The sequence below is a fragment of the Gymnoscopelus microlampas genome (genome assembly GCF_963454915.1).
Source record: "Gymnoscopelus microlampas genome assembly, chromosome: 1".
In the NCBI taxonomy this organism is placed as follows: Eukaryota; Metazoa; Chordata; class Actinopteri; order Myctophiformes; family Myctophidae; genus Gymnoscopelus; species Gymnoscopelus microlampas.
The window spans coordinates 24,057,559-24,129,148 of NC_139962.1; the positions used below are offsets into that span (position 1 = coordinate 24,057,559).

At 41.1% G+C, this 71,590-nt stretch overlaps 2 protein-coding genes across 3 annotated transcripts; one reads left to right on the forward strand and one right to left on the reverse strand.

Annotated features, from left to right (window-relative positions):
- Positions 1-22,887: 22,887 nt before the first annotated feature.
- ca7 (carbonic anhydrase VII) lies at positions 22,888-38,964 on the reverse strand. Of its 2 annotated transcripts, XM_084056612.1 has the most exons (8): positions 38,839-38,964; positions 37,975-38,172; positions 30,823-30,941; positions 29,874-29,969; positions 29,364-29,426; positions 29,112-29,267; positions 24,670-24,771; positions 22,888-23,627 (listed from the first exon to the last, which is right to left on the reverse strand). In XM_084056612.1, the coding sequence occupies exons 1-8, from the start codon at positions 38,873-38,875 to the stop codon at positions 23,625-23,627; spliced, it is 774 nt and encodes a 257-aa protein (XP_083912738.1). In that variant the 5' UTR covers positions 38,876-38,964; the 3' UTR covers positions 22,888-23,624. The 2 variants fall into 2 exon arrangements, with proteins under 2 accessions (XP_083912738.1, XP_083912737.1); XM_084056611.1 differs by having other exon boundaries at positions 22,888-24,771.
- A 1,646-nt stretch (positions 38,965-40,610) lies between these two features.
- Positions 40,611-51,850, forward strand: nae1 (nedd8 activating enzyme E1 subunit 1). The gene is made up of 20 exons (XM_084063479.1): positions 40,611-40,723; positions 41,963-42,066; positions 42,436-42,496; positions 42,581-42,611; positions 42,813-42,884; positions 43,077-43,156; positions 43,473-43,582; positions 44,137-44,246; positions 44,331-44,393; positions 44,491-44,554; positions 44,769-44,860; positions 46,582-46,641; positions 46,846-46,979; positions 47,247-47,322; positions 47,410-47,449; positions 47,769-47,855; positions 49,167-49,259; positions 49,436-49,550; positions 49,707-49,756; positions 49,866-51,850. Exons 1-20 carry the CDS (start codon positions 40,674-40,676, stop codon positions 49,973-49,975), a joined length of 1,602 nt encoding a protein of 533 aa, XP_083919605.1. The 5' UTR covers positions 40,611-40,673; the 3' UTR covers positions 49,976-51,850.
- The last annotated feature ends 19,740 nt before the right edge of the window (positions 51,851-71,590 follow it).

Below are 71,590 nucleotides of genomic sequence, written 5' to 3' on the forward strand. Positions count from 1 at the left end.
ACATGCTTTGTAAAACATTCCTAAAATATATATAAATCCTTTGTACATGTTATTATGTGCCCTACAGTAAAGTGAAGACAGTTCATCATTTATGACTGTCTGTTAATGTGGACTTTCTCCTTACCTGTTGCAAACTACCTGGCTTTCATGAATGCAGACACCAAACAATTACTAGAATTATCATTCATGTTAAGCAAATGATGCGTAAGACATTCGTAAAGAGTATGTAAACCATTTGTGGTGTTAGGGACCAAAAAAGTCACTACAAAGTACTACCAATCAACTCTAAATTGCCTGAAACGTACTCCTAACAGGTTTTTGGGGGGACGATTTTGGCCTCCACACTTAGTGATTATTTCGGATTTAACTTTCGTTTCGGTGGTGACCAACTTTCGTTTCGGTAGTTTGATTACAAAATGTAAGTTGTGTAAAAAATAATCTGACTATTCTAAGTTGTTATTTGTTTGTTTAAGTCAGGCTATACTCTACTCAGAGTCATAAGTTTACAAAATGTACTAAAGTACAGTGAACGTCTGTGCGGTTTGTCTTCATCACTGAAAATAACGTACATGTAAACTGATGTCATGTGCAGTTGGGGTGAAGAAACACAACCATTTCACTCCTAATAATACCTATTTGATTTGACATCCTGGCTTGCTGCTGTAGCTGAGGCTTGAACCTGTTACCTGCGGCTCACTAGTCAGTGACTCTATCCATTCACCTACAGCTGTTTCCTTGGAATCTGCGGTTCTGAAACGTTTTGTTGTCAACCCCCCAAATTGACATGTATTTGGGCAGTGGACCCCAATGTGAAAAGATGTAGTGTCAGGGCCCCCCATGAAAAAGATTTATATTTATGCTGTAACACATTTTTTTAAAGTTATTTGTCTTGTTTGTTGTTCAAGTCAAAGCACCAGGAAGGCTGTACTTGTCAGCCATCTGTTAGCTCAATGGGTTGAGACGCAGTGTTCATGATCCAGAGGCCATGAGTTCAAATCCCATTGATGTCTTTCCTATGATTCTTTCCTTTGCAGACTGGCTTCCAGAAGATCAACTGAAAACTACCAGGAAGGCTATATTTGTCATCCAACTGTTAGCTCAATGGGTTGAGACGCAGTATACATGATCCAGAGGCCATGAGTTCAAATCCCATTGATGTCTTTCCTATGATTCTTTCCTTTGCAGACTGGCTTCCAGAAGATCAACTGAAAACTACCAGGAAGGCTGTACTTGTCAGCCATCTGTTAGCTCAATGGGTAGAGACGCAGTATTCATGATCCAGAGGCCATGAGTTCAAATCCCATTGATGTCTTTCCTATGATTCTTTCCTTTGCAGACTGGCTTCCAGAAGATCAACTGAAAACTACCAGGAAGGCTGTACTTGTCAGCCATCTGTTAGCTCAATGGGTTGAGACGCAGTATTCATGATCCAGAGGCCATGAGTTCAAATCCCATTGATGTCTTTCCTATGATTCTTTTCTTTGCAGACTGGCTTCCAGAAGATCAACTGAAAACTACCAGGAAGGCTGTACTTGTCAGCCATCTGTTAACTCAATGGGTTGAGACGCAGTATACATGATCCAGAGGCCATGAGTTCAAATCCCACTGGTGTCTTTACTGTGATGCTTCCCTTTGCAGACTAACTTCTAGAGAAACAAGTTAAAACCACCAGAAAACCTGTAACTCTCAGCCAACAGCCAACTGGTAGAGCGTCTGTCCAATAACATGACTTGACTTGACTTGAGTGGGTTCGATTCCCACTCGAGTCAGCCAACTGGTAGAGCGTCTGTCCAATAACATGACTTGACTTGACTTGAGTGGGTTCGATTCCCACTCGAGTCAAGTGTCCCCGGTAACTTGGGGCAACGGATAAATTGACTGATATCCTTAGTGATGCTTCCCTTTGCAGACTAACTTCTAGAAAAACAAGTTAAAACCACCAGGAAACCTGTAACTCTCAGCCAACAGCATAGCTCAACTGGTAGAGCGTCTGTCCAATAACATGACTTGACTTGACTTGAGTGGGTTCGATTCCCACTCGAGTCAAGTGTCCCTGGTAACTTGGGGCAACAGATAAATTGACTGATATACTTAGTGATGCTTCCCTTTGCAGACTAACTTCTAGAAAAACAAGTTAAAACCACCAGGAAACCTGTAACTCTCAGCCTACAGCATAGCTCAACTGGTAGAGCGTCTGTCCAATAACATGACTTGACTTGAGTGGGTTCGATTCCCACTTGAGTCAAGTGTCCCCGGTATCTTGGGTTTCCTGGTGGTTTTAGCTTGTTTTTCTAGAAGTTAGTCTGCAAAGGAAAGCATCACAGTAAAGATACCGGTGGGATTTGAACTCATGGCCTCTGGATCATGTATACTGCGTCTCAACCCATTGAGCTAACAGATGGCTGACAAGTACAGCCTTCCTGGTAGTTTTCAGTTGATCTTCTGGAAGCCAGTCTGCAAAGGAAAGAATCATAGGAAAGACATCAATGGGATTTGAACTCATGGCCTCTGGATCATGAATACTGCGTCTCAACCCATTGAGCTAACAGATGGCTGACAAGTACAGCCTTCCTGGTAGTTTTCAGTTGATCTTCTGGAAGCCAGTCTGCAAAGGAAAGAATCATAGGAAAGACATCAATGGGATTTGAACTCATGGCCTCTGGATCATGAATACTGCGTCTCAACCCATTGAGCTAACAGTTGGATGACAAATATAGCCTTCCTGGTAGTTTTCAGTTGATCTTCTGGAAGCCAGTCTGCAAAGGAAAGAATCATAGGAAAGACATCAATGGGATTTGAACTCATGGCCTCTGGATCATGAATACTGCGTCTCAACCCATTGAGCTAACAGTTGGATGACAAATATAGCCTTCCTGGTAGTTTTCAGTTGATCTTCTGGAAGCCAGTCTGCAAAGGAAAGAATCATAGGAAAGACATCAATGGGATTTGAACTCATGGCCTCTGGATCATGAATACTGCGTCTCAACCCATTGAGCTAACAGATGGCTGACAAGTACAGCCTTCCTGGTGCTTTGACTTGAACAACAAACAAGACAAATAACTTTAAAAAAAAATGTGTTACAGCATAAATATAAATCTTTTTCATGGGGGGCCCTGACACTACATCTTTTCATATTGGGGTCCACTGCCCAAATACATGTCAATTTGGGGGTTGACAACAAAACGTTTCAGAACCACAGATTCCAAGGAAACAGCTGTAGGTGAATGGATAGAGTCACTGACTAGTGAGCCGCAGGTAACAGGTTCAAGCCTCAGCTACAGCAGCAAGTCAGGATGTCAAATCAAATAGGTATTATTAGGAGTGAAATGGTTGTGTTTCTTCACCCCAACTGCACATGACATCAGTTTACATGTACGTTATTTTCAGTGATGAAGACAAACCGCACAGACGTTCACTGTACTTTAGTACATTTTGTAAACTTATGACTCTGAGTAGAGTATAGCCTGACTTAAACAAACAAATAACAACTTAGTATAGTCAGATATGTCAACAAACAGGTTGTTAATGATTTGTTAATAGTTTACAAACTACTTATAAAAGTTTATAAATGCTTTATAACGGGTCATTATTGTAAAGTGCCACCGGAACATGTATTCAAAATGTGTCAATTTCAATTACAATGTAGGCATAAGCAAGGCATAAGCAAGGTAATCATATATTTTGGAAGTGCCTCAAGAAACTAGAATCTAGGAATATACAACAATATAACATCGAATTAACAATCTGCGAAACTATACCAAACATTAAACAATGAACCTTGACACAAAGGATTTTGTGGTGTATAGTGATCCTGGATTCTGAGTGGTATGAGAGAGAACACAGTGAAACAGCATGACCTTGTGTCATGTGTTGCTGAATTTGCGATGCGTTGTGAGCTTGTAGATCTGCTGTGGTACGCGACTCATTTGGTAACGTGTTCCAACCGACTCTGTGAGGGGAGGCGACGGAGGCCTGGTTCAACTGGCAAAAATTCAACAGACAGGAACAGGGGTGAGATTTTCAATTGCATCAAGTAGATACGGAAATGAGAAGCAATTCACCATAGACAGACACAGACAGACACTCAGGAAGAGTGGAACGGCGGTTGGACTTTCCCCAACTGTTTCCAGTGGCAGGTTACATGGAAGAGTGTTCCTGGCTGTGATACACCCTCCCCCCCTCCACTTTCTTTCAAAGAAAGACAGCTCAGTAATGTCCACTTTCACCTTGGTTCCAAACATGATACAGTAATTAAATTATTTGGATTCATGATAAATGATTATTACCCCTTCATAATCATAATACTGTACTTACCAACACACACACACACACACACACACACACACACACACACACACACACACACACACACACACACACACACACACACACACACACACACACACACACACACACACACACACACACACACACACACACACACACACAAATACCCACCGCACTGGGGGTGCATTGTGTGTATAATACTGCACGCACTCACGCACACACACTGGGGGTGCATTGTGTGTATAATACTACACACACACACACACACACACCACAGTTCAAACAAACTGTGAAACAGTTTGTTTCACTTCTAACTTCAGAGTGATTAAGCTGGCTCTGCTTGTGTTCATTAACAGGACACACTACATGACCCTGCATATGGTTAGTGCTCAGCTGGGTCAGGACTCAGGACAGGTGGTGTGTGTTGTTGCACTTCATGTGTTTGGCAGCATGATCAACACACAGCCAGCTCTCTCCAAGCTGCCAGGCAGATGGCACCCAAACCTGCCTACTTGGAAGGAACTCACCACCATCATTATCATCACCATAAATAACCCCCTACTATTAACCACTTAAGTCCTATAATAGATGCAACGTGTTATGAGCTTGTAGATCAGCTATTTTAGAAATTCTTGGTAGCACTTTTTTAATGTTTTAAAAAGGAAATACATTATTTTTGACATTTCTGCCCAAGGGATGCCAAACAGATGAAGAGGGGGAAGGGGTCATTTTATTTCCTAAATTCTACAAAAACACATTTTGGTTTCTCTCCTACCTTGAGTGGCCATCTCGCCAAGTCCTGTTCAGATTACAGGCATGAGATATGTAAAAATACGAGTCAGGAAAGTCTCCCTCCATTATCCAGTAGTTGGAATGTAAGCATTAATTAAATAATACCCATGCCTGCTGTGGATTTTAGAGGCATGATTGGCATGAAATTCAATTTGTTGTGATTCCGATCCTCTAAGAGGCTGAATAAAAGGTCACCACAGAACATTCAACCTTTATCCATTCAATTACATTTCCACAAGAAGCAATTGTCATGAGCCTATTTAATATATACATGCATATACTTTAGAGTTCTGGGGATGGTCTTCATTTAATGTTCTACCCAGTATGTTGTGATGCTATGTTAACTATGTTAGAATTTCCACTGAAGCCTGCTTCCTGAATAAGACCCTCTTTGTTGTTTAAAGAGTTAAGGTTTCCCCCTTGAAATGACCTGAAGAAAAGTTGCAACTACAGGAGAATAGCATAGGAGTGAACTCACTGTTAGTTATCAGGCTTTAATAGCCCTGCTTGCTCTTTCAGTAAATTATGTTTGACAAATATAAATTGCCTGCAATTACTAGCATTTGGGAAAGGTCAGGGACCATTAGGGATTTCCATGTACACAGTAAATGGATGCAGTGACAGGAATAGTGTTGGAAAAAACAAATGAAAAGAAAAAAAACCCCACATGGTCATTACATTGCGTCATTGTAGCACTGTGCACTGTACTTGCTGCATCTGTCTTCATTAATGTAACCCATCAAGATATTGTCTGTGGTCTGACATACTGTGTATATACAGTACAGTATAGGGAGAAAAAGCTTTGATAATACTGTAGCTTTAATTTTAAATATATAGGCTGTAATCGATTCACCAAAAATATGTGAATGATTGACCTGTGAGCCGCAATTGGCGAAGCATTGTATATTGATTGATTGATTGATTGAATACTTTATTTAGAAGTTTGCAGAAAAAAGCACATGTGTAAGTTTAAATATAGGATTAAGCCCATGAAAGCCTAATGGCTTGTTTCAAATGGGGTCCTTTTGTTCTTAATTCATAGTGACATTAAATGACAGACAGATACACAGTACTATGCAGAACATCATATAAACAGTTTAGAAAAAGAAAAAATATGTACAGTAAAAAGTTCAAGGGGGTGGGGTGGGGTTAGGTTATGACTCTTTTAGGGCACTTTTGAAGGAGAGAAGGGTTTTACACTCCTTCACTACTTTGGTAGGGCATTCCACATTTTTTTTTTTTTTGTTGCATAGCAGGAGAACAAATTAGTATAGGCTGAGCTGTGATGTCTCAGGTGTCTCAGGTCTCCGCCAGGTCAGGTACGTTATTGTGGCCTCCTGGTGGCGCTATAACAGGCCAATGTGAAAAAGGGTGGCATTTCTTCCTTGGCCTAGTGGGAATGTGTTTGTGAAATTTCACGGAAATCACAAGCTGCGTTCATGATTTGAGGCATTTTGTTCAAAACGGAGCAATCCTGCTAATTTTGGAAGCGAACCTTAGCCCATGAGGATGGAATATGGGAAATCGGACAGATCCGTGTTGATCACATGACTATACACGAATCCACGGAGCGCTGTCCTGCGCGCAGCCATTGCTGCGGTGTCAACGCTCCACGAACGCGACACCGCAGCAATGGCCGCCTACAGGCAGCTACAGGCAGCGCGTCTGTGGATTTGTCTATAGAGATACTGCGTACCGATTTGCATGACGTTTGGATAAAAGTAGGAGTAATGTAAAAAAAATGGGTTTTGCACAAATCGGCCTCCAGGTGGCGCTATAACAGGCCCATGTGAAAAATGTGAGGCAGAGGTTCTGAATTGGCATCCAGGGAGTGTGTGTGCACAGTTTCGCAGCGACCGGGTCAACGGTGCCAGAGATTAGCTGCTAACACACGGACAGGACACACGGACACACACACGGACGGACGGAGGGTAAAACATACTCTCTCGCCATGCCTTTCGGCCTGGCGGAGACAATAATTTTCACGGGGATCACAGGGTAATGAAAACAAAGAATAGACCGTTTGGCATGGTCAGGCCTTGCCATCAGTGATTTGAAAGGCCCTTATGGTTGGAAGAGATTGCAATGCTGCTTCAACCTCTGACCCTCGTGCTGGCAGCTTGAGAAGGTGTTAATCTTCTGTTTACTACAGCCTGTTCCAAAGTTAGATCATGTCCAGGTTCCCAGCCCCTCGCTATTGTTATAGCATGTGTACAGCAAGGTCACTTTTACCTCTCCATTAGCTTTTATGCAGCTTTGGTATTCGGAGCATGAAACAGGTCGTACTGCCTCTAACATGGAATTAACTTTTGACAGGGTAGAGTGTGTGCGTCATCATTTATGGCTATTTATGGCATTCCAGAGTGTAATTGCTTGCATTTAGACCATCAACACATGAAGCTGGACATCTCAATTACAATATGTAGTATGTGGCAGATTTCCACTCATTAATTTACCCCTTCCACAGCCACGTGGAACCACAGGCTACTAGAGGAGACCTTTCCTTTGATTGCATTAGTGCCACTTATCATCGATTCACTCCATCAACTGCAACTGTTTCTCATGTTTCACAAAAACATAATTGGCATAGGTTTAAAGCCACAATCCGTACGTATGTCCATTGTCTTCCTATTCTGACAGAGAGAGGTTACAGAGAGGGGTAATTGCAGCGGTAACACTTATCTAGGGCACATTCATACATGTAATTAACACTTAATTAACCCTTAATTTATGATTAACTAATACATTATTTAAGCATTGTTTCACCTATAACTTTATTAACAGTGTCAACCAGCATTGAAATTTCTCAATGGAAGAGTAGGGAGATCATTTCCAACAACATATGTGCTAACTATATTCTAATAACATACTTTACTATACAGATTGGTTAAAATAATGTTTTTTAAAAATAAGTCCCAGATTGTAGCTTTAGTTAAATAAAATGATTCTATTATTACTACATTTACATATTGTCCAAAATATGTGGAAACCGATCCCATGAAGACGAGGAACCATTTCATACTATAGGCCTTAAAGGTTATATGACATTAATTTTCACTTTTTTTATTTTTTATGTTTTTGGGGGGTTTTATGACCTCAATTACACCCAAAAAAAAGAACTTTGAACATTCAGTGGATTTTCTGTGGTCTGGGGTTTTCTGAATAATTAGGCTGAAAAGTAATCTGAGATTGACCCTTGGATAGTGAAGTCACAGGCCATTAATCCCACCCACTCTCCTCCTCGCCCCTCCCCTCCCCTATCCTTTGGGGGAGGGGAGGGGCGACACCCGCAGGCAAAGATTTATTTTTTCATTGCAGTTGAAAAGGCTTTAGAAATGTGAGAGAAAAACACCTGCAATGGCTCACTAGAGTGGAATTTTCAGTTAAAACTTTTTATACACGTTTGAAGGACCATGATAAAGACTTTTAATGTGTTGTAAAACTGAATGTCATGAAACCTTTAAGGCCTACAATAAACCATATAATAGTGCAAAACTCATTGTCAGCAGGATTGTATGTAGGGATGCGGATCGAGTACTAATTCTATCTCGGAATCGATTCCGAAGTTATTGAGAAATCAAATCACTGGCACAAACATTATGTAGTTCTATAACAAAGCTTTTGATTCATGTTGAATTGCCTGCCAACTACCGGTACAAACAAGGAACATGAATTTAATGGCTTGCATGTGAACATATTGTTTCAATGTTGTGCATCAGTTGAAGCCAACATGCTATACCTTTTATTGTCTTTGAAAATGTTATGGAAGTGATAGAGTGCCCCAGATTGGCACCAATCTGCCAACAACTAGTGAAAACCTCATATGCCCAAAACAGTTACTTTTAACTTTTTAGGATTCAAATAAAAAAATAGCAAAAGTAGCAGATCTACAAGCTCAAAACTTAGTTTTTTACAAAAAAAACCTCAAAAGTTAGAATATGGAGATAAGAGGTGTCATGCCCAACAGCAACGAATAGTAAAAAAAAAAAGGGCTTGATAGTGGGATCGATAAGGAATCGGATTGATAAGCAGGACAGATAACGATCCCCATCCCTAATTGTATGACAGCTGTAGGCTACAAACACTCCACCAAAAAAATGGGAGGTAAGTCAATATTAAGATCGGATCCAATTTATTCAAGTATTGCCTGAGATCATATAGGCCTAGTCTGATTTGTGATTTGTAACACTTAATTGCTCAGAGCAGTAATATATAAAGAGGAACACAACTCTGTACTGTAGCTGCTTGTATTAATTCTACACTCCACTTGTGAAAGAGCAACGTGACAGCGAGGCAGCTTTAGGACAGTAGTTCTCAACCTTTTCAGGCCGCAACCCCCCAAAATAATCATATTTGAACTGGAGACCCCCCATTTTGTTTGACTCCGTTCCACAGATAAATATTGTGAAAATAGCAGATCTACAAGCTCACAACGCCTCGCGTTGTGAGGCACTGTGAGCTTGTAAATCGGCTATTTTCAAAATGTTTGCCTCTTTCTTATATTATTTGACAATTTGGCCAATGTTTTATAGTATAGTTTGTTGATTAGTTTGTTGATTACATTTATCATTTTTTTTATGCAGTAATGGTCAAAGGCCTTCAAATTCCTTAAATTGTCACTTCACTGTCATCTGGGGACCCCCCAAAAAATCATGTGGGGACCCCCCTGGGGATCCAGACCCACAGGTTGAGAACCACAGCTATAGGGGGCTGCATGAGAGCAAAGTGTTCTTTGCAGCTCAAGAGTGGATAGCGACAGTGAAGAGGCTGTTCAGATACAAAACGTTTCACACAGTGTCACGCCGGGGCTCTAGAATCTATAGAACAACAAACACGCTGTGAAAACTATTACATAATATACCCTGATAGTCATCATGTGCAGTATGAGAACAAGAGTGTGCACAAGAGTACACACGTGAAGAGAAGATGCTTGTGAGTGCCATCTGAAAGGCAAGCGCAAAACATTGACCAAAGCACTTCCATCTTCTCCTCTGTTCATTCCAGTTCCTATAGTAACAAATTATCAAATCGCTGCTGGGGGAAACCTTGTATGTTCAAGACCGTACATTTTCAGAAAACAGAAGGGAATGGAGAAAAGAAATCTGTATTCCAATTGATCCAATGTAGTTATTTAGTCACAAGCTCTTGTAAATATTTTTAATTGGTTCAATATTTATAAAACCAACAGACAGACTTAACCCCTTTCACTTAAAAAAGCTAAAATAGCAGATCTACAGGCTCACAACGCATCACAATGCAATGTGTTGTAGGCTTGTAGATCGGCTATTTTTGCTACTTTTGTGTGACACTGTACGATGAAGTATGGTATGAAATTATCCAAAAACATACAAAGTTTAAACATGGAGATACAAGGTTTCTGTCCCAACAGCAGCGAAATGGAGGATTCAGTGAAGTTTAGTATTCTGCACATGAATCAACCTCCGGACATGTAGGCACTTCATCTGCAGACACACAATCTTTTGATTAATGTAGATGTAATGTAAATGTTTAGGCCGCTGCTAAAAATACTTAGTTTGGTTAAATCACTTTTTCTCCCCCCACAAAAGTATTGGTAGAGCAGGGGTCTTCAACAGGGGGTCCGGGACCCCTAGAGGGTCCACAGAGTTACTACAGGGGGTCCGCCAAATCTTTGTGTGATGGGGAACATTAGCCGAAAATAGCAGATCTACAGTGAGCTTGTAGACCGGCTATCTTCGGAGAATTGGTGTACTGTAGAGGGGAAAAGTGCAGACTAAGTTCAGAGCCAACGGTCAAGTTGACTAAATATTCAGGGTTTAAAAGGTAACGGTCTGAAAATACACATGAACATGAATCCAACACTGATGGCAGTGCTGTCAAACAAGTCTATGAAGCTACCTATATCTATGAAAAAGTTTAATCTGCAACACAATTTTATACGATATGTAGTGGGGGTCCCTGCTTCATCTCTCTCTCAGCCAAGGGGTACTTGGTCTGAAAAACGTTGAAGACCCCTGCGGTAGAGCAATAAGTTACTAGTTTATTTTTAGTAGTCACATACTCACACACGCGCACACACACCCAAACACTTTTAACACACCTACTCATATGTCTGAGTGTGCAGAGTACATGCTCTTCTGCCAGGGTGACATTTGAGTAGGATGCTTGAGTAGTGTTCTATTGTTCTTGTGTGGGCAATGCAGTTGTAATTCAAAACAAAAAAAAGCGTTCAATGAGACAAAAGAAACAAATGAGAAGGGAAGACGGAGGAGAGAACATGGAGTAAAGAGAGAGGCGTCATTTCAGAAAAAAATAGGGGTTGGCTAAAAAAAACATGTGCAGCACGTACACTGAAGCCTTTGTGAAGTGGTACTAGCTGATCTACAAGCTTGCGATGCGTCGTGACCTTGTAGATCAGCTATTTTAGCTATTTTCACTATGACATGCCCAAAATAGGGACGATCGGGGAGAAGGTGGCTGATGAATGGATGGTTGCAAACAAGAAAACACGTGTATAAGGTGTGTCACATGTAGATGGATGGCCGTGGATTGAGATGCATTCAGCACCAATCTAAAATCTGATAAAAAAAGATATAGAGTTGGAGAAAATACGTATAAAATAACTGAATTTGAGGGTAAATGCGTATGCTATAGTCATAGCGTTTACCTGAGCACATTACGTTTGTTGTAGGGAGTGGTATTTGCCATCCCATGGGACCCCAAATGATGCCCCTGAGTTTGATTGATTGATTGAATACTTTATCAACAGTTTGCAAAAAGTGCAGGGGTACAGTTATACTGAGGGCTTGTTTCCATTATGGTCCTATGTATTCAATTCATCAAGACATATAAAAACATGCAATACTATACCAGAAATCATCGGATCAATAAAGGTCGCCTACTGTATATTTACAGAAAAACAGTGGGGGGTAATTTATTTTGGCAAGATAGAAGACTTGTCTAGGTCAGGTTGCAAATTGCAGACAGTTGCTCTTTTATGGCGGTTTTGAAGGAGAGTAGGGAGTCACACTTTGTGATGGCTGGTAGGCATTACGCATTTTGGTGGCATAATAGTAGAATGAATTCATCCCCATGTTTGTGCCGAATCTGGGTGGAATGAGATCAGTGGGCTCCCTCTGGTGTTTCTCACTGTTTTGAAGTAGTGTGACAGGTACATGGGCACTGTCTGGTCCCATGAGTATCTTGAAAACCAGGCCCATTGCAAGTTGCTGTACTCTGTTCTCTACCCTTAGCCATCCCACCCTATACCTATAATGAGCAGGGGTTAGGTGTGTCCTAGGTGTGAGGTCTAGTAGTAGTCTGATTAGTTTGTTTCGAGAGGTCTGTAGTTTTTACATTTTTAGTGCCTTTGAGGAGTAGAGTACCATGAGGTGCATGCATAGTCAAAACGACATTGGATGAATGTTCCAGCTAGTGTCCTCATTCCGCATTCCTATACTGACCAACGAGGAGATCCTGGGCAAAGAGACGGGGAGTTTTTTCAGTTTTTCCATTGACAGTGTCCCTAGGCGGTAAAATCGCGTTTCACCCATGACCCCATCTCTCTCCAGTGCTGTTCCTTTAAAGTGAAGCATGCAGGCTTGACTGACCTAAGCCTCCCCCAGGAGGTGGACAATCAGTGGTTTCAATCTGACAGAGTCATTCCCAGGGAGAACGGCTCACAGAGCACTGCGTTACAATTTCAGTCTATTCCCTTTAGATGTTTAGCTTAGTAGTTCACTTGGACACAATATGTTTAGCCTGTCAGCTGTTGAATGGCAGATCTCTTGCAAATCCTGCCACTCTCTCTCCTCTACTGGCTCATAGAGTAGTGATGGCCCTGTCATATCCTTAGATGGGGGATAACATGCACAAACACCCGCAGTCCCGCGCACGCACATGCACACGCGCGCACACACACACACACACACACACACACACACACACACACACACACACACACACACACACACACACACACACACACACACACACACACACACACACACACACACACACACACACACACACTTTCATTAATTTCATATCCCATTACCCTAACCTAAACCGATCTAACCCTTAGCCTAACCTTAACCCAAACAGTCCTAACCTTAATCCGATCCTTATTGAGCTAAATGGGGAGTTTTGTACAGTTTTGTCCCTCAATTAGATATGCACCCCCAATCAACTAGTTTGATATCCAAAAGTTGTACCAAAATGTGGCCTACTGCATGTCAGGAACACATACACAACAAACTGAAGTCATTACTATGAAACGTTTAAGCCTAGTTAAATCGCAGAACCTATCCATGCTCAGAATCTACAAGCTCACTCGAAATGTAGATCTGTACACTTGCAACTCAGGTCCGTTTCACTAAGAATAGACTGAGGGTTCAAAGGGTTAATAGTACTTCTAGATGCATTATGAAATGTGTGTAGGCTATGATCGCTGTCTTAAGCCTGCGTATACAGTAGCTCTTCTATTCATACATGTTTTGTTCAGAGGATGTGGTCAGTTGTTTTTAGCCTAAAGAGTTGCTTGCACTATACAAAGAATGAACTACATGTACAAACAAAATATACTGCAACAAGTATAATAACAAATAATACAAAGCTTTTGTAACTCCTTTTTTATCAACAATGTCACATGGTAGTAATGCTGCTAATCCTTACTGTACAACAGTGGATACGGTTATCATTCATCTCAGCACTGTAAAATCCTCCATGGTTAATTTAACCCAGAAAAAAAAACTGCTTACACTCTCAGAGTTTAATCATTACTGGGGATTTTACTGTGTGGATGGAAAGAATGTGGGGACCAGAGTCATCAAGCCGTTAACACAACGGCTGCTAGGGGATTTACGTTACTGTAAGGGATGCTGAACTGTAGGACTGGCTGCTGGTGACTTGTTTTTATTTGGCGGTGCTTTCCAGCAATCAGGACAGTGGACATGTGGTGGAAGAAGTACTCTGATTTTTTTTTTACTTAAGTAAAAGTAGAAATACAATATGAAAATACTTTAGTAGAAGGCCTGTATTAAAAGTTTTACCCGAGTACAAAAGTACTGACATAAAAATATCCTCCAAAGTAAAAGTACTCAAATCTTCCCATAAAAAAAGATCGCGAAAATTGCTAAAATTAAGAAAGCAGTAAATGAAAAAAATGTAACACTCATCTTTTATTTACTTTAATTACAAGCTAAAACATAAACCTTGGTTGTAAAAAAACAAAGTTGTCCTTTGAGTGGTTGGTGTATGTTTTGTAATAATAATCAAAATCTGTCTAAATAATTGTAGTGGACTAAAAAGTACTATATCTGCCTCTGAGATGTAGTGGAGTAGAAGTATAAAGTATCCAAAAACGTGAAACACTCCAGTAAAGTATGCTAGTAAGTACCTAATAACATTTTTTACAGTACTCGAGTAAATGCACTTCTTTACTGTCCACCACTGCATGTGACCTATTGAACGGGTGACTGGAAAGCTTTGCAAGTAGCGCTGTCAACACCAGGACATAAATAAAGCTAAAGATAGTGGCGACGTGGTCACACAGACCCGTTTTCTGGTCAGCCCAGTGCTTTTTATAGAAACACTTATTTATAAAGGCTAAAGGGGGCTATTTTTGATCCTTTGGGGGTTGGGGGGGGGGCAGGGGGTCTTGGAAACTAGCGCTTGCTTCTGGGTTGCATGACTGACCCCTCTGACTTGAATGTGTTGGCGGTGGCCGGCAGTGGGGATGAGGGAGGGAGTCGGGCAAGATAGCACATGTGGCGAGGAGAGCGAGCCAGCCAAAGGTCTGCAATGTGTTGGAAACAGGCCAGACAGACAGACAGACAGACAGACAGACAGACAGACAGACAGAAGGCCAGTCACTTAGAATGGATCCTATACTGAGGCTGAGTTGGAATAAAAATAAAGAAGTAGATAAATAAGGATCTTAATTTCAGCTAAAATAAGCAAAAGTATTGAATTTGTGTTGATCCATCCCCATCCTGTTTCCTGTTTTATGTCATGATGACTAATAAGATAAATAAGCTCTGTCAAAGGGGAGATAAACAGAGCCAGTGTTTCCTCTGTATCCTTTGACGACATTTTTGACATTTTGCTTTTATTTATTTAATTAAAAAACAAAGCAAAAACACTCAACACAGGGCCCACTATTGCTGGGCAATTAACCGAAAATGAATCAAAACCGACATTTAGAACCTCTCACCAACGTAATTAATGTTGCGCATGTCTGTTAATTTGGTTATGATTTTCCCAATTCAGGAATTCATGAACTGTGCACATGTCTTGTTGAGAGGTATGCCATTTAAGTCAAATCACTGGTGCTCGACATCGATTGTCTAATAAAGTTGTTGAATTCAGTTGAATCCATGTACATGTATCCATGTTTGTGATGAGCAGCAGCACCGTGGTTTGACATGCATGCCTGTCAACACAATGTGACTCCGCAGTGGACAGTAGCCTTAGTAGTAGCATATATTTTACAAGTAACTGAACCATTTATTAAAAAAATCACACCCAGTGTGAAGTGGGCGGTGTGTGGTCATCACAACATGACTCACTTAAAAAAAAGGATAAATGACTTTTTTTTAAGTCCATACTGCTATTCATAGGGCTGCACATGTGTCATGTGTTTCGCTAGCCAATCACAGTCCTGAATTTGCAAAGTCAGCCAATCACATTACAGCTAGTGGTGATGACACTAGCTGTAATGTGATTGGCTGACTTTGCAAAAGTATAGATTTGCATTGACTGTGGAAGGGTTAGGGGTGTAGACTGCGTTGTAGACTATTGGCCAATCACGGTGCAGGATTGGTCAGTGTCCAAAACTCACTTATAGGGGGCGGTTACACCGCCCCAAAAAATAGTGCGATACAAAAAAATTATAAATCATTCATTAATCGTAATCGAGGTAGAAGTTTGAAAACAATCGTGATACGCCAAGCCGTTGTGGGGCAAACCAGTGGGGAGAAATTGGGGGTTGACCAACCATTGGGACTTAACACCCTGGAATTAACATACAGTAACTAGAGGGGTACCCTTCGGACACTGGCCTACTCGGGGCCATGCAAGTCGGGAACGATGCAAGTCGCGAATACACACCCCAGTGACCCCATCCATTGTTCAATACTCCCGTTATCTGATAAGTACCAGTTATACCTGCTGTCAGCTCCATGCGCATACATTCTTTCTTCGTGCCTTTTGTTCATTTCCTTCACTATAACCACAGCTGTCGTACTTCCTGTCCCATGCACCCACTGCCACTTACATTAGCGACGCGGCACAAACGATGCGAAGCAATCAGATAAGTCGATAGGTCGGTTGGCCAATCAGGGACTTATGCTCTGTTTAATCTTTTGCGTCATGCTGCTCGGTGTGAATGGGGTATTATATATATTATATATTATTCGTTCTCAGAAACCGTTGGTCCGCTCGAATTGTCACTCGGCACAGCTCACCCTTGGGTCTTATGGGACACACACGACAAGTTTGAGGCCGTTCAGTCGGACGGCGGCCGAGTTATGGACACACAGACACACACATACACACAGGTTTTGTGAATTAACAGATACAGTAGATTACAGCCATCATCTGGGTGCATGTAACCTGCCTAGTCAGTCATATGCCTCATGACTAATTACAATGATGGACCTTTGGGGCAGAGCATTTTATAACCTGCTTAAACCTCTATTGAAATTGCTTTTGGTGTAAATCTCAGATATTCTAAACACCATTAGACCTATGTAGTCAGCAGCAGGCCATGATTATGACAGTGATTTTAAACAGATGCGTATGAAGTAAATAGGGGAGGTTACCGAGCAATGATGTAGTGCTGAATGTGAATGTGTTGCCATAGAAACCTCATGCAAACAGAGGATGTGAGACTGAGTCACAGATTTTAGGGTCAAGCTGTCTATATAATCCTCTGTCATTCCCTTCTCCCAATGCTCTGAATGTCTGCTGCCAAGCCAACACATGCCCACGCTGGGTAACACAACACCACCGGTGCCACATGTGAGGGGTCAGTGTGTGTGTGTGAGTGACATACCTGAGGTCTAGCCTACTAGGGCTGAGCAATTAACTGAAAATATATCCAAAGTGGCATTTAGAACCATCAACCGGCTTAATCTTGTTCATGTTGTAGATTAATCAAATAGTCAAAAAGCAGTTTTTTTTCTATAATTTGTTTTATATATCAATGAATCAACACGAAAAGCTCACAACTCACAAGCTAACAACACGCAATGAAATGTGTTGTGAGCTTGTATATCTGCTATTTTCAAAATTAATATATATATATATATATATATATATATATATATATATATATATCTCGAGGCAAAAGTTGAAACAATCCTGATATTGATAATTATTGCCCGGCCCTGTGTGAGTGACACAGCAAAATCCAAAGTTTAACTGAACTGAAGAGTATGGCCTGAGTCTATTTTTACACTCTCGAGTTAGATTAACACCCCCAGATTTTACTGTGTAGTAGTAACTTTTACAGGTAAACAGAAGGATGGAATATCACCAAGGTGAAGCCACCGATAAATGACACATGCTTTTCTTAAAATATAATAGTCCACATCAAAGTGTTTTATGGTGTACACACTATTATGTTGGCAGCCAAGGATGGAATCATGGTTGATATTGTGTGTGGGGGGACTTCAAAAATGACACATGCTATCATTTGTTATCATAACACGACCATGAAGAAACTTCACCCCTTTATGTGAGAATCCACTTAAACAACCAAGGCCATTCATTGCCCGTTTCCTGAATGTTTTATCGTGCATACAGACCACTAGACGTTCGTGGCCTCCAAAGGTCTAGATTCCCTGGCCGCTTAGAAGCCTGAAGATTCAGTTTCATATATGGGCATATTACATCCGTGACGTAACTCAAGACAAACAATGTCACGTTTTGGGACTTTCTGCACCTTTTTGGGTGAAGGCTCCACATCCTGAGGAGACGGGCCTCTAGTGCAGTGGTTCTAAAACATGTTCATGTCAAGGACCCCATATTGATACGCATTAAGCCGTAATACAGTTGTTCCGATACCAGTATCGGGAAAAGCTGCCGATACAGTCTAAAATGCTGGTATCAGTATCGCCAAGTATACCAGTCTATGCCATCACATGTAATGTATCACATATTTCATTTACAGTAAACAATTATTGTGTATTTTGAATGCTTCAGTTGATGTTGCACTATTCTTTTATACTCTTACTGTACTATTTACATGATTATTTTACTAAAGTATGGTTACACTTTAACAATTATTAATGGAATTGCTATTTATTCCCAGATTAATTACACATTGTCTCGGATCGGTACTCAGTAACGACCGATACACAGGTGGCAGGTATTGCAATCAGTATCGGGAACGAAGAAATCGGTACATCTCTAGCGGACCCCCTATTTGAAAACGTTATGTGCCAGGGACCCCCATAAGAGAATATCTCAGTCGTTAGATTAGACTAAGAACAGAATTTGACATCCGTCTAGTGGCTAGAGAGAAACGTATGTTTACGTATCTTAAAGGTCATTCTAATTCTCTCATTGGATTATCGTCTAGTTGGTGAAATTGCAATGAAATGAACCACTTTCAGCCTCAATTCTGTCCATAAAATAGGCAACAATTCAAAATGTCAAAAGCTCACATAGCTCCCCAAATCTGAAAATGTCTTTCCCCATACAAGATTTGTGACGCATTGGAAGCTTGTAAATCTGCTATTTTTGCCATGTTTGAAAGTGCTTAAACTGTTCCTCATTTTGCTGGGGACCCCCTGGAACCCCCTCAAGGACCCACTTTGACAACCACTGCTCAGTTTAGTATGGGATGTAGACTATGACTTGCAGTAGGTGCCCGAAAAACCCCCAGCCCCATACAGTGGCCAGCACGCGGACTACAATACATGCATATTGCTAAATAAAGCCACCAGCACATGCAAAAAGGCACACGTGTCACTAAAGGGGGTATTCTGGGGAGGGAGGCGTGAGATATATTTGGGGTATGGTTTATTTTCTGACAAGGTGACGGCGATAGATCACTGGCTCATTGAGAAGTAGTGGAGATATGAGCTGGCTGAGGATTTGTGTTGTGTTACATGTGCTGTTTGTAACCATGGCAACTGCACCATGTCACATGATGGAAGGTAGAGAGGCTGTCCTCGACCTTACAGAGAAACTTAAAGTGATTTACGATCATAGCCGCCTGTTTCCATCTTACCAGTATAATAGGAGACATAATTCAGTCTTTCTAGACAATGTCCTTGTAAGGGTTACAAGATGCAAAAGTTAGATAGACACTAACTTTGTACCAGAAGGCTCAAATATAGTTGTTTAATGACAAATAAACGGTGGCTGGTGCATTTTGCAAGCTTTTTCATCTAAGGATTTGTGGCAGTCATATATAAAGTGCATACTGTGTAGGCTCAATAACTTGTGCTCAAATGGAATTAGCTCATTAAAGAAACAAACAAACGAAAAAAAGACTAGTCACGGTTACAGTGTTCTTTAAGAGTTAAAAACAGATTGGGTGGGTTATAAACAATTATTAATCAGACCTGACAGAAAAACTAAAAATAGATTGCCCTGCACTCGGGCGTGCCATGGATTTAAATTTCACAAATGGGTAAGATGTTGCTGTGTCTGGAAAAAGAAGAAAAAAACAGTACAAGCAGATAGTTATCCTGATGCCAAAAATAATTCTGACTGGATCTATTCCTGAGGTCCTGATGCAGTCTCTTATTACACGGGACATTGATTATGTCCATGGATGATGCTTACTCAGGTGTCTTCAGTCTCAATAAAGCTCACACGATGCTATCTTGGGAGGATCATTTCAGAATGCACGTTAAATATACTCTGCACACACCCACTTTCATTCTTTATTCATTAAACTGCAAAGATAACAGTTTCCATAGTCATCAGCAGTGAGACAAAACGAAACCTGACAGGACGGTGCGAGTTCCTGAATCCTGACTCAGCCATTTCTTACGCTGAGGCAAAGAAAACATGATCAAGGTCAGAGTGTGCATACAGCAAACAGACTGAGACCTGGTGGCCCCATCTTCTGTAAACCAAGAAATGTTCTACAGTATAAATTATTGTGATAACCTTGTAAAGTGACGACTGTCACCAAAACCACGACAGCGTACAGCATCCATCACCTGCCACATGCCATAAAACATTTTCAACAGTTGTCCTTGTGTTCATTATCAGTTATGGTATATTTAATCCCATCAAGGAAGAGGACCATCAGGAGTGATCCCTGCATGCGAGAATACTGTTGGTAGATGCTGCCACCCAGTGGCAATTCATTACTTGTTTGACTGCATAATATAGGATATACAGTAAATCTACTGCAATTATACGACACACAAAAGAAAACAAAGATACCTGTACATCCAGGAAAAACACGCTAGAAAGTGAGAAAAAATACATGAAAGAATAAGGCATAATCCATTAATAATGAATGCTGTGTTTGTGTGTGTCAGTACCGTTATGTGGCATCTGTTACATGAAAGACTGTCTTTGCAGTACATGGGCAAGGTGGCAGTGCCATTGCTGGGTGAGCAGGGAGAGCTCCCTCACACTGTCTGAGAGGGACAAATGAGCCTTGGTCTGATGTCTTCAGTTAATCTACTTGCATATATACGTGACTGTTACAGCCTCTATTCCTAAAAGGCTCATCAGAGAGCACACCATATATGAAAGGACACCACACCATAAATTGCAAACAAACTGGTTTTATTTTAACCAAAAAATATGCCATACTCAAACTAATAAACCATGAAAAAAATAACCCAAAACAAAAAGGCGCAGAAGGTCCCGGCCAAACATGTCAAGGAGAGGACGCCACTGGGCCAACCCCGTGTTGAGCCGTCGGACCCAGCGCTTCCCTCTAAAAGGTCAATACATGCTCCTTCCGAGGTCCAAAAAAACCCTGCAATTTCGGACAGACTTTCCGATCCGAAAAAAAAAAAGGAAAAAAATGAGAGTGACTGTCCGAGACTAGCTCGGACAGTCAATACATCTGGAGTCCATCAGAAGTTCTGAATGACATCAATTAGTTTGTCATCACCCCCTTTCTGAAAATAAATAAATAAAGTTCAGACGTTGGAAGGAGCATGTGAATAAGGTAGCTGCATAGTCAAACACATTTTAGTTTGGATGGCTACTGTGATTGATCAGATGCATTGTTTTTGCATTCAGCCCAGCTTCAAGTTCATTCTGTCAGCAGTGAAGCGAGTGAAAAGCAGCGTTAGTTTGAAAGAGACACAAACCAACTTTCAGGAGGTACAAACACCTCTGAAATCTCTCTCTATAGTGACCATTCATAAACACAACCTCCATAACTCCGTCAGAAATTCCCCACAGCACATTGCAATATCCAGGTGTTAATTTAACCATCTGTTCCAGCAGTGCTGACTTGTAGTGTACACACTGCTAGGCTCAAGCGAGTCGCCACCAAAAGCGCAAGCAGTGGTGTGCGGGGTCTCGTAGTATGAAATGCCAGTTGCCTGTCAGACGTCAGTTCGTTTAGTGGAGCCCTCCCGAAACAAACTGTTGGTGGACTATGCAGCTGCCTTTAAACCTACCAAAACGTAACTTAAGTTTTAACCAAAAACAAAAGACTGAAAACTAGACTACCGGAAGCCAGTGCCCAAAACTAAAATAAGACAAGACATAACTTAATTGGTATAGGGTAATACCTAAAGTAAACGATGGAGAAAACAAAAGAAAGAAAAACAAGAATAAAGAAACAACACACACAGGTGAAAAAGCAAACAATGTGAAAACAAACAATGCGTCCCCAGCCTGGCGTCTCTCTTAGTCTTTGGTCACAGGTGTGGCATACCTATATCAGGCAAAAGGAGAGAGGGAGAGTCAGAGAGCAAAACTCACACCCACAATGGGTGTGCCCAAGGGCACCTTCGGGCTTCACTCATCCACCCATAACAGTGTACAAACAGTCTCCAACGCTGGTCAGGCACAGGTTGTGCAACAGCTCTAGATTAATGGTAGTAGGAGTCCAATTTTATGTTGATGTGATGTTGAGGGTGTACACTCCAAACATCCTGCAAACCATCCAATACATTGCTGACTTCCTTCCCCATTTCTCAGGCAACACTCTTTCTAAAACATAAGTGAACACAGATGGTCAATTATTGACCGTAATCACAGTCCGCCTACCTACTCTGATTCCCTCTGCCCCCAGGGCTACTGGCTAGGTACTTATTACCTTGAGCTAAACCTTGTACTGCTTCTGACCAGTGAGGGAGAGTTTAATAATTCGCTTGAATGACACTATTAGAAACACAGATACCCAGTCCAAGGTTCAATTATTCCAACTTGAACAAAGGAAGTGATAAAGTTGTACTAGCACCCTCTTGAAATACTGCGCATTAGACAGGTAATGGAATTAATTTACCCACTCTTGTTGACATCTAGGACTATGCTCCTATACTACAATCACAAACCACCACAGAACTTTTCAGGAACATTGAGCCCAAACTAGATCTGATGTGGATAGAAAACCATGACTAGATTAATTCCCGTTCAACTCAAATCAGTCTCATTCCTGTAGCAAGCTCACTGGGAGTCTTTAGGTTTCCTTCAGTTCTTTTTAGTCCCACAAGGCGGCAGCATTGAGTAAAATGTATTAGTATAGTAGATTGTTGATAGACAGGCAATGCATGCCATCTATTCTTTAACTGTATGGAATACAGCTTTCAGGCCCTTCAGCTGAAGAAAATGTTTAGAGCACTTTTAAGTCCAATCCATTTCAATCTTTATTTTATTCAGACATACCATTTACAACAAAATACTGTCTTTTTAACCACCCACCAATGTTTGTTTTCATGTCATTGTTGATTACAAAAACAAAAATCGTGAGGTACCACTTCTTACATTGCATTTCACTGAAAGCTCATAATTATGAAAATGACGTTTCCCCCTCCCATTCTCTGAGACCACAGAATCCAAACCAGTCTAAATAAGGAACAGCATTATGCAGATATGCTATAACTCATAAAGCAAGAGGACAGGGCTTCCATTAGGAATTACATAGGGGGCGGAGAGCCATCCATCTACAACTGCATCTATAGTGGTGAGCCATTGATTACCATCTGTTTCACCCTCTGATACCTGCCAGTGCAGTACACAGTAAAATCCTCAGTGTTGATCTATCCAATTGTAACCGAGTGTGTACAAATGTGTACCAAATGGACCCTTGGTTTCATTTGTACCCTCTCAGAGTTAAATTAACACTGAGGATTTGACTGTGTAAAGGAACTGGGCCAAGAAATCTGAAACCACATATTTAGACAGCTGTATACTCTCACTGAATAGATATAAAATAAAATGAAAAAGCAGGTCACATACAGTCAGTCTGCAGAGGGATGTGTGTGTGTGTGTGTGTGTGTGTGTGTGTGTGTGTGTGTGTGTGTGTGTGTGTGTGTGTGTGTGTGTGTGTGTGTGTGTGTGTGTGTGTGTGTGTGTGTGTGTGTGTGTGTGTGTGTGTGTGTTTTTCTCCAAGATAATGCTGAATTCACTGAAACAAAGTAAACACAAAGGCCTTTTTGTTGTTATAAAAGGTAACAAATGCTAAAACAATAAAAAAAAGAAACACTGATCCAGTCAGCCTTGCCTTTGAGCCCTGACTCTCACAGCCCTACTCTCTGTCATGGGGCTAGTAGAGGAGCTTAGGCAGCCAACGCACTAATCCTATCCCACCTCCAGTTGGGGATTGTTGGGAGTGGAGGGGATCTGCGGCCACTAGGATTGGGAATCCACCAGCAATAGGCTGGATAAACAAGGATCAACCCGGGATCAAGCAAGGAGGGAGAGGTCTTGGATGTAGAGAGACCGCTCGCCAACAGACAGGGTTATCGTCCCTCCAAAAGCAGCTGTGCTAGGGTAGTGTTTCTCAACTTTTTCACGTCAAGGACTCCCAAATTAACATGTTCTGTATTTGGCCACAGAGCCCCTTCTACAAATATTTTGTGCCAGGGACCCCCATACAAGATTTGAGTTGTTAAAATGTTTCAAAAACATTCAAAAACTTCAAAGTGTTCTCATGATTTTTTAGGGATTAGGGATAAAGTGGTTAAACTGGTTTTAATGCTGTATGAAGTAAACACATTTCACTGGGGACCCCCTGGAACCCCCCGAGGACCCCTGGGGGTCCCCGGACCCCACTTTGAGAATCACTGTGCTAGGAGATATGAACCAACTAGCCAGATCTGACGTGTGGCAAAAAGGCAATAGCACCTTGCATAGCATAGCAACTGTTAGACTCTTAGAAACACTTGTGGGAGGGGAGGAAGGCTGACCATATGGACCGATTCAAAAGCTTTGATTTCTGCACTTGAGTGTTAAAGTTTATGACCTGTACAGGGTAATGCATGTCAATATAATGGTAGTGATGAGAATTATACTTCATGTTTTCCCTTGCTTCCATTTACAGAATGAGCAATCCCGGGCCGGAATAGGCTACCTTAAGGTCAGCAGTACAGTCAAATTTGTGAATGCACTCATGTGTTTTCTACAGGTCCCTCGTACACATGGTCAGGTTACTTGAATGAGGCACGCACCGTCCTGCCTTTCAGTGGCTGAGGGGGCCTGAAGTTGTTCTCCATCCGTATCCTCTGATCCTCCTCCTCACCATTAAGCAGGAGCATTCGGAACTTGCCCATCTGAGTTAGGAGACAACAATGTTTAAGCATCAATGGGTGGTGTGGGTCCCCTTATGCCCATTCTGGACATGTCGATACTTCTACCAGTCTGCACAGTTGAAGCATTTCCAACCCCTTTTAGAATTTTCTTAAGACCAATGTTGTGTGAAGACTGCAAAAAATCAAAAAGCAACCCTGTTACATAAAGGCTTTCCCCTGCTGAGTGTTCTTGGAAGCATTTCTCAATTAAACCCCAGCAAAACACTTTTACCCATTCAGTCATCCATCCATCAGGATAATCAGCTGGAGGGGATCAAAGGCTTCAGCCCTGGAGTCCTAGGTTGTGGGCCCAGTCGCCTAGCTTTACTTTCCACCCCCATCCCAAGGCATGTCAGGGACATGGGTATGCAGACAGCATGCTTATGGCTGTGCCCGAGGTGACTCTGTAATTAAAACGTCCCATTCCCAATGGACAAACATGGAGAGAAAACTGGACAAAGAGCAGAGCTGGCCCGATAGGCAGTCACTTAGGGCATCATGACAGGATTTTTTTCATTTTTATTTTGATAAAAGAATCTACACATTTTTGATAAAACACAAAATACTAAAGAGCAGTTTTGAGAATTACCAAAATAAAATGCACCCCCCCCTCTCTCTCTCTATGGGTTTTAGTTTTTGCCCTGCCGTGTTCTCGCGTGCCTGCAGTGCGCTCTGCTTTGATTGCTCTCAACTGTTTCATTTGTACACAGAGTTAAATGAACATTGAGAATTTTCACTGAATAATTTCTCTTCCTTCACTCGATGGCCTGCACAATTTCTCACTCTCTCTGGCAACACTGACGAATGAGTACATGATAGAGTACAGTAAAACATTGCATGTGTCGTGCACGTAATAAAGCATAACAGTACAAATCGACATATTTCAACATATTTCCTTACCCAGTATTTTAACTTTTTCTAACTTCTTTTATAATTTGCTAATTTTGTGTCCAGAGGACTTGATGGGTGGGCATATGAGAGGAAGGATGAACAACAAGGTGGGGAAGCCAGGGTATCACTTGAACGTTTGGTGTTGGCTATTCACTAGTTTAATTAGGCAATAAGTTATTAACTGTGGCCACCACGTGAATATGGCCAATGGCTGAAAGCACGTCAGTGCCAGAGATGCGCTCTCTGAAAATACCAAAAAGTAGCGTGTGATTAACTGAGCTTCAAAGTAGACATGATGGGTATGGTAGAAAGTCGTTACAGTAGTTATACAGTACACCATCCTCAGATCCAGGTATGGGTTGTTTTGCTGACATAATGGCATTTCTGACCTGCTGATGAGGCTCTTTCAAACCATAATAGTCTGTTATCCCTTTATTTTATGATCATTTGAACAACTGTGTGTTCTGAACAGCTGAGTGGGCCATTTCAACACACGCCATTATTTTGCCGTTGAGATTGTGGGAGGTTGAGATTTGGGGTGAGATACTGCGGGTTAAGTGTGAGCCTAAATGTAGGTGTGGTGTTTGTATAGTTAAGTTGTAGAGAGTTTCTGGTCAGCAGTGTGGAAAGGGCTGCTTAAAGGAAGCCAGAACTTCCACCATACTTTCTTTCACTGTCTCTGATCTCTTACAGAACGGTTATATTTTTAGGAAAGTTTCAGTTCTCCCTAGACTGAAATATGGAGAATATAAGAAACTGAGCACAGTTTACAAAGAGCAGTGATTGGTTTCAAATAGTATCAAAATATTTATGGCTTTCTATAGATCATCGGTTTTCTACTGAAGGAGTGAAGGTTTCACATACTTCAGTTCAACCACACAGGCAAAATCACTGGAGGTGCAGGGCTGGGTGATATGGATGGCCAAAATCAAATAACACAATATTTTTGACCAAAAAAGCTGAGCTACAAGCTCACAACAAGCCGCCTTGTGAAGTGTTTTCAACCAAGTAATTAAAACCAGGAAAAGACATCCCAGAAAATATCTAGTCTTACATCACAATATCATATCACTAGCCAGCCCTATAGAGTGTGGGACGACTCGTCACCATGGGGGGCGTGGCATAGTAGCTGCAGTCATACTTGAGGGGGGCAATGTTAAGTCAACCTGTTTTATACCCCTCAAAGATGTCCGCCGATACCAAATGACACTTGTTGACGCCCCCTTCAGGATTTTTGCCACGCTCTATTGGACCCCCTCTAAAATGAGATGCTGTATCTCAAGGGGCTATCCTCTCAATACATTCTGACCAAAATTCTGACCCTACTCACAGGATATGACATTCATGAAATATATGTCAGGGTGACTTCTTCATGACTAAAGCCAAAGAAATTACCCAATTTCACAGATATTTGTCTGTTGCTTTTCATAAGCTACAAGAATGCTTCAATGCCCTTTTTTCTTAGAACTTTTGTGGATTACGTTGATTTAACTTGACCTCTTTTAGGATCATTTTTTATATGTCTATGTGGTGAAGTGAACGGGGACTAAAGACCAGTGGCGTCCCCAGGATTTACATTTAAATTTAAACAGGATTTACCCCCCGCCCCTCTATTACCCCCAAAAAAGAAATTTCAACTCATTCGAAAATCGGCGATCGAAAACCGGCGAAAGTGGCCGTTTTCAAGATGTTTTGGCCATTATTTCTGGAACGGAAGGTCCAATCTGCTCAGTTCAAAGCTTGTTGGATGCGTGACTTTGAGGACATTAAGCACCTTTTCGGGTTATTTGTTTTTTTTAGGCGGGGCGAGATCTTAGTTGGGCAGCCGACCGCCTGCCCTGCCTCTACAGTGGGTACGCCACTGCTAAAGACCCATGAGGGAGGACAGGTATGGGGATTGTTGAGTGTTTTTTCATGTCAAGTATTAACTTAAAGCTAATTGTACCATCCTTTTCTCTATGTTGGGTGTTAAATGTTATGTCGGGTGTTTGCATTTGTACTGTATTGTTTGTATTTGTATGTAGGAAAAGAAAAAAAAAGTACTGTACTGTACATGGTCTTTCTATAATTTATTTTTGACCAAAAAAGCTGAGCTACAAGCTCACAACAAGCCGCCTTGTGAAGTGTTTTCAACCAAGTAATTAAAACCAGGAAAAGACATCCCAGAAAATATCTAGTCTTACATCACAATATCATATCACTAGCCAGCCCTATAGAGTGTGGGACGACTCGTCACCATGGGGGGCGTGGCATAGTAGCTGCAGTCATACTTGAGGGGGGCAATGTTAAGTCAACCTGTTTTATACCCCTCAAAGATGTCCGCCGATACCAAATGACACTTGTTGACGCCCCCTTCAGGATTTTTGCCACGCTCTATTGGACCCCCTCTAAAATGAGATGCTGTATCTCAAGGGGCTATCCTCTCAATACATTCTGACCAAAATTCTGACCCTACTCACAGGATATGACATTCATGAAATATATGTCAGGGTGACTTCTTCATGACTAAAGCCAAAGAAATTACCCAATTTCACAGATATTTGTCTGTTGCTTTTCATAAGCTACAAGAATGCTTCAATGCCCTTTTTTCTTAGAACTTTTGTGGATTACGTTGATTTAACTTGACCTCTTTTAGGATCATTTTTTATATGTCTATGTGGTGAAGTGAACGGGGACTAAAGACCAGTGGCGTCCCCAGGATTTACATTTAAATTTAAACAGGATTTACCCCCCGCCCCTCTATTACCCCCAAAAAAGAAATTTCAACTCATTCGAAAATCGGCGATCGAAAACCGGCGAAAGTGGCCGTTTTCAAGATGTTTTGGCCATTATTTCTGGAACGGAAGGTCCAATCTGCTCAGTTCAAAGCTTGTTGGATGCGTGACTTTGAGGACATTAAGCACCTTTTCGGGTTATTTGTTTTTTTTAGGCGGGGCGAGATCTTAGTTGGGCAGCCGACCGCCTGCCCTGCCTCTACAGTGGGTACGCCACTGCTAAAGACCCATGAGGGAGGACAGGTATGGGGATTGTTGAGTGTTTTTTCATGTCAAGTATTAACTTAAAGCTAATTGTACCATCCTTTTCTCTATGTTGGGTGTTAAATGTTATGTCGGGTGTTTGCATTTGTACTGTATTGTTTGTATTTGTATGTAGGAAAAGAAAAAAAAAGTACTGTACTGTACATGGTCTTTCTATAATTTCCCTATTACCTATGCTGAATAAAAAAATATATATAAATAAGAATGCTTCAATGCCACATGGCTATGCCCTTGTCAGCAAGTCACCAGTTCGATTCCCGGCCGGCCGGACCACTCTTGCTGTATGTCATTCCCCTGCTCTCTCCACATTTCCTGTCGCTGTCAAATAACGGCTTAAAATGCCAACCCAAAATTTGCTGCATCTTCATTGCAGACAAAATGACACACACTGACCTGTTTTTCAGACACCATGATCGGTTCCTTCAGGACAATCCAGGTGACACTCTCATGGAGCGGGGGAGTGGTCAGTGACCCCGGATAGGTCCAGTAGTGAGGGCTGCTGGGTAGGAGGCACTTCGGGTTGAAGCCTTTGAAGTCTGCGACGCTTCCCTGTGGTGGAAAAACAACAAAAGCTTTATGCGCATGCAATAGAGTTGATCATAATAGGCATGGTAATAAAAAATATGAGATTAAAAGCTCACTCACCTTGAACTTAACCATGTACAATGCATCTGTTATCTTGTGGAGCCATCTGTGATCATCTCCTGTCTAACAGTAAAATACCAGTGTTTTGTTTTTTTGTATTTTTGTATGATAATTAATTTCATTTCATTGTCTATTGATAACAGCTTGTTTTACAGAGCAGAAAACTTTTTTTTTAACCTAAATTAGCAGCCCATAATAGTAACATATGAACAGGCTCCAGCTAACACTATAAGGTATACTTAGCAGAAAATCAAAATAGTGTTTAATAGTGTTTCGAGAAGTTGTAAAAAAACACACATCTATTTGGAATGGTTATTGCGAAAAAAAAGTATAAGTGAAAGATTATATCAAAAATAACTTTTGTTTAATTGAAAATGTTACACAGGGCTCAATGCTTGGCCCACTCTCCATCTACAAACTCACAACTGCGTCCCATAAAGTGTAGATGGATGCAGGAAGTACAGTAGGACACAGGTATTAAGTGGGATGCCATACAGATGAACCTCTTACCTCTAAAAAGATGCCAAGGACAGCAAGACCATCCGGGGCTGACACTGCCTCCCCAAATGACTTGTACTTGGTTGCATTCCAGTGTACCAGATGAAGCTAGAGTGTGAATAATGGAAACAAAGAAATAAAAAGGTGGATTGTTACAATTGAGCTCCATTATTCTTCTTAATCTACATCAAGTGTCCAAGAATACCGGAGTTTAAGAATAACTAATGAGATACAATACCACCATTTGCTCAAGTACCTATGAAAAAGGGCGCCATGTTTTATATGTTGGTATTTTAATTAGTTCTGTATAGATAGATAGGCCTTTATTGGTCCACAAGAGAAATTTAGTCGCACACGTATGTGTATGTATGTGTATATGTCCATCTGTCTCTTAGCAAAATAACTCAAGAACGGATGGGCTGATTTTCATGAAAGTTTGTGGGAGATCACAATCAGGTTAAACTTATATAATTGGTCATAGAGCAGGTGCAGAGCAAGACATGTTGTGTGGGCAGGGTTTGCACCTCCAAGTACATTCTCATTCAACGCTAAAATAGACTAACAGTCTATATTAGGACTGCAACTATTGATTTACTATCAATATAATTTTTTTGTGTCCTGCAAAATAGTGAAAAATAGCAGATTTACAAGCTCACAATGTATTATGCATTGTGAGCCTGTAGATCGATTATTTTCGAAGATTTTTGCCCATAATGATATGGCCAAAATAGGGATGCCAGGATAGAAGTGGTTCACGGTGGGGGGATTAGTTTGATTAACTGTTGCACCTCGAGTCCATTTTCATTATTTGATTTGTAGAAATTAATCTTTTTTTTTTCTTTCAAATTTTGCATTGTCTTCATTGGCTGTGGACTTTGCATTGTTTTCATTGCATTCATGTGACGTCTCTGTCAAACACATAAGAGACAAACTCACTGTGACTCAAAGCTTTCACACTGACCTCAGAGGAATAACTCTTTCCGGCTACGGTGTGCTCAGAGCCGTGACAACCCTTTCCACCCCAGTGGAAGTGGAACTGCTTCAGTCTGTAGGCGTTGTCAAGAGGACCACCTTTAATCACTGCACACACACACACACATATTACTATCATTGTGGGGACATTAAAAGCATTTTGTCGTTAAAAATGTTATTCTTAGGCCCGGACCACTGCCGTCGCAGGTTCGGGTCCCGATCCCGGCGGCCTTTGCTGCGTGTCACTCCCCATCTCTCTCTCCCCATTTCCTGCCAGCCTACTGTCCTATCAATAATAAAGGCATAGAAAGCCCAAAAATAAATAAAAAATAAACCTGTTGGACTGTATTCCATTTTTTATTATTTATTACAGGGAATGAATGACAGGTTTGACCTCAGCAACTTGAAAAAGAGACGTCAGTCTCAATGTGGTTTTACTGGTTAAATAAAGGTTATAATAATAATTAAATGAATTCAACAACCTAACATGCCTCATGTAATGTACACACACGCTTTTTTTCTCCAACACTTGTCAAAGTTTTACAGACTCACTTTGGCTTTTGACTCTGTGACCAGTAAATGGTAAATGGTGCATTTATATATAGCACTTTTATCCAAAGCGCTTTACATAGATTGTGCATCACATTAACCCATTCATACACCGATGGTGGAGGAAACCATGCAAGGCACCTCCAACCTGCTCATCGGGAGCAATTAGGGGTTCAGCGTCTTGCTCAAGGACACTTCGACACTAATTCTGGGGGAGCCCGGGATCGAACTGGGAACCTCACGGTTGCCATCCGGCCACTCTACCCCTGAACCACTGCCGCCCCCAGTACAGAAGTTGGACTGAAATTTGTGATCTACTGTAAATGTGTGTATTCTGTAGTCTCGCATGGCCAGACTGTAGCCTCCCACAATTTTACAGTCTGGATTTTTCGGGAGGTGTAGTTCCCGACTCTATATAGCATTCAGAGATTGTGGAATTGTTGTCTGGCTACGCGAGACTAGTATTCTGTGACTCGATAGGAATGCCTTTTCTCAGATTTCAATAACAGACTTGAGGATTATGTGACATGAACAAACCACAAACACTCCTAAACAACCTAAACATTTCAGGCGCCTTCCTTTCCTTTTTGGGCAGCATGATTTTTGTTTTCTATTTGGCAAAACAAATCGCAGCATCAAAGGATTACCTTCCGGTCACCAATATTGATATAACAAAACAGCAAGAGATTTGTGGTGTCGCCACTACACTGGACTTGACCTTATTCTCTCTCCTCTCCGTAGTAAGCCTCAAGTCAGTCAACACAGCAGGGCATCATCATGATTGTCATGTGCCCATGCGCCATTCATTAGAGGTCAATGGTCGTTATTGACAAAGCGCCTTTGTCACAGTGACTCGGGTGACAGCATATTACTGTACCTAATCCTGTCTGTAACCACAACATCACCTAACCTAACCTCAAATTCCCAACCCTAAAAGAAATATCCACACAAGGTTGTTGATTTATACTATACTTGTGGGGACTATTCCCTAGCCTGGTAAACCACCCATCGCGGAAATCGCATAAATGAAATTGAATTCCGCGACCGGGTGGTTTACCAGGCTATTCCCCACAATGAACACAAAGCATCTTATAAGGATGGTATCACCCAGACAGCTTAATATACTAAAATTGTGGGGCGGGCGCACACTCACACACACACACACACACACCACCCTGTGTGGACTACATTTAAATCCCACTATCTAAGCACTAAGCAGAGACATATTATGAGTGGACAGACACATATACCAGCCAGTCAGTAGAAATTCTCAGGCACAAGCTTCAGTTTGAGACAGTCAGATCTTTGTTAAAACCTACATTTCATTTAGTTCCTTTTACAAAGGTCATTTCATTTCAGCTGTATTGCCCTGTGTGGTGTATTGTAATAAAACTAAAGTGCACATTATTGTGCAGAGCCAATCAGACCTATGACCAGTGGCGTCTAAAAAAATACATATTGACAGGAAAGACGCAGAGGAGAAAATAGTGACATCAGTTGGGGCAGGGCAGTCAAGGCCACTGTGGCCTAAGGCCAGGGCGTAAAACTAAGGGCGCACGGTGGCCATGGTCTTCATGGCGTCCAAGAAATTCCTGCCCTGGCTATGTCCAACCTCTTATAGGCAAGTAAATAGGAGGCTTATTGTCTGTATCGACTGAGAACGAGGGTGTCTGTCTATCCCCTTTTGAATGCACTAGACCCCTGGGAGATGGATTGCTGAGGTGGAGCGAAACACCAAGTACGTAAGCACCCAGTGCGTGCTAGGGCACTCACGAATAGCGATTTTTAGCATTAGACTTATTCGACCTATAAGTATTCGATTGATCAATTTGATTATTAAAATAAAAAATTGACGACTCGACTCAAGGAATGGGAGTCGACGTCAGGCTCCTCGCCCGACACGTCGACTTTTAGGGGACAGCCCTAGCCTCACATACAGTATGAAATGATTTGACAACAATCAACCATGAATGGATTAGGAAAACTACCAACACCAGAGCTCACAGCTGCGTGTCTGCTGTAGAAAAGCCACTGATTTATTTTATTTTATTATAAAGATATTTTTTTTTTGAATAATCGACTTTGATGTACAGTGGTCGAATAGTGGTTATTCTTCGATTATTCTGTTAATGCCCTACGTACCACATGTTTTAGTCACAAGTTAAAATGTATGGTTCGGTATTAATTGATAACTCACTTTACATTCCATGGTCCTTCCTTATTATGAAGAGTGTGATTTTCTCACCGACCATCAGGCTTGGGCGGTATCAGGATATTATGGTATGCCAGGGTATTTAGAAATTCAGAAGGGATGATTTTCAATACCGTCAAAAATACTAGATAAGGAATAATGACAATATTGCCACATACAGTATAACTTTATCTTGAGATGACTTCTTCCAACAACAAAAGCAGTTTATTAGCCACATGAAATGATTCAACTGCTAGCCTGCTAGTCTTCTCCGTGCTACTTATTGTCTCCGCCAGGCCGAAGGCATGGCGAGAGAGTATGTTTTACCCTCTGTCCGTCCGTCCGTCCGTCCGTCCGTCCTTCTGTCTGTGACCAGCTAATCTCCGCCACCGCTGGCTCGGTCGCTGTGAAACTGTGCACACACACTCCCTGGATGCCACAGCAGAACCTCTGCCCCACATTTTTTAGATCAGCCTGTCATAGCGCCACCATGAGGCCGACTTTTGCAAAACACATTTTTGGATATTACTCCTACAGATTTTGTCCAAAAAACACGCACATCAGTACACAGTATCTCTATAGTCATGTGATCAACAGGGATCTGTCCGATTTTCGAGATTCCATCCTGATTGGCTAAGATTGTCTCCCAAAGTTTGCAGGATTGCTCCGTTTTGAACACAATGCCTGAAATCATGGACGCAGCTTGCAATTTCCGTGAAATTTCACACGTACATTCCCACTAGGCAGAGGAAGTAAATGGCACATTTAAATCAGCCTCATGGTGGCGCTATAACAGGCCAATTTGCGTTTTTAACTATAACTGCACCGATCTGCCAGAAACTTTACACGCACACTCTCTAGAGGCCAAGGAAAAACATCTGCGCTGCATTTTTCACATTTGCCCTTTATAGCGCCACCAGGAGGCCGACTTATGTAAAACACATTTTTTTATATTTTTGTTTCTTTCTGGGCAGCACTTTGGGCAATCTTTGGTTGTATATAAATGTAATCTATAAATAAAGTTTGATTTGATTTGAACTGCTTCCTCCTCCGGGCTCCTCTGTGGGCAGCACTCAGCTGGGTGAAGCTGAAAACAAGTTCACCAAAAAAAAAAAAAAAAAAAAAAAAAAAACATTGAAGACCCTTGCTCTACGGCACTGTTTCTCAACCAGTGAGTCGGCACCCAAGAGCAGGCAAGGGACCGTAATATATTGGGCATAGACTTCTTGGTCAAAATGAAATACTCCAGTAAAGTAAAAATACCTAAAAAGTGTACTTTGAACTTGAGTACTGTACTGTACAATTAGACCATTGTCTATCCAAAACTAGATATTCAACTTGATGTTCACAGATGGAAGATAGAGAGAGAGAGGGGAAACCTTTGGAAAATGTATTTGTTTCCTTGTCACGCAACCTTACATGCTTCACACTTGCAACATGGACATTCTGTACAGCATGATTTACACAGAGTTCTCTCTCTTGACAAACTGGATATTTGACTTGAGTTCATTCAACCTCCACCATCAGTTTGATTCTCTTCCTCATAAGTTCACGATTTCTTCACCTCAACTGTGATGTATTTATCAGTGCCCGTTTACTTATCTTTTCCACCAGCTATTAAACACCTGTTTATTTTATTACATTTCATTTTATTGAATGGAGGTACAGGACAACAGTACAGGAAAAACAGCATGTACAGTACTCGTTCATAAATAAATAAGTATATACACATGAATCTATTCCATGTTCCATGGTTATAGAGCCTGCCTGGGAAGTCAGAGGTCCCAAGTTTGAGTCCAGGCCTCAGCTATGTGTCAAAGTATCCTTGAGCAAGACTTGAGTGAGTGTGTGTGTGTGTGTGTGTGTGTGTGTGTGTGTGTGTGTGTGTGTGTGTGTGTGTGTGTGTGTGTGTGTGTGTGTGTGTGTGTGTGTGTGTGTGTGTGTGTGTGTGTGTGTGTGTGTGTGTGTGTGTGTGTGTGTGTGTGTCTGTGTGTGTGTGTGTGTGTGTGTGTGTGTGTGTGTGTGTGTGTGTGTGTGTGTGTGTGTGTATATACACACACACACACACACACACACACACACACACACACATATTGACTTGAGTAAACTACAAAAGTATTGGTATCAAAATGTACTTAAAGTACCAAAAGTGAAAAGTACTCATTATGCAAGTTTTCAAATGTATAAACATCTTTTGAAAATAGCTGATCTACAAGATCACAATGTGTCACGATGTGACGCATTGTGAGCTTTTAGACCGGCCATTTTCAAATGGCCGAAATGTATATAGAGCTGAAGTTGTTAATGTATGTTTTGAATCAAAATCAAAATCTAAGTAACAAGTAACTAAAGTTTTCAAATAATTGTAGTGGAGTAAAAGTACAATATTTGCCTCTGAGATGTAGTGGAGTAGAAGTAAAAGTACTGAAAACTGGAAATACTAAGTACAGTAGGCCTACTTGAGTAAATGTTCTTAGTCACTTTACACCACTGCATTTTTGTACTTCTATTGTTATTAAGTTATTTAGCTGTTCCTGTCGTATTTTTCACACTTACTGCGGGCTGTGATGACACACAGGGATCAATAAAGAGTAGCTATAATTTATGCACAATAAATGACAATGCGGAAATTTGAGGAAAGTATTGCAACAGCATGACTTTATCAACCTACAATGAGAGCATTATAGGTTGACTAGATACCCAAACTAGATATTAAACTTCATTTCCACAGATGGAACAAGACGGCGGTGGGTTCCAATTTCCTTTAGGCAAAACTCAACAGACTTATTTACTGTTGCCAGTTTCCTTCTCTTATCCACCAGTGTGTGTGTGTGTGTGTGTGTGTGTGTGTGTGTGTGTGTGTGTGTATCATAGTCTATAGACACTCCCCTTTCTGTCTGGTTCAGCCTTTCTCTGTGTTCCTACAGTTCGTTACCCATTTATGCATTTCGTGGGCAAGCTAAGAATATACAGTCTTATCTGGCCACCATTACATCAACCTAGTAGTCTTCACTCAGGTAGAAATGTCAGCGAGGTACTTGAATCACAGAGTAGTTGTGTCAGGGTATTTATACTTTTACTTAGTAAAATACTTCTTCTACCACTGAGTTTTAGTGAATGACAATTTGCTTACTCAGCGACAACAAGTGTCTTAACCAAACAGCCTCACATTTCAGGGCTTATCATTGATGGTAATGACTGGGTGGTAGACATGGATCCACCCAATGATAAGGGCAAATAGGATCATAATAACCATGGAGATCACCTCATGTTATTATACATCTGTCCCAGCAGACACACTCTCATAGAGTTAACTGCCGCCTTCACTTTCCTCCATCATAATCAGAGGGTTATCTTTACCCTTTGATTAGGGTGGGTTATGCACATGCACTTTATGCCTTCTAAATTTACACTGCTAATCCCACCTTTCAGGGAGATATTCTGTAGACACTGATTTTATATGAGGTTTATCTAAGCCCCCCCCCCCCTCCTCCAGGCCAGGTCTATAGTGCATGCATCCCAAACCTGTGACCTATGTCAACCACTGTGTATAAAGCTCCTAATCCATAATCCATAGATAGCTCAATTTTGGGAGTTGATTTATGTCTGCAAGCTTTCAGTAGTATAATTATGCCTAAATGTGAAAGTTGATGTGCAAATTGTCACATGCATGAACAGACTGGATAAAAAACATTTGAGATTTCCAAGGAATTACTCTTAATCACAGAGAATACACAAGCCAATATCAACTACCTTAGTCATGAAGCAACTTTGAAATTAGAAATAGCGTAACCTGCGTAACTTATGTAACCCATTAAGACCGAGAAAGCATCTCTGGCATTTTAGATTTCTTTGGCTATTCAAAAATAGCAGATATACAAGCTCATAGTGCGGCACCGAGGGGAACATGTGTCAAAGCTTGTGTCAAAGGGGGGGGGGGACAAAACATTTGAACAAAACATTTGACAAATGTTGACTTTAAAAGAATATATATTCAAAGATGTGCACACATTCTCACTATTTTTTGAATCAAAACATGTTTTTTTCTTTTTTTTTTTTTTCTAAGTTGGAACTGAAAAATGGGAGGAATTGTACCGCTAGTGACGTCACGTTCGGGGCCAAATCAGTTTGGCCTGTTTTGAGACCAATTTACATAAAACCCCAGATATGCTGTGAAAGCCTGAGTGCTCAAACTGGGGTATTTTGGGGGATAGAAGAGAGGTAGGGGAGACCAGAAACACACAAAAAAGAAGTAAAAGTTAAAATTCATGGTGTAGATTTGGGATGCAATAACCATTCAGTGGTATTTCTCAGAGGACAGCCAAAAGTTGCATCTTGTTGAGTTTATACAAGTTAACACACACACACACACACACACAAAGTATAAATATTTCTGCTCACCTGATCTGTCATCCGAATCATCAAAATCCACTGTTACAGAATGTCCGTTGTTGACAATATTGATGGAGGTACAGTGGTCATAGGACAGGACAACTGGTGTAAGGGTGGCATCATGCACAGCTTCACCAGGGACTATGTCAATGGGAGACTGGCTTGTCCCCTGGGCAATGGGGAAGTTTTTATGCCATGCTGATGGACCTTTAAATGAGAAGAGTCAGTGATGAACAGTAGGCTATATTAGTAATGCCACATCTAACATTATGTGTATGTTTAGTAATGCCACATCTTTCTGTTTTAAAAGGAAATCATCAGAAAGGTCAGTAAGCTGGTCAAATATGTTTTTTTTAAAGCACTATAGCCCTAGAATGTCTGTGATCTTACACACATTTCATGTATTTCAAATACATGAAATGTATGTAAGATCACAGATATTCTAGGGCAACCAGCAAGACCTGCAGGTACCTCAATACATTTTCTTCTTGATTTCATACATGGTCATAACAAAAATAAGTAATCAAAACAAAAGAAATGACTAAAAAGAAAAAGTAAGCTTTGAATTTATCACAGAAAATAAACATTCTAAAATTAGGTCCAACAGGGTGCATTGCAAACATTGCTGAGACCTTAGAAGTCGAGCGGATTTGTTAAGGATAATCGGGCTAATCTCGCATTAACATTTAACATCTACACTGCAGCACCCGACCGTACAACCATAACACAGCTTGAATGTATGAATGAATGATGCACGGCTGTTTGAATTTAGCAGACGCTCTTTTCCACATTAACTTGGCATGAGTGCAAAGAAAACAATTAAAGTACCTATATATCTGCATATTATATCTAGGATTGATCAAACCGTATTACCGTTCTCCTCTCCGTATCCCCAGTGATTCCCTGTCATAGTAGCTTGTTTCAAAGGACTTGATCAGTGCGGATCTCACTCACAGGATGATTGACGCGCGTCGTGCGTTTTGTTATTGATGAATGAAGTTTTGTGGTGGTGAAGTGGGACGGTCAATTAGGCTGTATATGGCCACGCCCCTTAGTTGTAATTCCCTTATCTAAATCCTGATCTGACCCTGCTGTTGCTCATACACCCATTGGTGTACAATGTACATTTACCCAAGTACTGTACTTAAGTACACATTTTGAGACATATTTACTTTACTTGAGTATTTCCAACTTTCAGTACTTTTACTTCTACTCCACTGCATCTCAGAGGCAAATATTGTGCCACTCCACTGCATTTATTTGACAGCTTTAGTTAGTTACTTTGTAGATTTTGATTATTATTAAAAAAACATACAGTAACCACTTCAGCCATATACTTTGGCTATTTGAAAATAGCAGATCTACAAGCTCACAACTTGTTGGACCTGCTATTTTCAAATGATTTTTATACATTTTAAAACTTGTGAAATGAGACATTCTGCATCATGAGTATAGGCCTACTTTTATTTTTGGTACTTTAAGTATATGTCGATGCCAATACTTTCATACTTTTACTCTTTGAATTTTAATTATCAGACTTTTACTTGTAACAGAGTATTTCTACATTGTGGTATTGATACTTTTACTTAAGTAACAAATGTGAGTACTTCTTCCACCACTGCACACACCTTGTGGTAAAGCAAGGCAAGACACGTTTATTTGTACTTCAACAGCAAGACAATTCAAAGTGCTTTATATAAATACAGCATTAAGCATTAAGAAGTCACGATACAGAGCAAAATAAACAGAAATACAATAAACGAAATAAAAAAATATATACAGAACAGATTACAATTTGAAAGATGACACAGAAAACAAAAGAAGACTCAAATGAACTTTCAACCACAATACCCACATCAAAACGTTATTAATTAATTAATTAGCCGATATGATATGGTACAAATGGAACCAAATGGACCCTAACGGGTCCATTTGGTTCCATTTGTACACTCTCAGAGTTAAATTAACATTGATTTTACAATATAAATTGGGGTCCCAGGGATAGAAATGCCTTTAAATGAGGGTCCCGTAGCCTAATGCATGTCAAACTGGGGGTACTTGAAATTAAAATGGTTGAGAATCACTGCTAGAGAGCCGTAAAAATCTTCTCTTATGGGGGTCCCTGGCTTATCTTTTCAAATGGGGGTCCGCGGGCTAATAAGTGTCAATTTGGGGGTCCTTGACATGAAAAAGTTTGAGAACCACTGCTCTATGGTCTCATCCTATGGTCTTATCTAAAAACTGTCTAACTACGCTCCCTAGTGGCCAAACTTTGTGTCGAAACTACGGATTAGAAACACATGTTGTGTCGAACAGCGTTGCCAAATCCGCTTATTATAAGCTATTTTGGGTTTATTTTTCTGTCAAATTCCTTGTAAAAAATGGTTAGTTGCAGGTTCGTTTTTTTGGGCTTGTTTCTAAAGTGCACTTTAGAAAAGGCTTGCTTCCAAATGTTTTAGTTTAGGTTATTTTATTGCAAGAGTTTTTGAAAGTAGCAGATCTACAAGCTCATAACTCGTCGCATCAGATTGGCTATTTTCAAATAGCCGATGCATGGGGTCAGTGCTCATGTCATAGTTGCTTCTTTTGGGCTTGTTTTCCTAGACCTGGATGCTTGTTTCTCTCGCAAAGCCTGTCAAAGCTGGTGTCGAATCCACCGTTTTGAACGGTAAAATGCATCTGTAAGGCTTCCCTGTGAAGAGCTTACCATGGCAGCCACCAAAGCATCAAAAGAACAGAAATACGACAGACAACTGAGGTAAAAATAAATAACTGGGTTGGTTTGATGTATTTTTAGATGAATGTACTAGGCATTCCCATTAAATAACGTTACCATTGCTGGACATTAAGGTTTGACAGCCCAGGACAACGTATAGCTAGCTAACCGTCGTTATGAATGACTAGCTAGGTTTGCCATCATTCATCAGTGGTGGAAGAAGTACTCAAATATTTTACTTGAGGAAAAGTATCAATACTGCAATGTAGAAATACTCTGGTACAAGTAAAAGTCCGGAATTCTAAATTTACTTGAGTTAAAGTACAAAAGTATTGGCATCAAAATGTACTTAAAGTACCAAATGTAAAAGTACTCAATATGCAGGATGTCCCATTTTACATTTGTTCATAAATGTATAAAAATATTTTGAAAATAGCCGAAGTATATATAGGGCTGAAGTGGTTAATGTATGTTTTGTAATAATAATCTAGTATCTAGTAACTAAAGTCTTCAAATAATGAAGTAAAAAGTACAATATTTGCCTCTTGAGATGTAGTGGAGTAGAAGTAAAAGTATTGAAAATTGGAAAAACTCCAGTAAAGTAAAAGTTCCTCAAAATTGTACTTATGTACAGTACTTGAGTACATGTGCTTACTTACTTTACACCACTGCATATGAGTTTAACGTGACAATGTCTGACTAATGGCACTAAAAATAGCGATGGCCTTTTTACTAGTCCTGGTATGATGCATGGAAGGTGTTTTGTTGTATAATGGTGATGGATGGGTGCAAACTACTGCATGTCACTAGATGGCAATGCATAACAACCAGTGATGGACAAACTCCAGTACAAGTATAGATACTCCTCAACTCCTGGTCAAATATCACTACACTTCATGTGATAGTTGCCCTGTCAAATTTGTATTTGAGTTAAAAAGTTCTGGAGTACCTGCTTTACTTAAAAAGTATTTAAAAGTACAAAAATATATAGTGAAATTAACAGATCTACAATGTCACAACGTGCCACTTAGTGACGCTTTGTGTTTGTGTTTGAAATGTGGCTTAAGTCATTAATTCATAAATATTTTTTTCCCTTCCTAGAAATTCAGTGGAGTCAAAAGTACAATATTTGTCTTTGAAATGTTGTGGAGTTTTGTATCCAAAAATACAAATACTCAAGTAAAATACAGATGCTCAAAAAATGTACTCAAGTACTGTACTCGAGTAAATGTACTTCGTTACTGTCCATCACTGATGATAACATATTTGATGTCCTTTCAGACTGTGGGGTGACCATGGTCAAGAGGCCCTTGAGAATGCACACGTGTGTCTCATCAACGCCACTGCAACTGGGACAGAGATACTGAAGAACCTTGTTCTTCCAGGTGAATGTGGTTTATATTTGATGATACATTTAAAGGGGTGTTTCACTTTAAAAACGACTTATCGGTTCATTTAGGGTCTGCACTGCTCAGGTTTTTGTGTGCACCCCCCAGTCGTTAAGTTGCTTGATTCAATATTTAGATATTTGTATTCATTTCATCAGACACTTCCCCCTCCTATTATATATAAACCCACGGAACTTCAAACTCCATTTCAACAATGTTAGACTCATTGAAAACACACATCCCTGGTTCTAGTGACTGATTTTGTCCTTCTAATGCAGATGCATATCAAGTGCAAAATGCACATCTGTGTTTAAAAAACTAAAAAGTATTTTTGCAAGATTACAGTAAAATGATTGTTGTTCACAGGTATTGGAGCTTTCACCATCGTCGATGGACACATAGTTTCCGGGGAAGATGTTGGGAACAAGTAAGGCAGTGGTTTTGATGTCACTTTTTGCAACTGTGGTGTGTTGTTCTGACTCTGAATAGGTATTACACTCCTCTCTTTCAGCTTTTTCCTCAGCCACAACTGTATAGGAAAGGTATGTTCTGCTGATATCAATATACATTTTATGATAATTAAACATGTCTTTGTTTTGCCCTCTGTCTCTCTCCTATACTTCCTCCCTTAATTTGCTAATACTTGGTTATAAACATTGTTTGTAATAATCAGTAAAACAGGGACACAATAAGTATTTGTATAGTTTTGGTTTAATTGCCGACCTTACTTGTTTATCTCTCAGAACAGAGCACAGGCTGCCACTGAACTCTTACAAGAGCTGAACAGTGACGTCTCTGGAAACTTTGTAGAGGAGGTTGGTTATTTCTGTTGTGTCGTTACTTATGAATGTGAACAGCCATCTCCCTCTTGTTTTGTATCCTCAGTATGCACATTAATTTGTTTTATGCAGATGTCTTCATTGGCTTTTTCATGTTACCATCATTTCTATTTTGCTTATTAATTATTGTACACTCATGGCCATGTTTATCACCTGTTTCTCCTGCAGACTCCAGATAAGCTCCTGGACAATGACCCAGAGTTTTTTCACAGGTTCAGCCTGGTTATTGGTGTTCAGTTGCCAGAGAGGTATTGTAAATATGTTGTATACTTCTCATGATTTGAATTAATACAATGCACTTTGAGAAATGAAAGTGCCTTAGTGCCTAGCTCAGTAGTTTGTTTTTATTTGTCAACTTACTATTATTGTAAGTCACTCTGGATAAGAGTGTCTGCTCTTTTTTCCTTCTTTTTTTAAACATAATTCTATAGCAATTTGAGCTGCATTCTATGTATGAAAGTGAATATTATTGTCATCTTGTAAGTAATCTTTTGTGAAAGCTTTAAGACATGAAGTTCTCTTTGAGTAGTTAATACTTTTTATTTGTCCATATTATTTCAACAGCACATGCCTGAGGCTCGGTTCAGTTCTGTGGAGCACAAGTGTACCTTTCCTAGTTTGTAAAACATATGGCCTAATCGGCTACATGAGACTAGTGGTGCAAGAGCACACAGGTGAGTTGCTCTAAGTACCTACCACTAGTGGTACTCTTGGTGGTATCTTTAGTCTCAAGATATGGAATATTCAGTTTATTATATATACTGCTTATTCATATAAATGTATAAGGTTAATTCACATTATACAATGAACGCATGAAAACTGCATTCATTCATTCAAAGTGGTGAATATCATTCCCATATCAACTTAATCTTTGACTCACCAAAGAAGAGATGTATTTAGGGGCGGCAGTGGTTCAGGGGTAGAGTGGCCGGGTAGAGTGAACTGGATACCGCAAGGTTCCCAGTTCGATCCCGGGCTGGGGCGCTCCCCCAGAGTTAGTGTCGAAGTGTCCTTGAGCAAGACACTGAACCCCTAATTGCTCCTGATGAGCAGGTTGATGCCTTGCATGGTTTCCTCCGCCATCGGTGTATGAATGTGTGTGTGAATGGGTGAATGGCACAATCAATGTAAAGCGCTTTGGATAAAAGCGCTATATAAATGCATCATTTACCATTTATTTAAATCTTACTGAGTTCAACAAGTTTTATTTTTCCATCTCCTACTTCAGTTGTTGAGTCTCACCCAGACAATGCCTTGGAAGATCTGCGGTTAGACCAGCCATTTGCTGCCTTAAAAAACCACATCCAATCCTATGACCTGGACAGCTTTGAAAAAAAGGTATGTGTTTGTGTCTTCTGTGTTTTTCGGAGTACATTTTGGACAATTTATCACATTACTGATGATTTCTCTCTGGGTCAGTAGGATCATAGTCACACTCCGTGGATTATTATTTTCGCCAAATTCTTGGAGAAGTGGCTCACTGAGGTATAGTAATATTTCTGTGGCAACATATCAACGTTTGATGCCCCGATTTCTTCTTTATACAACAATGACATGTCATTTTTGCTTTTGTTTCTTCTAGCACAATTATCAACCACCAAAGAATTATGAAGAGAAGGATGCCTTCAAAAAGCTGATACGGGGAGGTATAGTTAATGCTCTGTCTAGTCTTTATTTACCTAGGTGCTGTCAACCTGTGTCACTAAAATATAGTGACACAGGATGACTTCGGTCCAGCTTTCCTTCCTACTTTAATATATTCATCACAACATTGCAAAGCCGTGTTCATGGATTTATCACATATTGGTATGGTATCATGTATTTTGAATCAGTTTAACTTGCATATGCCTTTTCCTTTAGGGATTTTGAAGAATGAGAATGGCGTCCCTGAAGATGAAGAAAACTTTGAGGAGGCTATAAAGAACGTCAACACCGCTTTAAACCCTACCAAGGTGACCACATCCAATACCTTTTCATTAGGTGACAGGCAAACGTGTCACTTGTAGGCAAAATCCTCGGTTTTGAATGAGAAATGCATCACCTGCAGTATGTGACTCGTGCAGATCTGATAAGAAATGTTTCTTTTTTTTATTTATTTGGGGGGGGGGGGGGGGGCAATCAAAGTGAAAGAAGCATGTCTACTGTCCTCTGAGTAGAAGGCTGCTGGGCTGGCTTTGTCATTATGACATCATAGACTTTCTTCCAGTACCTACTCAAAACAAGAGTGTTTGGATGCTGAATGTGTGATTTTAGAGAACATTATGCTAATAATAATAATAATACACTTTTCTAAATACTCAAAGTCACTACAAAACAGAAACAAAACTAGAAAAAGTGCTCCTCGGAGCACAGGTCTCCGCCAGGTCAGGTACGTTATTGTGGCCTCCTGGTGGCGCTATTATAGGCCAATGTGAAAAGGGTGCCATTTATTCTTAGGTCGTTCACGGCAATCGGACACTGCATTCATGATTTAAGCCATTTTGTTCTAAAAATGTGTTTTGCTAAATTAGACCTGCTGGTGGCGCTATAACAGGCCAATGTGAAATGGGTGGCATTTCTTCCTCGGCCTAGTGGGAATGTGTGTGTGAAATTTCACGGAAATCGCAACCTGCGTTCATGATTTAAGGCATTTTGTTCAAAATGGACCAATCCTGCAAATTTTGGAAGCGAACCTTAGCCAATGAGGATGGAAAATGGGAAATCGGACAGATCCGTGTTGATCACATGACTATAGAGATACTGTGTACCGATTTGCATGAAGTTTGGATAAAATCTGTAGGAGTAATGTAAAACAATCGGCCTCCAGGTGGCGCTATAACAGGCCCATGTGAACATTTTGAGGCAGAGGTTCTGAATTGGCATCCAGGGAGTGTGTGTGCACAGTTTCGCAGCGACCGGGCCAATGGTGCCAGAGATTAGCTGGTAACACACGGACAGGACACACACACACACGGACGGACGGACGAAGGGTAAAACATATGGCGAGAGACGCCATGCCTTTCGGCCTGGCGGAGACAATAAAAACAACTTAATTAAGAAACGAAAACTAGTTAAAAAGGTTAAGAAACTAAGCAACACACAAAAAAAATAATCTTAGAAGTGAAAAGGGGAATTTGAATTATGTAGGGAATGGAGAAAATGCATAAAAAGTGAATACAAAGTTCATTCTTTGCCACAAAGAAATAAACTACGGTATGCAAACAATCGTACGGCAGCCATGCTTCGACATATTGCAAAATCGACATGCTCAGGAAGAAAGTCTATTAAGCCATAATGTCCATGTAGCCAGCAGCCTTCTACACAGAGAGGATACCCCCGGACCTCTCTGGAGCGTCTGTCTTTTCCTTGCTCATGAATCCTTCTCATCTTTTTCACCACTAACCAAGTTGCATCTCTGCATTAGTATCTAATATCTAATGTTTCAGACAATATACAGTGGATGGCTCCCCTTCACCAATCCATAAACCTTTGCATGCACTGTTTCCTTAATCCTGACATACACTTGGTTGCGTGCCGGTGGTGCACACAGAAGGTAGCAGATCTACAAGCTTACAGCACGGCGAAGTGCCCATGCAATCAAGTATAAGTCAGGCTCAAGGTTGTTGTCACAGTTCTTTAATGATTAAAGTTAAATCAGACCGGTGCACTCAAACCTCTTATCTTATCTATGCAGATTCCTAGTGATTTGGATGACCTCTTGAATAGTGAGCAGTGTAATAGCATCACATCACAGGTACGTTTTATGTTCATCAACATTTTTCAGTTGTACACAAATTCCACAGCAGCCTGGGGATGAACACATCTCTTGTGATAACAGTGTAGATAAATAAAGATTTTGGCAGGGGAAATCCACTCTACTCAATAAATGAACCACAAAACGCACATTGTAAATGCAGAGGTATTGTTTTCTGTGCATGTTTGCATGTGGAAATACCAGACCCCATCCTTCTGGGTGATGCTGCGCGCGGTCAAAGAGTTCATTCAGAATGAAGGCACTGGTAACCTGCCTATGAGAGGGACCATCCCAGATATGATTGCAGACTCCCAAAAGTTCATCAACCTCCAGAATGTGTAAGTGTGTCCAAATGAACATATTTTCCTGATTGAAAGCAATTGATAGCCTTTGCAGAAGGCATCGGATCATCAATGAACAGAAATTACTATTACCACAGTTGTATTGAGGGAAGTACCATAGTTCATATGCAATAGTGATCCAGTGATTCAAATCTGTGCTCTTTAGACAGGGGAGCCACTAGCCAGTGTCCCTTAGACAAACACAGGACATGCTTTGTGTGTAATATGTTGCTGCTGTGTTGACATCAAGACATGTGTTTCTAGTTACAGGGAAAAGGCCCTACAGGATACTACTGCTGTGTCCAAGCATGTAGAATGTATCTTGCAGTCTGTGGGAAAGGTATGTTGTCCGACCTTTTTGAGGATTCAGTTTGTTTTGGACAAACATGATTTTCAATTGAAATGGTTTCCCGTTCTTTCTCACTAGCCACCGGAGAGCATCTCTGAAAAGGACATCAAACTATTTTGTAAGAAAATATTGCATGCACCAACAAACCACCCCCTGCAGCAGATATTGGTTTGGAGAGAAACTCTCCAGACATGCATGCACACGCAACCGTGTTCATTTTGTGAATTATTTAAACTGCCACTGCATTGCACCTTGCATGTAAATCAAATCTTATTGATTGAGCTCTAATTCAAAGCACTATTTCAGTCAGGTATTTCCATAGTGCAGTGGCGCAGTTTTTTTTTTTTTACATTTCCTATGAGAACTGCTGCGGTACATTTGAAGACAACAGCTTGTGGCCTGGCTGTATAGTACATACAGTATGTTTTTGTGTCCAGGTAAAAATGCAGCCTTCTTGAGGGTGGTGCGCTGCAGGTCTCTTGCAGAGGAATACAGCGTGGATTCAGTAAATAAAGATGAAATCAGTAAGTTGGAATGTAACCTCCTACCCCCTCCTCCACAGTTCATCTGCCTTTCTTTTTAGTCAATCCTGCTTCAGTCCATTAGTTTTTGCACTTCCTATTACTCCTAACAAGGGATGGGTATCGTTAGGATTTCAATGTCACCGATTCCGGTTCTGCTTATCGAGAGGAGTTTCGGTTCCAAAATGGTAAAAATAAGAGGTCAAATGTTTATTTAACAAAAGTAACTTTATTATTTTAAGCCTTAGTCAATTTAAGACAGAGAGTAACATCCCAGGGCAGTAGTGCTGTACTTCTTACTACTGACAATGACAATAACAGATATAAAAGCCTGTCTGAGAGCAGCATTGGGGCCAAATATCTACTGTAAACTGAATTCACTGCAAAACAGCAAATAGTCTTCCTTAAATAAATAATTCAAGGAATAAAACAAAGTGTATTCAGTACTTAACAGCTGCTTACATCCAAATAAACATAGTCCTTTGACAACAAACATTTGGTGACACTATTACGTTTTTTCTTTTGTCAGCTTCTTTCTGAGACATGGCCGTATTGGTCGGAGGATTACCAAAATGCTCGCCCCAAAACACTGTCGCCCCGGGCGCAAAACCGGCGACCTCGGAATGGTCTCTTCGTGGTATACATCACCTCAGTAAACTATGCCTAAACCTAACCTTATCCTCAGTAAAACAAATACAAGAATACAAGAACCGCCCCAGCGTGCGGTCGGCGGAAAAAATGGGGGCGAGCATGTTTTGGGGTGAGCCTTCCGGTTATCGGTCGGAGACCGCAACACATCAAACTCTTTCACTCTTTCAGATGAATGCCATGCTGTCTTAAATGTTTTGTCATATTAGACGTGCAACCTGTCTTAGCATAATTAACTTTCCACAGGTTTTGCACTTTCCCATTTAATCGGGGTCTCTTTTATAGTAAAGCCACACTTTAGAGCGTTTGCCACGGCCCATATTTCACTGTATGCCTGTTGCTCGCTTCGAGTTGCTCGCATCTAAACGTGTGTGTGTGTGTGTGTGTGTGTGTGTGTTGCACCGTGAATGCGTGACATAGTCACGTAAGTCAGACAGGCCCTGACAGATGTTTGAACGGTTATTAGCGCGTCTAGGAACCGATATGCAGAACCAAAATGTAATTATTTTTATGGGTACCCGGTACCCGCCATTTCTTATTCGGTTCCTACTTGGAACCGAATTTCGATACCCAACCCTACTTCTAACCAGTTGAGCAAGACCACTGAAGATATCTACATATTGTTTTGTCAGGATAGGGTGATGTTTGTATGTTTTGTCTCCCCAGCCTCCTGTATGGACAATCCAGACAGTGAGATGGTCCTCTACCTCATGCTGCGCTCTGTTGATCGCTTCTTCCAGCAGCATTCGCGCTACCCAGGTTAGACTCCTGTGTTGTGTCTAATGTCTAAACATATCCACTCCACACCTACAACATTGTCACACACGGAGAAATATGGGCTGCTATGCACAACGACAACACTGTACAACTTCAGGGGTCAGACTTTGGCTGTTTATTTGTGCTATGATGTTCATACATGTGTTCTCTCTTTCCAGGGGTTTACAATTACCAGGTGGAAGAGGACATAAGCAAGCTGAAGCTGTGCGTGAACAGTCTGCTGCAGGAGTACAGCCTGAACGTTAACATCAAAGATGATTACGTCCACGAGTTGTGAGTTCTTGTCACTACTATGGGATCTATGGATAGGGCAATCCTTGCAGGCTGTGCCACGTTGCAAATTCCCTTTTGTGTCATTTTATCCTCAAAACTGATGAAATTGTCACCCCCCCACCCCCCCTTTCTCTCTGTTCTTTTTGTAATATGTAGCTGTCGCTATGGTGCTGCAGAGCCACACACAGTCGCTGCGTTTTTGGGAGGTGGGTCTTTCAGTATTCATCTCAAATCAACTAAGATTCTAATGTGGCTTCACTCCGCTTTTTGCGGCAATGCACAGAAAATTAATTATTTTTTAACCACTTGGTTTAGGTTCAGCTGCTCAAGAAGGAATCAAGATCATCACTCACCAGTTTGTACCCTTCAACAACACCTTCATATACAATGCAATGTCTCAGACGTGCGCTACCTTAGAGCTATAGAAGAAAAACAAACTGTCACTAACATTGTCTGCTGGGGAAATAAGGGTTAGGGTTATCTGCGCAAGTAGCACAAGCTTGAAGGAAGAGTCACAGGTTGTTATGATAAACTACATTATACACTACTCCGTTGGGGGGGTGATACTATAGTAGTAGTAGTATTTTGATAGTACAATATAGAGACTTTCTCTGAATACATGCACCTATCATCCATCTCTGAGTGAAGATCCTTAGTTGAAAAATCAAATAGTCTGACTCTGTTTCATTAGCCATTCAACATTTTAGGTAATACAATGTTATGTATATCTGTATCTTACTGTGTTTGCAATTGTGTACTTGCGGTTGTTCACAATTTCTGTATCCTTTTGCTATCACTACAACTAACAGAAGATTCTGGAGAGGAAATTAGTCATTGGGTCATTTATTTTTTATTATGTACCTCAGAGATTAGTTGTAGTTTTGGTTTCAAGCCTGTAAAGTAAAATTTCTGACTTGCAGAGTATTTTGTTGTGTCTTCATTATACTCGTTGCTGTCGGGCAGCAACCAGCTATACAAATATTGAACCAATGAAAAGTATTAAAAAAGCGCTTCTGACTAAACCTCCTAACTCCATTGGATCCTCAAACTGTCGGTCAGACCACCTAACTCCAACTTTGGAGATAACAAAAATGAGAAAATCTCCACATTAATGGTCAAAAACTCCACTTAAGCTAGATTTGGGTAAAGTGATGATAATATAAGGACACGTTCAAGTATCTGACAATGTATAAAGTCACCATACCAACTTTGATGAGGTAGAGTTGTGTTATTCTAAAAACATGTTTTTTTTTCTTCATATCCTGAAAAGTTAATATTTTGGACATGGCTGGTTTCTGCCCGACAGCAGAGAAATACAAGTTGCAGTTTACCAAATGTTTTGCCTCTAGTTTGACTGCTAAGTTGAGGCCCTTTTTTGTAATTGAATGAAATCACCTCTCATGCTGGAAAATGCAACTCTTGTGAGTTGGTCATGTTATAAATGGGCCCCATGCACTGCCATCGTGTTCAAAAAAAAATCACACCCTGTGTGAAGGAAGCGGTGCCTTTGGGGCGGGGCTTAACTCATTTCAGTTCGTCCCTATTGGTGGTCTGAGTCCACTTACCAAATTTGTACTTGGTAGCATGCTGTCAACGTGAGTTATGGCTGTTTAAAGGCCAGCCAATGGGAAGACAGAGGGGGCGGGGCTTCAACAATTCATGCTCGTCCCTATTGGTGGTCTAAGTCCACATACCAAATTTGGACTTGGTGGCATGCTGCAAACTGGAGTTATAGCTGTTTAAAATCCCGTGCTCATCCCGTGCTTGGGGGTCCCTGGACCCCTCTTTGATAACTTCAGCAATTCATGCTCGTCCCTATTGGTGGTGTAAGTCCACATACCAAATTTGGACTTGGTGGCATGCTGCAAAGTGGAGTTATAGCTGTTTAAAATCCCGTGCTCATCCCGTGCTTCCACGGACATAATGTGCTCATCCCGTGCTTCCACGGACATAACATACGCTGGGGGTCCCTGCACCCCTCTTTCATAAGCAGTGGCACGTGTGGGCAATAAGAGGAGCGATGGCAGAGGCAAGCTCCGTGTGTGTGTGTGTGTGTGTGTGTGTGTTTGTATGTGTTTCTTCTTTGCCGTCAGGCTCATACGGACGGACGGACAAACGGACAAAGTCAAGTGTAGAGCGGTTGGCACCGCTAAAAATGAGCTGCACGAAAGGCAAAATGTAGTTTTCTATTTTGGATTGCAACCCATCTCTGTTCTCAACAGCCAATGTATGGCTGTTGAGACCGTAATGAATTACATTTTGTTCTGAAATGTGATTTAAAGTAGACTTTCTACAATACACTGTATGGCTCTGTACATTTTGTTACCGGAAGTCTTTGTGTTTTGTGTTTGTTTTTTATCCTACCAATCATCATGGCTCATTTCCTACTGGTCTGGTGCTTATCTTGTGGTACAACTTAACCAAGTGGGGAGAATAAGTTGAAAGTATACTTAACACTAAGGGCACGGTCACACCGCACTTTCATTTTTTCAAAAATCCGCAAATGGCAGCAAACCGCTCCATTCCCATTTAAATGCATTGGCAGAAGCCGCCCTCATAGGTAGAATAAAAGTGTGGTGTGTCCGTGCCCTTAATTGGTTGTATATGTCAATGTGTATACTTACTGAATAACAATACATGATCCTACTGTTAAATACTTAAAGGTGTATATTGTACACAAACACAGTTCTTGCCATGTTGTAATATCCAACACTAGAGGGCAACCTTTTCCGTGTTTGTGTGTTTATGGGTTTTGCATACAGCACACAGTTTGTATCTGACTGCTGAGTAAATAATTCCTGAATGCTGACCCTAGCATACAGGCTGCTGGGATATAATATGTTGTGGGATGTCAATGAAAAGCTTGCTGTGTTGATTAGTTACCATCGAGCTGTTTCTTAATGTCCCAGTCTCAGCTGCTCAGTAATGCAGAGGGGATTTCATTGCTAACATATGATCAGAATTCTTATTGCAGGGTCCTTTTGTTAGAAAATGTTTGTGTACAGAGGGCTATTGTTATGTAACTGTTGGGCACTGTCATGGTTTTCATTTGTTCTGTTTTGCCTGCAGAATTTGGCTGAATGGAAATTTGCCCTCAGCAGATTTTTCCTTGTAAGAAAGACACCCACAAACCAAGCCCCTCTAGCCCCTCCCGACCTGCCATCTCCCCTCTTCCCCTCTTTCTTTCACTTCTTCTGTCTGAGGATAAAGCAGGTTGCCAAGAAGTACTCTGTACCATTTCCTAAATGAAGATTTCATCTACTGCCTCTTAAGATGATCATGTCTGGAATGCCAGGTTTATTAAGCCTAGCTAGGGTACTAGAGCGTCTGCATGTACAGTTGGAAAAGGATCACAGAAGACTGTTGAAAGAAAACATCTCAAGGTCCAGTGAAATACATGAGATTATAATGAGGTTTTGCTCAGAGGTGGGGTAGATACTAAGACCCATCATACCTCTGGCATTACAGATACCCCCACTGGTCTTGGTTTTAATTAAGCCAGAGCTGCTGTCTTTCCATTTTGTCTCGTCTCTCAGGGGTGTTTCTAGGCATAGGCAACATAATGTAGGTGGTCGTCTAGGGCAGTGGTTCTCAAAGTGGGGTCCTCCAGGGGGTCCCCAGCTAAATTTGTGAATAGCATCAAAATGTAACCACTTTAACCCTATAAACATCAGCTATTTGAAAATAGCAGATCTACAAGTTCACAATGTGTCAAAGACACGTGAGCTTGTAGATCTGCTATTTCAGAAATCTTGAAAAAAAAAGAAGAACAGACAAAACTGTCAAACATAATATGTTATTGATTATATTGTTTACACAGATTGCTCTCTGGAACACGTCATACACAGGATCACAAGACGGGATCCATTAGTTTTCTCCATAATGACAACTGAATTTTCGGTGTTGTGTTTTCTAGACTCTACTTATTAGTATTGCTAATCACCAAATCCACAATGATAACTGTTGTGTGCAGGTGGCATGCATGCAGGTCTGAATCCTATTCCAACTCTCTGCTTCAGTGACACAGCCATTCTGAGCTACGTATAATACCTGTCTGCCAGCCAATTCAACTAACTAACTTCATGTCCTGCTGAATGTGTTTAATTTGATTCCGGAACAAAGATTCTTTCTTTATTTTCTTTTTCCTTTTTTTGTTTTGTTGTCTTTCTAAGAAAATGACATTTCCAACTGTGTTCTGAGACTTCCAGCTGGGAAGCATGACATATTGTGTGCAACGAACAATAATAATATACAGCTGTGTCAACAGCACAACAAATATGCAAACACTGACTTTAATTACCCATAGTGGAGCATTTCTTCACACTATCATGCTCTTGACAGTGTGTATGTAGTGTAGACTATTTCAAAAGGCTTCCATAACCTTTAGGCGCCACTATTGTTACTGATAAGACACAACAGAAAAATAGACAGTCACAAGAGGCACTCTTTTGTGAAGCAACAACTTCTTTATGGCAAGGGCCTATTGTTGTTGAGCTATGTGAAAGATGTGAGTTATGGTGCACTTTGTGCTGAATTCAAAGACTATTAATGCTTTGTCTTAAAACTCATGGTTTTCAGTGATCTTTATTGAACCATCTTCCACCGACTTCATGTTGCCAACCTGTGACGTCACGTCAGTCATGTATGATATATATCAGCCCGATCAGAGCTCCATTGACTTCCATTATCGAATAAAGTTAAATATTTCAAAATCTATAACACATAATTATGTAAAAAGAAATTAACGGAGGTATACTTCCGTGGCCTATAGCCTACTGGCAATGTACACACGAGATTTGTCGCTGATCACTCCAGAAGTTTGTGAGATTAGCTCCAGACAGAGAGAGACCCTCTTATAGACTTCTGCTGAGCCATGCTGTAATAAGGCATATGGTCAAGAAATGATTCATTGCATCCATGTCAGTGCCTGAAAAAAGAAAATCAGTTTTAGGCATTGAATGTATTTTATTTCTCTGAATCCCAGAGGCTCCTCCATTGCACCATACTCCATACGAGAACGTTGTTTGCTTGGTGTCTGTAAATTAGGCGACATAGAGTTATAATATATATCGATGTAAGACTGGTAAGCTATAGGGCATGGCAGTGTCGGCCATTTTGTGATGCCACAGATAGAAACCCCATTAATTTCCCCCATAGAGATTTCTGAAAATATTTATATAAATTATGGAACCAGCCAGGCTCCTGGTGAATCATGACTATAAAACATTTGATTCTGTGTAAAAAAAAAAAAAAATTAAAGGGTATTTATTATGAAATATAATGAAATATTGAAATATTAAAATATTTTTTTTACACAGAATAAAATGTTTTATGCTCATGTTTTACCAGGAGCCTGGATAGCTATTGGTTCCAGGCTTAAAATAATTCATATCAATATTTTAAAAAATCTCTCTGGGAAATGAATGGGTTTTCTATCTGTGACACCACAAAACGGGTGCCACTGTTATGCCTTATAGCCTAATGTGGCCTAATGGCATCTGTGACATCCGTGTTGCTCAGGGAAAATAGGCATACTGCCTTAAGTGATGATGTAAAGTTCATATAGTCTCTCTTTAATAATGCGGAGCACCACCAGAGCAACAAGATCATGATGCAGGGAATGAGAACACGTTCTCTTCACAGAGGAAGAACCTATTACGCACATGCTGCCATTCGCCAAGGTCTCTTGACTGATGCTTGTTTTATTTTCCGCCCCCTTCGCACACTGTGATTACTAAGGTGACAGAAAGAAGTGACAAATGACAAATGATGCAGCTAGGTGCGTCACATGAAAAAAACGAAACAAAAAAAACACCACACATAATTTTCTGTTGAGAAATCCAACCAGCATGGACAAGTATGCATCAATATTCTTATCTGTCATGTTCTACTTTGAAAATATATCCTTCGATGTGTTATTAACTATCCTGTGCCGCTCTTTTATTCAAAACGTCTTTGATGTGGGAACCCTGTTTGCCAAGAAAACAGTTGATAAATCTGATCCAGTGACAACTTTATGAGTTGCTCCCCCCTCAGTGGAGGTTTGCATGCTGTTCTGTTGAATACATACATGTTAATGTTATGTAGCCGTGTGAGCTATCTGCGAGGCTGTGATTTATGATATGACACCATACAACTGTCCAAAACGACATGGAAATTGTCTTTGGCTCACATGACATTCATAACACAAGAGCTTCAGAGAGATTTCAAATGAAATTATTAGATAATTGTATGATGACTGTGTGAAGATATTAAGAAACTGAAAAGAAACCCCACCCCACAAAAAAAGACAATAAAACATATTTAAAAATATATCTTAATGTCCAAGTTTCATAATTAACAGGAGCCTTGAAAGAACAAATATTGTGAAGGAGAAAAAAAAAGAAGATTTTTCAGCCTTTCAAGGGCCTTAATACAATATCTGTCATAATCTGAAAGATAGCCCCATTGGTTAAAAGTAGTGCAAAGTGCACTTTATAGATTACCATTGTGTTGAAACCAATGGATAAGGATTTCATGAAACAATGATGTTTGTGCAATTTTGGTGACCTATGCTAGTGTCTCTGTGTAATTTGATATATACTTCCTCTATAATCTCATTAAACACTGACAAGTCCTTCATTCCCATAAATAAATGTGATAAAATATGGAAAGCTGTCTTCCCTGAACTATTGAGGAATACTGTTTGCTGTTGGTGTTTGGGAATGACTCTTCATTAGTGTTTGAGTGTTAAAAGTTAATGAATGGTCACAGTCAAACATACATCAGAATACATGATAATTAAAAAAAATAATGATAGAAAACATAAGCACTAATTGAACACAATATGGTATGGGTGCATTACATAATGGGAGAGTTTGTTATGGACAAGAGTGCTCATACTACAAGAACAAAAACATTTACAGACAGTTTTAATGCAAATGAATGAAATCATACATTCACCTACACATTGTATTTCTAACTAACTGTCTCAGAAGGTAGAGTAGTCATCTGATCATCAACAGGTCAATCCCATGGCTCCTTCTGCCATTGTGTTGAAATGTCTGTCAACAAGACACTGAACCCTTGAAAAGCAGGCGGGTCTCTTGCATTCAAACTTTGCACTACATTAAACCAATGGCGCTACCTTGCAGATTATTGAGTTATGGCCCCTGAACTCCTGAAATAGGTTATCTATGCCATTTGTTCTTTCAAGGCTTCTGTCAATTATAATTTTGTGACAAAAGATATTCTTACGACCACATCAGAGTTCAACAGTGATACTATCACTACAGTATGTATGTGTAATAAAAAACATTTTGGTTTCCAGTGGCACCCTATATCAGCCCCCTGAGTACATCAGGCGAATTAAGTATGAGAATTATCATCAAGGATGCTCAGGGTTTTGTTTCTGGTTCTAAGGATGTCTAAATCACTCAGCTGGATCTAAGGATTCCTCACTATTTGTCCAGCCATGCCAATGATTCTGGCAAGCTTACCCCTTAGTCTGCAATTGAGGTTGCCAAGCCATGATGTAAGGTTAAACGTGCACACTCTCGACCTGAGCCTTGTACACAGATTCTAACATTGGTTGGCTCACGTTAAGGCTGTCCTCTGAGAAGATAAAGGTGCTGTGAGCATTTCTTGAATTCAGTGTTTTCACTGAGAAGCTCGATTTACAATCCAAAACTGTAACTAAGTTCTTGAAGTTGTCTACAGTTTCAACAGGTTGACTATTGAGTACAAAGTGGCATTAAGACGTTCCGATTAGTATGATCATTATTTCGTTTTACCAGTGTTTAACTCTAGACCATGTTTGAGCTTCTGTGTGTGTGTAAGATAACCCTCTTAACTTCAATAAAAGTCATCAGTAGGCTATACTTGTACAAAATGTAGCATTGTTCTTGGATTATGATTTCATTTGTGTACAAAGAAAACAATACAGGGTATAGAACACATTCTTGACACAGTTTTTCTGTGGTCGTTTGGAGAGGAAGTCTCTTATTCAAAGAATGAGGCCACTGTTCAACTCCAAGTTCAAAATAATTAGTTTTCATTGTATTAAAAGCAGAACTAAAATCTAAAAATAGCACTCAAACATAATCCTTTAGGTTGCTGAAGATGTGTTGTAACACTGTTAAGCAAGGTTAAGATCATAGTCTGTTCCTCTATCCATGAGTCTAAACTAGCAGCAGAGGAGGTTAAGGTATTCATTAAGACTCTTTCCATGGTCTGGCACAGAACAATAACAATACTAAGTGCTACTGTACTGGTTGAAAGTCATTCATCATATTTATTAGCACAGGTTTGATGACTGATGGTTTCCATGATTAAGGTACGGTGAGGGTACAGTATCTACTGGAACTGCCTAGTAAGAACCTCTTTTAATTGGGGGATGCAGTTTTATTTATATATACCGTATATATATATATATATATATATACATATACATATACATATATATATATATATATATATATATATATATATATATATATATATATATATATATATATATATATATATATATATATATATATATATATATATATATATATATATATATATATATTTTTTTTTTTTTTTTTTTTTTTTTTTTTTTTTTTTTTTTTCACCTATAGCACAGTAGAGAGAGACTGGAAACAGGGAGAAAGCGTCAGGGAGTGACATGCATTAAATCTGCCGCTGGGCTCAGAAATCAAACCTGGGACACACTGTCAGGCATCAAGCCTATGTGGTACACACCATAACCACTTGGCCATTGGCACACCCGGGGATGCAATCTTTAAGGACACGCCTTTTAAGTCCATCTGGGCCTGTGGCCTTGTTTGGCTTTAGCCTGGCAAGGCTAACACTGACTGGTGCATACATTCTGCTATATATTTTGAAGAAAACGCGAAATGGTGGAAAATGTACGGTATGACAGCTAGTTATGGGCCAAAATTTGAAGCAGTCTGTTATAGCACCACCATGATGCCAATTTGAAACATTTGTGGTGGTCCTCCTTGGGCTACTGGGAGTGAGTGTCCAAAGTTTCACGGTAATCAATCCAATGGTTGCCGAGATCAGCTGGTCACACAGTCTCACGGATGGAATGACAGGGACGAAAACATAATCCCCGCCTCCAGGCCGCTCCAGCCTGGCGGAGATGAAAACAAACATTCAGTTCACTAGCAAAAGATTTGCTGCTTTTTTACTGGCCCTGCCCATAGTGCATTGAGACATAGTGCATTGAGATTCCAAAGCTTGTCTCACATTACCTGTGAAGAAGTTATTTTCAATCTTATTTTTTTGAGTCAGATTTAGCTTTTCAATATCTCTCCCGTTAATTCTCTCCTTTTCACATGTACTAGTTCAATGTCACCACTGCATAAAGCAGATTACTTTTTATTGAGACATCTCTTCAGCGCTTTCGATAAACATGTTTCATTGTTTGGGGAAAATCCTGGCGGTTTTGGTGTCAGTGACATTGCCTTCACAGAACCTGATACAGTATATGAGGAGATAGTGTCTGTGAGTTCATGACCTCTGTATAGGACTCAAAGCAAGTGTACCCTTCGGTATCCTCCAGAGAGTCTCTGATTTTATCGTCGCTCCTTTCGGACCATACTTGTATCACTTTGGTTGCCGGTTTCTTTCACTTCACAATAAGCCCTGTACTTAGGCAAAAGGTGAACAACATTATGGTCTGATCCCCCATGGGGCGGTCTGCATACAGCCTTAAGCATCTGGGAGAGCCTATTCCCAAAGCAAAGATACATTGTATGGGTAGAACGAGTGGGACAGTGCACATACAGCAGAAGGTTGGGCAGGTGTCCAGATAGCTTGCAAGTATTAAAACCTTCAAGGACAAAAAAACGGTTGATCCAGAGAAAGGTTGGGCGAGAGAGTGCAGTAACTCACTATCTCTCTGTGGCTACTTTATTGTCCAGGCCAGATATAGGCCTATAGGCAAGGATTATAGTCCAGCAATCTGGCCCAACTCACACTGGAGGTTGAATGGTATGAAACGGTTAAAAGGATTTCATGTGTGTTATTACTATTGAGTCATTAATATATAAAAGATAATAGATCCCCTTTGTATTTCTGGCCTCGAGAACCTTCATGTCACCCACTCATTCTTACACACTGTCCTCCACCTCCTCTATTGCAATCACATATTATCAAGGCTTCAGCCTCCCGCCCCCGCTCGCAACAGCTTTATCTCCCGTCACAGGGGAGGCTGGACAATGGATGAGTGTGTGTATGTGTGTGTGTGTGTGTGTGTGTGTGTGTGTGTGTGTGTGTGTGTGTGTGTGTGTGTGTGTGTGTGTGTGTGTGTGTGTGTGTGTGTGTGTGTGTGTGTGTGTGTGTGTGTGTGTGTGTGTGTGCGTGTGTGGCTGGATTGTTTAATGCTAAAATCAATCACTGAATCAGAAACACTGACTCGACAGAAGGGCCACATTGCCAGCGATTATGTTTTTATTCTCTCACTGGTGGCTTCTGGGAGGGTGATGAAGGGAGTTGGGGGAGGGGAAATGAGGGAGGAGAGGACCGCAAAGCAGTCGGGGGAGCAAGCGCTAGGTGCCTTTTCTTTTTAATATGAATGCATTGCTGTATTGAAATTTAGAGCATTTCCCAAAAAGTGAAGAAAAAAATACCGGTAATCAGAAATGTTCAGAAATTGGTTTTGTGAGCTTGTATATCGGCTATTTTCACTACAATTGAAATAGGGCATAATTGAAGCCCAAGAAATGAATACTCCACAAAGTACTCAAGTAAATGTACGTAGTTACAGTCCACCACTGGTCACACACCCCAGATGATGTATCCCCCTTGTCCCACTGAAACTGGATAGAACACTCCCCTCCTGTGAGGCTGTGTGCTTTGTAAACAAATCATAAAGACGGAGAGAGAGGGTTGAGCTGTTGGAGGGAGAGAGAAAGTAGCTTCAAAAGCTGAAAGCGTACACCTCATACTTCATCGTACCACCATTTTGCTCTGCGAAAAACAACAGATTTATGAGTGTAAAACGTGACACGACAGGGGGGGAGAGGAAGACACGGTGGGGTGGGGTTGGAGCATGATGCCTTCTGATGGCCCACGATTATTAGTTTGAGATATTTACCTGGCTGCGGTCCAGCCGGCTCAGCCCCTCGCCTCTTCATGGGGCCCAGGAGGAGCTGAGCTGAATTAAAACAGGCCCTGCTAGAGCAGAGCACAGCGGAGAGCTCAGTGTGTTTACTGTGAGACTGCAGGAGACCTGCATACTTTAACCCTCACAGGGTTCTGCTGAGGGGCTCGAAATTCTTCCCACTACCAGATGGAGCTGAGGGCAGTCGTAGTGTGAACACTACATGTAGACGCATGGAGAAATTAAAAGGAAACACTACGGCTCAGGCATAGTATGGTTTGGCTCAGAGGATGAGGATGACTAGGGTTGATGACGTTTTTTATGCATGTACTGTAAATAATCAGGATATATACTGTATATCCTGGATCACTGCCCTCCTCTCCAGCATCAGGGTCTGGAGCTCTGCAGGGTCCGCTGGCTTCACTGTCATGCTGTGACGCCGCAGTGTGTCTATGTAGGTGGTGTACCTCCTTCCCCTCCTCTCTGTGCATTGGCTTGGCTCCCACAGCGTCAGTGGGCTCGCCATCAGTTCCGGGTGCCTGACACAGAGCCAGGCCAGCCTCATCTTTCTCTCTCTCTGACCTTGTCCGTGACCCGCGGGAGGCCCCATAGAGGTCCACAGTTCCGATGTGGTTGTCCCACGTGACACCATGTGCTATTCGTGCAGTACAGTTTATTATATATATATATATATATATATATATATATATATATATATATATATATACACATATATATATATATATACATATATACATATATATATATATATATATACATATATATATATATATATATATATATATATATATATATATATACATATATATATATATGTATATATATATATATATACATATATATATATACATATATATATATATATATATATATATATATATATATATATATATATATATATATATATATATATATATATATATATATATATATATATATATATATATATATATATATATATATATATATATATATATATATATATATATATATATATATATTCAGTTGTTGTTTTGTAATCTTTTTTTGTCTGCTTGCCTGTCGACCAGCTCACCACACTGCCAGTCCAGCCTACCTTGTGCGCCTGTCTATCGATCTCTCCACTACTTTATTTGATATTTTTAATTGTGTGTACACTTTCACCATCCATCCATCTGGAGTTCCATTAGCTGCAAGGCCTTTAATGAGCCTCTCAACCGGCCTCTCCAGATGGGATCACAGTCCTCTGTCTGTGGGTCCCCGCAAGATCTGAGTGTCAGATTACGCCATGCGCGCGCACACACACACACACACACACACACACACACACACACACACACACACACACACACACACACACACACACACACACACACACACACACACAGATACGGTATATATACTGTATATATATACACACACACACACACAGTCCATGAGCAGAATGCACACACCCTTTCCGCAGTAGTCCCTTTCTCTCAGCACATAAACAGCTGTGTGAATGTCACGTGACTTTAAGACAATTAGAACAAAGGTGACTGTCGAAACAGATGGTGCCAAGGTTTATCAATATGCCTTAGAATGTAATATAGGGGGGTAAACTTTATTCAATAGGCTTGGTGAGAGACCAACCTGTTTCAGCATTGACTTTTAAGGTGTTCGCTCAATAAGCTAATGCAATATATGTTTATGTATTCTTTATTACTCTAAGTTTTCTATTTGTACCTGTTTCAGTCAATCAACCTTTATTTAAATCCTCATTTTAAATACTGACAAGTTATGACGAAACATTGGCATGACTGTACAGACAGCCGTGTGTGTTTCAGTGTGATAATAATATATGATATAGATATTTGCTGATATACCATGTGTAAACAGGAATGTTTTTATTGTGCCAGCTGTGTGTGTGTGTGTGTGTGTGTGTGTGTGTGTGTGTGTGTGTGTGTGTGTGTGTGTGTGTGTGTGTGTGTGTGTGTGTGTGTGTGTGTGTGTGTGTGTGCGTGCGTGCGTGCGTGCGTGCGTGCGTGCGTGCGTGCGTGCGTGCGTGCGTGCGTGGGTGCACGTGTTTCTGCCTTAGGGTATCATAGCAGGAGCACATTCTCCAGGTGCCATTCTTATCTCTGACACTGTTCACCGGCCTTCTCTTCATCTGCCATCGCTAAGATCTCTCAGCGACAGGCAGCCTGGAATTCCATTTGGAGAAAAAACATGGGTTTTGTGTGTGTGTGTGTGTGTGTGTGTGTGTGTGTGTGTGTGTGTGTGTGTGTGTGTGTGTGTGTGTGTGTGTGTGTGTGTGTGTGTGTGTGTGTTTGCTTGCGTGTGGGTGTGTTTGAGTGTGTGTTTTGAACTTCTTCCAGGCAGAGACCCGTCACAGTGAAACACAAGTTCAACTGTAATGTGTCCTCAAATATGCAGCAGCACTTGTCAGGCAGACAAATAATTTACCTGTCTCTCCTTCACAGAGAACCAGCAGGCCGCCGTTATTTTCCACAAACTTTGTGTGCGTGTGTACGTGCCGGCGTGTGTGGTTAGTTACAGCACTGAGGCACATACACACATGGCTCCCCCTTAGATGTAAAGCCTTTCACCCTCCTCCTTCCCTCTGTAGAAATTGAAGGGGGGCCCCTATAGGTGGGAGAGAAGCACTGACTGAACGGCTTGGAATTTCTGGAGCTGCTAATCCAACTCGGACTTCTTCAGCCATAAACTGCTGGTTGTAAAAACGTTGTGCAACATTTTTACAACCAAATCCTGGAACTCTCCCTGAGTCCCTGACACACATCTTCACCCATTTTTCCACGCTCAGAGTTACTGTAAGGTAACGCGAGGGTTTTACTGAGCAGTGACAGTCTCTCTTCTCATTTTTCACACAAAACCTTGAATTAGCAACACCTGTTTGTGCAAGGCCACAGCATTGAAAACACGAAGGGAGAGAGAACTATGTGAGTTATGTGGACAGGGGCAAGGAACACTGGTATTTGTGGTATGCCCAGGAGTTGAAACCCTGACATGTTCGAACTCTGGTTATTGTTTCTTCTACAGTTTCTTGTATACAACAATAGCTTGTGTAACAAACAATCCATCAGCGTGTGTGCGCGCGTGTGTGTGTGTGTGTGTGTGTGTGTGTGTGTGTGTGTGTGTGTCACAATGTGCTCCACAGGACAGTGTTGATGAACAGGAGATGGCCACGGTGAATTCCACAGATAAGTGGCATGGTACCCTTTGCTGCTTAGGGTGAAAGAGGGCACAGGACCCCAGAGGTGGCCGCACACATGCACAGAATTACACACACTACAACTTTAAGACACACATGCACCACAGCCGCACACATGCACAACATTACACACACACTGCAACTCTCAGACACATATTGTCGCTGTTGGGCAGAATCCTCGTATCTCCATATTTAAAGTGTTCCAGTATGTGGGTTTTATAAATATTGAACCAACCAACCAAGCATTAACAAGAGCTTGTGACTAAATAATAACTTCATTGGATCCATTGTCGTCTCTCGAGCCAGACTGTTGACTCACACAATTTTCAAATGCTTCCGTCATACAATCTGCGAAACGGAAGTGATGACAATTATACTGGTGTAAAGTGGATGCCCCGCCTTCCCCCACCTTGCCCCGCCTCCCCCACTTCCATTTCGTCTTTGCAGTTGCGCAAATTTGTCCCAATGTCAATCAAATGAATCGAAGCATAGCCTACTGCATATACTGTAGCTTGCTGCTAGCGGAAATGAAAATTCAAAAAGTTATTTTAAAGATATTTTAAAATACATTTTGGAGAACGAGAAATGACAACTTCCCGTTAACAGCTTTCAGGAGGCGTATAGTTCCAGACTCTGTGTAGCATGCAGAGATTGTGGAATAGCTGTCTGGCTTGAGTGACTATACTGTAGATCCATTGGAACACAGGTCCATTTTTCCATTTCCAGAAAAGAAACTGTTTTGGACATACAAGGTTTCCACCCGACAACGACGACATGTTGCCCACAGCTCCTAATAGTTAGGATGGGTTAAATTCAGGGGACACATTCCAGCTTGCCCAATACCCCGACAACAACATGGACCACAGCTGCACACATGCACAACAACATTACTCACACAAACAGTAGAAGATTAGATCAGGGTATACATTACTGTGAGTGAGTGAGTGAGTGAGTGAGTGAGTGAGTGAGTGAGTGGCAAATAACTGGGAGAATACATGAGAGTGCAAGACAAGCAAACAGTCAAAGAATAAGCAGCTTTACACCAATGTATGCTTTCAAGATTGGTGAAAAGAATCCTCTCATTTATAATAAACTGGTGTAGAGCAAGGTCAACATCGCCACACACATACACAGACAGACAGAGAGAGAGAGAGAGACAGACTCATGCACGTATGCACGCACGCGCGTACGTACACACACACGGACGGACGGACGGACGCACGCACACACACACACACAAAATGGGGTAAATCAGATGCTGAGGAGGCCCTAGCTGTGGTGTCACATCAGAGCATTCTTCAGATTCTTGGTTGTAATTACACTGGCAGGTCTGATTCAGCCCTCATGTCTGTTTTCCCCACAAACAGGAAGGACGGTGTTGATCTTCATGTGATCAGTATCTGTCTGCCGTAAGAAGAAGAAACACGCCAGTGAAAAGACTGCGTCCACATAGAGAAAGCATTCAACGTCACACAGAGGAAACAGAGGTGCATTTACTGCCCTGTGTGCGGCCACTTAAAACGCACAGCACTTTGGCACAGTCAGCCAGTCAGCCATAACTGCGCACGTGCACGTCAGTGGTGAACAAAGTACTCAACCCCGGTACTCAGACACTCCTGGTCAAACATGACTCCATTACAAGTGAAAGTTGCTCAGTCAAATTTGTAGCCTACTTGAGTTAAAGTACTTGCTTTTACTTAAACACTTATGTATTCAAAAGTACAAATTACAAAGGAGATCTTTTTAATATAAATACATTACTGTATAAAAATCTAGACATAAATTGAAATGTAGTGGAGTGAAAGAATCTAGAAATACAAATACTCAAGTAAAGTACAGACACTCAAAAAATGTAGTTAAGTAGGCTTCAACACTCAAGTAAATGTACTTTGTTACAGTCCACCACGCGTACACAACACAGGCACGCATGGTTGGCCCATACACTCGCACGAGTATGCAAGTTCATGCTCTGCATGTGTCAGCAGGCTGGGAGATGCTCGGTGTTGCTTGTATGTAAACCACAGCCATAACACAGCAGCACGCCTGACAGGGTGGGGGAGGGGCAGTGGTGGAAGAAGTGCTCTGATTTGTATTTTTTAGTAAGTAGAAGTTACCAATACAACATTGTAGAAATACTCTGTTACAAATAAAAGTCCCGTATTAAAAATGTTGTCTTGAGTAAAAGTACAAAAGTATTGGCATCATAGTATACTTAAAAGTACCAAAAATAAAATAACTAAAATTAGGTTAATGTGTGTTTTGTATTAATAATCTAAATAAGCAAAGTAACTAAAGACGTCAAATAATTGTAGTGGAGTAAAAAAGGCAATATTTGCCACTGAGATGTAGTGGAGCAGAAATATAAGTGTTTTTTTTTAATGAAATACTCAAGCACTCAAGTACCTCAGAATTGTACTTAACTACGGTACTTGAGTAAATGTACTTAGTTACTTTCCACCACTGGGGCGGGGCTGGGGAATAGAACGAAGGTGGGGGGTGTGGGGGAGTAGGACAACCTCAACGGGGGACCAGTAAAATATGTGGAGTCATGTCCTCTCATTAGACAGCAGGGGGCGTGCGGTGTAATTTGACACGAGGAGACGGTTTCACTTGCATCTCTGGAGGCTGAGGCCTGGCAGTCAGAGCATTAGGGAAGATGTCTGTGGCTAGGATAATACTATCAAGACACACACAAGCATGCGCACACACACACACACACACACACACGCACACACACACACACACACACACACGCACGCGCGCGCGTGCGTCACACACACACACACACACACACACACACACACACACACACACACGCACGCACGCATGCTCACACGCATACAGACACATACACACATCCCAGCTCAATTTCACACATTGCAGAAAAGATTCTCTGACCAGTTTGTGAATACACACACACACACACACACACACACACACACACACACACACACACACACACACACACACACACACACACACACACACACACACATGCACATACGTGAACAGGCAAGCAAATATACCGCACACAAACAATCACTGGCAAGTACATTGACAATAATAAACAGCAGACATTTTGTGATGGAACAGTAGTAACCTTGTATCTGCATGCAGCCTCCGTCTCGCCCTTTCTCTACCTCTCGCTCTCTCTCTCACACACACACACACACACACACACACACACACACACACACACACACACACACACACACACACACACACACACACACACACACACACACACACACACACACACACACCTCTCCCCCTCCCATCCCTCTGTCTTTTTCTACCCCCACTCTTTCTGTCTCTAAGCCAGCCCCTCCTCTCTGTACCCTCGCTCATGCAGGCGCCCTTTGAAGCAAAACACAGGACGTCTCCTTTCAGCAGAGCTCTCCATGTTCTGTGGCAGGCTGACTGTGCTCACTGGAATGCTGTTCCCTAGGTTTTATTACAATAAGATGCTAAGAAGGCTAACTAGCAATAAGCTTATTCCAGGGTGATTTTGGAGTGAACCATATCTTGCACGTGCACACACACACACACACACACACACACACACACACACACACACACACACACACACACACACACACACACACACACACACACACACACACACACGCACGCACGCACTCACGCACGCACGCACACGCACACGCACACACACTCACTCACGCATGCACTAATCTTATCATGCTCCTCAAGCCTCCTTGTTAAGTAAATACAGTGGGGGTCAAGAGAAAGTCAGGCAGCTTGTCCTGTGGTCATATACCAAGTTTACGAAGGATAACTTAATGTTATTGTTTGGAAAGAAACTTATTGGGTGTCTGACCGCAAGATGAACCTTCTTAGGAGGTACACAACCCTCCCCTGGCCATCAGCTGAGCGGGCCTTTTCACTGAGCAGGGCCCAGGAACCGGTCCTTTGGCTCTGGATGTCAGTAATGATTTCTAGAGACAGTGAAGCCCGACCACCGTGTCTTGAAACCTATATCAGAGATTCAGAGCTTTGGATCTGGGTCTGAATCACTCTGCTAGGTTCTACCTGTTTACAAAGTCACCGTTAGCCACTGGGCCGGTTTGTCAAACATGGGGAGAGAGGGGCCAGCTCTCCCCTTGTCTTGTTTATACTTGCCCCTTACCACATTCTCTCTCTTCTCCTTCGTACGTACATTCTCTCTCTCTCTCTCACTCTTTTCTGGTGTCCCTCCCTGTCATTGCTTTGTATTTTTGAAGTCTTTAAAGTGCTTTTTCCAAAGCACTTTACAATGTATTTCACATTCACACACACATGGCAGAGGAAACCATGCAAGGTACCAACCTGTGAGGGCTTCAGTGTCTTGCTCAAGGACTTTGACAAGCAGCCAGGAGGAGCTGGGGATCGAACCGGGAACCTTTCCGATTCCAAGACGGCCACTCCACCTGAGCCACTGCCGCCTCTGTTGTTGTTTTCAACAGGCAGTTTAATTATCTGCAAAGAAGCCTGGTAAATGTGAGATGTGGTCATGGTCATGTCCACAAAGCTCTTAAAATGCTAACAGCCACCCTGTCTGTCCCCATCAGTGTAAAAGGGAGACAGCAGCTGATGATAATCTGCCCCTCTTCTCTACCCTCTCTCGTTGTCCTCTCTCATCCTCATTCTTCATCTCACCCCACTCAGGGCAAACTGTCTCCTGCAGGACCCAGCTGCTATGGTCTGCAGAAGTTCTGCACCCACAAGGCTAATCTAACTATAAATGCACGGAATCTCTGCGTGTGTGTGCGTCCACGTGTGTGTCCCCTGCATATATCGAGAACAGTCCGACTGATCGGACGCACCGGCGAGGACCAGAGGGAGTGCCGTGTACGGTGTGAAGTCGGTCGGATGAGCAGATCTCCAAAATATCTATCAATCCACAAATCCCCATATGGATCTCTGATGTTATCAATATGATGTAATAGTACTGACGTCCTAGGCTGGCCTCCAATGCCTATATATGGAGATTCCTGATGTCATCAATATCATAGTACTGATATCATAATCTAGCGCCGCTAAAAACACATTTTTTTAAGTGAGCTTCCATCACTGTGATGACCACTGTGATGACCACACCGCCCACTTCACACTGGGTGTGATTTTTTATTGTCATTCAACAATACATAAAATGCACAATTGAACACAATTTCGGTCCATGACTTACAAATTCTAAAACAACCCCCAGATGATATTTGAAATGCTAAAATATTAAAAACACACTCACACACGCAGAGATTTCCATAATTTATAGGAATATATTCAATCTATGATTGTTATATACATCATTGTCTCCGCCCGGCCGAATGCATGGCCGAGACTAATGTTTTGCACCCTGTCCGTTCGTCCGTCCGCCCGTGTGTCCGCGTGTCCATCCGTCTGTGAACAGCTAATCTAATCACCGTTGGCCCGATCGATGTGAAACTGTGCACACACACTTCCTGGATGCCAGAGCAGAACCTCTGCGACTTCTTCACATGGGCCTGTTATAGTGCCACCAGGAGGCCGCTTTTTGCAAAACGCATTTTTTTATATTACTCCTACAGATGTCCAAACATCACACAAATCAGTACACAGTATCTCTATAGACATTAAACCAAACGGGTCTGTTTGATTTTTCATATTCCATCCTGATTGGCTTAGATTGGCATCTTAAGTTTAGCCTGGTAAACCACCCCCCCTCCGGTAATCTCATTTCCATTTGATTTCAGGAATCAAATGGAAATGAGATTTCCGGAGGGGGGGGGGGGGGGGGGGGTTTACCAACAAATGCCACCCTTTTCACATTGCCCTATGATAATGCCACCAGGAAGCCATTTTTTGCAAAGCCCATTTTTTATATTCCTTGTCCAAACATCAGGCAAATCAGTAAACGTTATTACATTACATTACATTACATTACATTACAGTCATTTAGCAGACGCTTTTATCCAAAGCGACTTACAATAAGTGCATTCAACATAGGTAGGGAACGAAACTACTAATCACCAGAAGTCTTAAGTGCATTTTCTGCAAAAACAAGCAACCAAGAGTATACCTAGCGCTAAGGTAAAAGTGCAATATATCAGCTACCTACTTTCTTAAACAGATGAGACAAAATAGCAAAATCAAATGAGCAAGAGCTAAAACAAATAAGTGTATCGACTAAACAAGATCCAATAAAACAATGCAACAATAAAACAAGAGTTCGTTAACAAGTAGGCCAGGCAAAGAGGAAGGGTAGTGTTTGAAGAGGTGGGTTTTCAGCCTGCGGCAAAAGATGGGCAGTGACTCTGCTCTCCTGACATCTCTATGGTCATGTGATCAGGACGGATCTGTCTGATTTTTCCCATTCCTTCCTGATTGGCGAAGTCCAATCATTGCTGGCCCACAATAACCTACCTGACCTGGTGGAGATCTGTGCTCCGAGGAGCACTTTTTCTAGTTTAGATCTGTTTTGTTTAGAAACTGATATCAATGTACATTGAAATATGACACATGTAGACAACTGAACTCTGTCAATCATTGACCTGGTCTAGGTCACTGTCAAATGATTACCAATGCCACCCAGTAGCCTACCCTGTTATGAATTGTTTGATTATATTTAACTCATTGACAGCCAGAAATAAAACATTGTTTGATAAGCCACTGCCAGAGATTTTTCCTTTTCAACTAGTCACAGAATATTTATCTCCAGTACGATCGATCCCCTGATCGTTGCTAAAGGGTTTTTCTGTGCTTCCGCATGTCCAGCATGTCTGGTCAAAAACGCAGAGGAAATCCAGGGAGGTGAGAAAAAGGCGGTTTTCCAAATCGAATAACAAGGAAGTGAATGGAAGGAGATCTTGCGATCACGTGATCTCCTGGATCTGCGTGAGAATGAGAATGAGAATGAAATGGTCACTCATGTGTTAGCAAACAGCGACATCTAGCATAAAACCGCTGAAAACACAGAATCATGTCATTCTCGTCATTGGCAGTGTGAGCCTTAGCAAAATATGACGAGACATCTCGTCATTGGCAGTCAAAGAGCTAATGGTAAAAGGCACAATTTGGAATTCATAGGAAGTTTGCGTGACATCCACATACAGTCCATTCTGAAAATATGCTTTTTGGAACATCGTAAATTCAAAATACAGGTCTGTTTTACTACAGTGTTGACAAGAATTACCAACATAAACAAACCTACAACAGCCAAATACTGCAAATACAGTTTAAAAGTAATTCATCAGTTGTCTAATATTACTTTTGTATCGGTGATTAGGCATAATAATCATAATATTAAGCATGGCTATTCTGTAAAAATCTGTATATGTAAACCAATTTGTTGAGGAATAGTACAATACACAGTTAAAAAACAAAAAAACAAAACAAATGGACTCATACAGGTCCATTTGGTTACATTTGTATACTCAGAGTTTATGATTTAGCTGTGTAAATACTAAAGACAGAATGAAGGAAAGTATTCGAGGAATTGATTCACCATCTTTCATAAAAAGATGTCCTGGGGTTATATCAGCTGGCTTGCAGTTACACTGGCTTTTTCTTTTTTCATGTTAGGTGGGGATCTCTATCCGAATGCAGAGTGGCTGCCAATCCCTGTGTGGTGGACATATGGCAAGGGGGCCAGGGGCAATGTGGGGGTGGAGGCAAAGAGCAGTGTGTGTGTGTGTGTGTGTGTGTGTGTGTGTGTGTGTGTGTGTGTGTGTGTGTGTGTGTGTGTGTGTGTGTGTGTGT

What these genes read in the sequence shown, in the direction of transcription:
- nae1 (XM_084063479.1), top strand. Translation starts at nt 40,674, where the DNA reads ATGGCAGCCACCAAAGCATCAAAAGAACAGAAATACGACAGACAACTG. An exon ending in AGTGGTGCAAGAGCACACAG is followed by an intron (nt 43,583 to 44,136) that starts GTGAGTTGCTCT and finishes CTCCTACTTCAG; the next exon opens with TTGTTGAGTCTCACCCAGAC. An exon ending in AAAGGACATCAAACTATTTT is followed by an intron (nt 47,450 to 47,768) that starts GTAAGAAAATAT and finishes TTTTGTGTCCAG; the next exon opens with GTAAAAATGCAGCCTTCTTG.
- ca7 (XM_084056611.1), bottom strand. Translation starts at nt 38,875, where the DNA reads ATGACAGGGAATCACTGGGGATACGGAGAGGAGAACG. An exon ending in GGGATACGGAGAGGAGAACG is followed by an intron (nt 38,173 to 38,838) that starts GTAATACGGTTT and finishes TCTCATTTAAAG; the next exon opens with GTCCATCAGCATGGCATAAA. An exon ending in TGTACATGGTTAAGTTCAAG is followed by an intron (nt 29,268 to 29,363) that starts GTGAGTGAGCTT and finishes TTTCCACCACAG; the next exon opens with GGAAGCGTCGCAGACTTCAA.